Raw genomic sequence first — 72,089 nt, forward strand, 5'->3', positions numbered from 1 at the left:
CTGAAACCACTTACAAAGGAACATTTTGAAAACACGTGCTTGTTTGCAGGCATTGGGTCGGGCACATGTTTAGCTTAGCTTAGCACAAAAACATGTAAAACAGAGGGGACCTGCTAGTCGAGGTGCGTAAAACATCAGAGTCTCATTGATGTTTGTTGTAGAAAAATGGGCGGAGAAAAAGTAGGTAATTCAAAGTTGTCTCGGCATGGTTCTCATCACGGTAAGTAAATTAGGAGGTTATATATCGTAAATGTGACTTATTATTGCTGTACGGAATTTGTTAAAACTGTACATGAACAAAAATGTTAACAACAGTTTTCAAATCCTTCAACTATTTCGGGGGGAAAATATTTTTTTCCATCTGCCACAACAAATAGTTATACCACTGCCAATTGTCAGTTTTACATTTTGGTTTGTCTCTGTTTTTCCAACACATTCTCAGAACCAGATTGGCCCCTTGCTCCTGTTCTCGGTCTTTATGCTAAGCTAAGCTAAGCAAACCAGACTCCGGGTGGAAAGGTCTTCAGAAAAAAATTATAAAAAAAAAGCCTATTTCTCAAAATGCGTCACCAGTTGTTTTAAAAGCCTCAAGAATTTCCTGCTCAAAAAGTTTCTGGCTCCGCCCACACTCTCGTTACACCAGTCGCGTCTTGATCAGGGGAGTGACAGCTGGGTTTAAAGATCTGGATGTGGGACGCTTTGATGTCATCAAAACGAGACCCTGCAAAAGGGCTCGTGTTGCTCACGACTGACATCATTCCGCCTTGAAAAAAAACAAAACAGTACATGCAACTCTTTGTCTCGCATACTGTAACACAGCGCTCACACACGGTGTACGAAAACACACACAAGACTCAGGCAAAGATAACAGCTGGATACACTTCCGAATACCTATAAAAGAAGAGTGCTTGTTGTCGCCACTTTAAGCAGCTGTTCAAGTGTTGATCTGGCAAAAGATGAACCAAGCACACGTCGGTTTGTTCACATGTTGGCACCACGTACAGTATTTCTCACACACAACACACACTAACTGCATATCTCCTTGTAAAGCTTAAAAATGTCTCTTGATTTAAAATCTCTTAATTTTCAAAAAACTAGAGGTGAGAATAAAGGTTTATCTTGTCCCTTGGTTAAGGTAGGAATACTCTGGGGTGGGAGTTCTAGTGCAATGCCTCTCATGTGGGGAGAACACGTGGAGCACTTTTGTTTTGTTGGACGTCTGCCGCCCGGACGAAGGCGACGCTCAAACCGCGACCTCGTCCGGGGCACAGAAATAAGGCTCGGGCTGCCTAAAACATCAGCCTCCGCGAATACAAAATAACTTCAGCCATGTGATTGAAACCCGTGCAGACACAAAGTCCAAACAAACAGGTGAAATGAAATGCCACCTCCGTCTCTCCAACGCCCAGCTTCCCAAATTCAACAGGGTACGCTGGCGTGCCTCTGAGATCCGATAACAGGATCAGGAAGACACTTTGCAGGAAGCCATGGCGTTAGAGGAAATCAAAAAAAGGAAAGCATGTCGTCCAGCCTGAGTGCTCCACTTGTAATCCCTAGTGGTTACAGAGGCAGCAGATGTGTAAGTGGTCCTTTATTCCCAAGTGGCAGTGATGTCTCAAAAGTCTCCTGTCCCTCCAAACTGCGGACAAGTCTCCAAGGCTACTTCCTCGGCGGTCCTTGTAAAAAATAAAAGCAAACAGTCCCCTGGTCCTCCACTGCAGAGCTAATAAATCCAGAGCACCTCAGGTACACTCCTGTTTCCGAAGCGGTACGCCGTTTTACTCCCAACGTCCGTCGCCCGGAAACAGCTTCGTGTCCCAGAAATCGTCTACGGGCGTGTGTCTGTTGAGTGTGTGGTGCTTCCTGTGAGCGCTGCTGCAGTGTGAGGGCGCGGGGGAAACTGTTTGTCAGTCCATCTCCAGGTCCATCAGTTTGTTGCGCGAGCGTGGAGTGTGCGTGGTGTTGCGGCAACAGCAATGGGCGCAAACCAGACCCAGGACCAGAGAGAAGAGGCCCACACCTACAGAAACACAACAAAGTTAAAACAAAGCCATGTTCCCTCTACTAGGAGCGTTACAGTGGCCAAGCAAATCATCCACTAGAGGGCAGTGCAGAGGCGAAGGTGGAGGAGGTTGTGATAATGTTCCTCTTGGTAAAGTAACTCGTTAAAGAGTTAGGCCATTTTGAAATTTCTTCCTCATGTCCTATGATGGTTTCTCTTGCACTTTTGGCTATACTCCCCCCCCCCCACACACACACGATTTCCTGTGGTACTGCCCGTCTATTTCCGTATATAATAGGGACTTTTTTTTTTTTAGGCACTGACTCAAAAATAAATCCTTAAAACTACTGACTCATGCTAAAAGCTGCATTCGGACGAGGGACGGACATTTCTTGTTGAATGTCCCCCAGCCAGAAAATGCAGTATCAGTTCCCTTTAAAAAAAATATCCGATCGTTTTTTTTTTTCCGGCTATAAAAAGACTGATCAAATTCAGACTCTTGCAGCTGTCAGACTCGTGTCCCGAATAACAGCACAGTCAGCGAGTGAAGTGCAGAGCGGCACAAAAGAAGAGTTACTCCGGTCCATCAGTCAGCAGTTTCAGCGGAGATGTCCACGCTGACGGCGAGCATCAGCGAGCAGTTCCATCCTGTCCCCGTGACTTTGGGGCAGGTGCCACACTCCTCTGAACAGCTGCTGCACTTAAACTACACTTCAAACTCAACATTTGACTTTTAAAACTAAAGAAAAACTCCACATTTCAACAGATATGAAGCAGAAGTTGATAAATTGTGCGGCTGTTTTCATGACGTTTGCAGACAATCATCTACAGTAAATTCAGCATTGGAAGAAAGACACTTCTTCAGAGCTGATATATTCTCAGTGGTCGACTGGACAGATGTTGAATCCGACTTGTCAGCGTTATTTAAGGACTTTGGCAGAATCAGAGATCAAGATATTGCTCTTGAGGAATGTCCTGATTTAAGTTTTGTTTCATTCCCCTGTCTGTCTGTCTGCCTGTTTGTTTGTTCGACAGCAGGATTACGCAAAAAGCTACACAAAGGATTTCTTTGTGTATAAATTCTGGCGTGGATCCGGAGAAAGGGGCGGATGCAGGAACTTTTTTTTATCACTGTCTTTAACATTGCGAGATAATAATCAAACAAAGGATGTGTAACATTACCTATTGAAGCCGATGCACCGTATAGAAGAGGTAACTGTAGAGAGTCCCACACTGAAGAAGAAGCAGACAGAAATAAAGTTTAGCATTTTCAACTTTTTTATGGTATTAGTGTGGCCATGGTGTGAATTGCACGCTCGCTCCTCACCAGCGAACTGGACCGTGAGGAAGACTCGGGAAGACGTCAGCTCTCCGGCTTGAGTCCAGGCTCCCGTGGAGGCCGACAGGTACCAGGGCGTGGCCACGCAGTAATACTCACCGCTGTCACTGGAGAACACAAGACACACACAAACACATGTTCAGACGCCGCAGTGCAACTATGATGAGGGATAAACACTCCCCCCCACAGGGACCACAACATGTTCACCCATAAACACACTCACCCGTCCTGAGTGCCGAAGATGTTCATCAGGTAGGTGTGCGTGTCCCTGCGCTCTATGGCAACTTCGCTGGAGGAGTTGCGCTCCTCCGTCTTCACGATGCCGAAGCGGTCGACGCTGGCCACCTGGGTCGTCGTCTGTCCACCGCGCAGCCTGGTGAAGAACCAACGCACTTCGTACGCCAGGTCGTCTGAAAGACACGAGCAGCATTCATCAAAAAACTGCACACAGCTCCAACTATCCTTAAAATAAGTGTTTATATGTTTCAGTCATGTTGAATTCAAATGTGTGAAGAAGACATTTTGGAAGATTCTGTCTCATCCTGCTTTTGCAGCATATTCTGCACCACAGTGAAATGTGAGCACGGATGTCACGCTGTCGGGGGTGTGCTGCTTCAAAACAGGTGAAAGAAAAGACATTTAGACCCCGTTCAGACTCCACCCTGCGAATGAACCCAAAATGCAGCCTGAGATCTGTTTCACTTGAGCGCTCCCCTTCAGTAGCATCACTTGTAAAGGAAGTAGCATGTTCTCGCTCCTATAATTCAAGGCATTTCCTCTTTAGCCAATCGGCACAGAGAAAAAGAGGCTTGAGCGCTTGTGCCGACTTCTATTCGTGCAGGATGACGTCAGCCCTGAAGAGGCAGCGTTTCTCCAGGAAGCTGGAGGACGTGTTTATTCCAACCTTTCATCTGCATCAGCTTTCATTCAGAGTTACCTATGACATTATGGAAACTGGGGAGGAGAGCGTGTTATTTTGGGATGTGCAACGCAGCCCTAATTTCACTATGGTAACTACAGGAGAGAAGAGGAAAATAAGGAGGATCAGTCCAAACCTACAGAACAACTCCATTAAACGCTGGACATGTGTCACAAAAAGAAAGATGTAGTGACGACAAAAGAAATAAAACAGGGACCCGAGAGTTTGTGATAATAGATGTAATCTTTGGAGAAGGGGCGAGCGAGCTAATTATTTCCAAGAGAAAGACGTGTAGAGAGAAAGAGAGAGAGAGACAGGAGGCAAGAGAGACAGAGAAGCACAAACTAGTCATTAGTCTGTCAGGGAGAGAGTACGAGCACACGCACACACGCACACACACTGAAGCACAATGAAAACCCCATGGAGCCTTAGTCATCCTCTGTCATTTCAGAGACAAATAGAGAATACACATGAAAAAAAAAAAGAAAGGAACATTTGGGAACGACAATGCTGGAGAAAAAAGAAAAAAAAGAAGAGACAAATGGTGATGGAAAACAATTATGGAGGGAGATAAAAAAAAAAAAAAAAGGAGCGTGAGAGATGGAGAGATGGAGAGATGAGGAGGAGGAGGAGGAGGGAGGGAGAATGGAGCGAGCATAATGAAGAGAACGAGTGAGGAGAAGAGTGAACGCACCCAGAGCAGAGTAATGAATCACATCTCAATTTCTCTCCCCCCCTCTTCACTAATGGTTTTAATATCCAAGTGCTACATCATTAAAAATCAGTAGTAGTACAACAGCAGCAGCAGCAGCAGCAGCAGCAATAATAATAACTTGGGCCTCTGATTCAGTTTCAGGTCCCATGGTCCTAATCTTTGAAGCCCCTCAGTCTTCACATTTACGGCACGGTCACAAATACGCAATCGCTGGCTGAATGTGGGGATGGGACGGAAATCTGTGTGAGATCTGTGTGAGATCTGTGTGAGATCTGTGTGAGATCTGTGGCCCGTTTGAGGTTGGACGAGCGGTTTTTGGATCGTGAGAAAATGTGCAGTGAAGGACAGAGGAGGATGCTGGCTTTGTTTTGGGCCAGGAGGAGGAGGAGGACGTGCCACTAACAGCTAAGTGGGGATCAACCACACAGACGTTGTTCCTATTGGCTGAGGCTGTGACGTCGACGGGCAACGCTCACCAACTGAGTCGCTGCCTAATAAACGTGAGGACCAATCAGCTAACAGCTCTCACCTGTGCTGATTGGTCCTCTGTGGTGCAGGTGCTCTCCCAGCCCCCCCACCTCCACAATGGCCTAATAATAACTTCAATCTAAACCAAATATTATGTATATTATATATATAAATACTTTACATGATGTACAGGTATACATACAAAATTAGCATCTAACCATCAATTTACTGTGCGACATTCATAATCTTACTGTACTTTAATTATCCTTTAATTCTGTATTAGATTACACAGAAAACTTCCTTCCAAACTGAATGAAGGACAAAACTTAAGTTTCTAAACTGCTCTTGCAGATTTCAGTGATGATTATTTCCATTTGATGCATAATTTAGAATAACAGATAGAAACACGGTCAATACGCAGTAATCCAATTAAAGCGACAGCAGTAAATTTGCAAATTCATTCTTGTCCGGCCCGTCGAACCTCTCCGCTGAGATTTCTCTGTAAAGTCTAAATCCTTCACTTCCTGTTAGTGGAAGAAGTGGACACGCAGGACGTAATCATGGCAAATCAGCTGCACCGCTTCTCAATTAGCTGGAAGGATTGGGTGTCGTCTGGTGGGGCTGGGAGAAGTCGACTAGACTGAGCGTCCAGGGGAAAAGTTTAAGATCGCAGCTTTAAACGCGACTTCAAATATTTCCGTTTGTTTAAAATGGCATCTGCCTTTTAGACATGTTGCTTGAATTAGTTAAAAATCTGTATTTTATATTTTCAGTGCACAAATTCAATATCTAATACAGTATTTGTTATTTAAATTAGTGACTTTTAAACCTACAATACCTTAAATAAATCCCTGTAATAATGGTAAATTTGTATATATTTCTATTGCGAGGTAAAATCTGAATTCAAATTACTTTTATCATAGTAATTATTTTTAAATTAGAAACCAGATTTGCACAATAAAGAAAATAAACAAGTGTCAAAGACATAAAACGTCCTCTCACTTTGTAAAATCGGACAAAAGTGACGTGATGCCGGTGATGCAGATGCATTAGGACAGAGTAGACTGGTGGGTGGGCGGGGGGGCATTTTTACTTGCAGTAGCCGAGCGCTCCATCCAGCCAACGAGGAGGAAACAGGAGGTGACACTAAGGGAGGGGGGGGTGAACTGGCCGGCTGACCACACACACACCCCCCCCCCCTCCAGACTCGCTGACCAGAATCAACTGATGAGCAAAGTTCTGACAGTGAGGGAGCGATGAGTTAGCCGTTAACCTCCTGAGGAAAACCCACACGGCTCCTCAGTGCAACATTAAGACGCCATCTCTGCAGGGAGCAGCGCTTCTCACACTCCAGCTGCAGCGATTCACCCAAAACCGAGCACAGAACTAATAATGAAACAATCGTCAAGTTTTAAGTTGCTTTTTCCTCATTTCTCATCAGTTTTGGGGCAATAAAATAAATTGGTGACATCACTTTGGGCTCTTGGAAACTGTAATAGATATTATTTTTGACGATTAAAAGCTCAAATCGGTTTAATCAAAATGCTCCAAGCTGTTTTCTCCTCCACCATATTGTCCACACATGAGGCTTTCCCCCGCAGTAAGTCTATCCTCCACTGAGACCCTCGGCACAGGCGGAGCGAAACAGAGCGAGGACCCCTCAACATACCTGACCCGTCCGCTACTCAGGGCTCCCATCTGCACATGCTTCAGTTCAGGAAAAACAAGCCGAGTTCCTGTTTATCTAAAGTGGAGGACGGCTTTGGTACTTTACTCTAATGCAAACACAAACATGAAAATGTACTGTGACAATGTTGTTGGAACATTTTTAACATATCGCTGAAAAGATGCAAGAAACCTGAGACGTAACGGGACCAGACAAGTTGAAAACCATCCATCACAGTTTGCAGCCGGACGCCCTGCTTCAGCTGTGACCTGTTGTGCAATGAGCGACACTTCATGAGTGATAACTTCAAATTTCACCTCCTATTGAAGTGGATTCTTTGGATAAACTCTTGGTTTGTTTGCTGGCCTGAATGTTGCAGGTCAAATAGGAAACCCGGCTGTTTTAAACCAAATTCATCCTTTAAATAGATTTTATTCTCGACTTTACATTACGAGAAGTGCATTCCATAAAAGAAATTACATTATTCTAATGACAACACATTTTATTATATTTACTTGAACAGAGAGGACGGGATTTATGAAACTACTTTAAATCCTTTCCATAATCGCCATGACTACATTCTTCTATAATCACATCATTTACAAAACTGCCTCGCTGACAGTGAAAAGACACTGTGACGGCCCGATAACACCAGGTTAGAGTCTGACACTGCCGTTAATGATCAAAGAGACATTTTGCATAATTCCGCGGGACTGACACGTGAACTCCGCTTGCTTGTTTCTGCCACGACGCCAGCGTTTCGAGGAACGGAGATATAATTAGAAAGCCTCTGCTTCCTCGCAGTTAGCCTCCATCCCTCGCCGTCTTTGTTCTTGACGAGGGAGCGGACAGAGAGGGATGGGGAGTGAGGGGGGGGGATTTGAGATACTTAGCAAGTGAGGAGATTATTGTGTTTATCGCACAGCCACGGGAGGCACTTGAACGCATCTCAAACCGTATCTTCGGAGAGCACGCCGTATCACCAGAGACACCGTCGCCCTCCCTCGTGGGAGTATCTGATCCGTCACCGGCGGGCTGACTCACACTTGCCCACAGCTGTTGCTCTGCTGAACGTAGACATGCAGCCGCCCTCCCCCCAAAAAGGACCTCTCTACCCCCCGTGTACGACCCCATGAACTCGCTGACTCCCACCCAACAGTCACCTCATAAGCTACAGGCTCTGTGTGCACTGTGCAGCTAAACCAGAACCCATAGAGAAGTGTGCGTGTTGCTCCAGACGTGTGATGTCGTTGTCGTTTTTCCAATTCAGAATGTCATTGCATTTAGAGGACGAATGTGTGATTATCTGTCCACAACAAGTAATCACTGCTACACAATGTGACATCCAGCATAAGGCCTGGATCTTTTCTCATTTTTTCCAATCACCACATCTCGCGTGTGGAAATGTGTGTCTATTCGTACAAGACCACATAAACACACAAATATCACGAGAGACGCAGTTGGGCGCGGCCTGTGACGGAAGGTTCTTCACCTCACCGTTGTGTTTGGCTTTTCCAGAACAGCTATAAACACGTCCGCCGTTAGACGTGATCAGTGAAACATACTGAACTCTTAACCCAAACCCACGGCAAATCAAGCAATGTCCACACGATGTGATGCAGCCTGTGTGAGAGGCCTCTTCTTCTCTTCTCGGTGATCCTCAGAAATGTTAACACTAACAAATACATTTTAAAGCAACATTGTTCCTGGTATGCTGGTATGAGAATGCAGCTCTATGCTACAGAGCTTTTAACCGTTTTATTTATTGTTGACATGAGAAAAATATAGAATATTAACCTTGTACATAAAATTTGAACGGCAGAGTTACGGCAAAGCGTCTGTGTTAAGTGAAAATCAGCTGTCAAAAGTTTCCGGCGGCCGTAATGAGTCGGCTCATTAATGGAAGACAACACCAGCTTCACTACTGTGTCAGCCTCATGACTAACAACGCAGGTTTAGGCGCGGCAGCTTCAATGAGCGGGAGCGGCGGGTTGGTGGAGGTGGCGGTGGCGCTACATTGTGGTGATTGGATGGCAGCGGAGGAACTACAGTGCATCTCTAATAGAATATCTGGCTCCTGTCTGAGCTACTAAAACTAAAATGGCTGTCTGTGGAAATGAAGACGGTCTGATTGGATTTCTCTGGATTAATCCCTGGAGGAGAGTCCAAGGCGTTGAAGTGCCTGAAACACACACACACACACAATTACCACCAGTGCTTCTAATGAAAGTGTGTGTGTGTGTGTTCTCTGCTCCATAAAGCACAGCACAGCACTAGTAGAGTGGAATACTAAACACTATAAAAACACTTATCAAGTCGCGCAGAAACAAAGCAACTGGGAAGCAAAGTTTCCCTCGTTACTCGCCGCGCTGCTTCATACGACCTCTGGTAAATAAATGCAAATGTTACTGGAGATGTGTCATGTTCTGGTTGCAGATTCACGAGGGCAGATTTTAGCAGGTAATTACAAACATTTTAAAAGATATCCGATTTTAAATCTTTAAAAAAAGCAGAGAGAAATCCATTTGTATGGGTTGTGTGTTAAATCCAGTTATTTTTTATCTATCTACTATTATAGTTTCATATCAAAAATGTGTAGTCCCAAAAATGTTTATTATTGGTAAAAATTATTGAAAATATCGTGACCTTAAAACATCACAGGAGTGAGTCGGCAGCCGGCGTCCATCTTGAACGCACCTATTATCATCTCCTTTTGTTTGTTGACAGGTAACCTCGTCTCTGTGCTGCCCTCTAGAGGATGTATTGCTTATAACCATGCCAACATAAAGGACGTACTTACGTATCTTTTCATACGGAAAGGAAGCAAAAATGTATCTTTATTACCTGAACAAATCTTATCCCCCTAAAATCCTCAATTTCTTTCGGATTCCTTTAAAGCTGCATCTTCGCTCCCATTCTCATTTAACTGAAGACCTAATGGAGTGAAAATGATGGCGCCGCTCTGCCTTTCTATCTGCTTAACATTTTCAATTTGTGTTTTACTATCACCCCGTCCTTTCCTCTCCTCTTTCTCTCACCTTCCTGCTTATACACCACTCCCCCGTATCCGTCTTCAAGTTGGGATGGCAACCGTTCGCTTTACTTATTCACAACAGGATAAACATCCCGAGCAGTCAAGATTTATAGTGAACCTGAGAAGAAGAGGTACTTGAGGCTGTCATCTGGAGGCCACTGAATATTCAAAAATGATTGTTTTTGACAACAAATTAATAAATAACTAGTGAATAAGTTCCCTGAAACTTTTAACTGAATGTTTATTTCATGCATCCAAGTTCGTTTGGAATGAAACAAGGACAGAAAGTGTTTTTTCCCCACTATAACTCAAATATGGACATTTTCCTGCTTAGTTCTTCAGATGTAAAAAGGCAAACTCATCTGCGCGCAATTTTCTAGAGTTAAAGTCTGCAAACAATTCAGATTATAGAGTCATATATAATTGTCATATAATTATATATTAGTAATCAGTTTTACGTCAGAATTGCTACAATGTGCTGTAAATGTTCAAAAATTACCGATACATTTATAGTAATTTGTATTATTAATCAAAGGTCGACAGTATCAACCAAGTCATCACTGTAATTAAACATTAATCGTACAAGTAACCGTCAGGAATTTGACCACGTCATACTGTGAAACCGGTGATCGCGTCATCTATGGAATGTGTGACAAAAATCTCCAAATGAAAGGTGTGTAGTTTTCACACACACACAGAGAGAGAGAGAGAGAGAGAGAGAGAGAGAGAGAGAGAGAGAGAGAGAGAGAGAGAGAGAGAGAGAGAGACTAGTGTACACATGTTCAGAAACCCTGCTGGTATTTCTCCCAGAAAAACAGGGTGCATTTTGGGAAGAATTCCTGAGTCACGTCTTGGATCTAGACTCCCAGTACTGGTGCAGCTCTGAAGCCAAAAAACAAAACACCTCAATCAATGTTGTGTTTACTAAAGCAGCTTTGATTGATTTAACTCGTGTGGAGCCAATATCAAATAACAAGTTCTGCCTGCATCTTCATATCCCAACATCTGCAGCTGATTTTCAGGCATGATAACTGACAAGGAAGTGAAGCAATTACCGGTCACATTTTAGTGAGGTGCTCACCTGCTCCTTTAAAAGCACAGGAGCAGGTGATTAACACCTGGCAAACGTAAATCTTATGGTAAATATAACGATACGTCCGTCTCTCTCCTGTTTTGGCTCCTCTACCGCTCATTCCCTCCTCGGTCTCTCTTCAGCCCCCTCTCTCCCCTCCGCACTCACCAAATTACCCAGCTGTCTTTCCAAGGCCGACAGGCAGCCGTTAATTAGCCAATCTCACGCTCCGTTAGCCAGCCGCGGAGACAGAACGAGGTAGGGGAAGAATAGTTGGCGAATAGATGGAGAGAAGTGGGAGTGAGGGAAGTGGAGGGAGCGAAAACCAGATTGTTAAAGTGGAAAGAGGAGTGAATGGAGGAGGCAGTAAATGGGGGAAGAGTGGCTGGAGAACGGCGTGCAGCGTTTTCCTGAAAAGAGCGACGAGAGAGGAGGGAAAAAAGAGCGAATTGTACCGAGGAGGATGAGGAAGAGTAGCTGAAGAGGGGAGAGAGGGATGAAAGGAGGTTGGAGAGCGAAGAAGATGAAGTGGTGAGGTGATGACAGAAAGTGACTCACTTCATTAACTGTTTCTGGGGAATTAACAGCGAGCTATATTCAAAATGAACTCACTTGTTGCAACATAATCAGGTTAAAATCTCCACTCAAACTGAAATGAATTGCACAGGACGCCATGATTGCACAGCCTCTATTAGCACAAAGGAATGAATGATATTACTGGGAAAAAAACCAAGCGTCTCCAGGGGTGTGTGCGGCTCTAAGAATAGAAAATCAGCAGCAAGTTGTTTGCTAAAACGTGTAAAACCCAATGAAATATGAAACAAGACACTGGTCAGACAGGGGGTGGCGACTGGGTAGAGCAGCACGTTTCCCATTGCCGCATGCCAACACTATGGTCCTAACGTTTTTACCATCCACACAGTTAGACCTCATAGCTTCAGCTGCTGTTGTTTCATGCATTGCAGCTCTCTTAAGCTTGTGTACCTGTCACTCAGCATCTATTGCACGTGAGGGTGACCTTCGTGCATGTGTACCCCCGTTACTGCTATAGATTGAACGAATTCTGTGGGAAACGCTGAGGTCTTGCAAAAGGAAAAGCTCTGGAGCAACTGACTCGGACATTTGTGTCCTCACATACAGCAGCTCTGGAAAATGATCAGAAAAATGTGTGGACTTCTGTGCACGTCTGAACGCAGCTCATGTGAATCTCTACTTTAGAGATTGTTGTTCCTTTACACGGAATCAAGATGGAATCTTGCCTCACGGTTTCCTTTTCCTGTTTGGCTGATGCATTCTTTGGAGGCTAAAAGGAAAAAACATGTATATGTGTGCGTGTGTGTGTGTGCGTGTGTGAGCCAGTGGGGAACAAAGCTTTATTTCCTCGCTGCAGGAGCTGAATGGTGCGCTGTTATTTTAACAAGAGAATTTCAGAGCAGCGACAGAAAAAAAAAAAAACACACCAATGCATTGAAAAGCCCCAAACTGTCAGTTTCAGCTTCAAAAGAGAGAGAGACAAATATCTGTAACGGTGATGTCATCCCTCCACCACTGATTTTTCAAGTGTGCAGCGTCGCACTAACACACACTTCCATGACTGCAATAACATGCCAGTCATTCCAGGGGTAATGAACGCTGTGCGTCTGCACGCCGCAGCACGCTCAAACAACAGCAAGGCAAAATGTAACACAGGGTCAAGAAAATAGCGACAACATCACATGTGTTCAAATTGTATTTACTCACTTATTTTGCTAAATGACAACACTGATCCAGTTAACGTCGAGGACGGCTCTCGACATCAACTCTTCATTAACCAAGGTGCTGCAGACTTGACATATTTTTCCCACATTCACTTCCGGCGTGAACGAAGTGACGACAGGAGAAACAATTAATGTGAACTGAAAGCAACAAATCTCACGTGAGCCTCTGTCGACCAGCTGCTGCCCGAGGGTAGCGATGTGTCAAACTGCGAAGTGCGACTTAGACGTTAACGAGATTCAATGTCTCGTTTGCAACCAACAATATGCAAATGTCGCGTCAGCTCGTTCTAGTGACGGACGGTCGGACGAGCTCAGCCAATGACCCCGTGACCGATATGACTGGGCCTCAGTGTTAGTGAGGAAAAAACCATGGTAATAGTTAGTGACACAATTAAACTAACTCGTTCGGTGGCTCGGCTCAGCTCCGGTAGCGTGAGGAGTTCGGACAAGGAGCTCAGAGTAGAGCCGCTGCTCCTTCACGTCGATAGGCGCCAGTTGAGGTGGTTCGGGCGATTTATCACGATGCCTCCTGGCTGTCTTCCATAAGTGGTTTATCAGGCACACTCAACCGGGAGGAGACCCAGGGGTAGACCCAGAACTCGCTGGGGGGGGGGGGGGGGGAACTACACATCCCATCTGGCCTGGGAACGCATCAGAATCCCATAGGAAGAGATGGATGTTTGGAATAACCCTGCCTAGCCTCTGATTTATCTCAGACATTTCAGTCACTGTCCCCCACAGCGTCATATAGGTTCCATACAGGCAGTCGCTTTGGAAATGCTCCTTGTACCACAGCTGCAGTCGCTTGTAGGTCACACACATAAACACACTGTATTTACCTGTGGGTCAACAGCATCGCTAATAAAAGGCTAAAGCAGCAGCCTGACTAAGAAGAGAGGAATAATGAGGCATATTTTATGTGCGAGTGTGTTTCGCCCATCATAAATACAAGCTGCAACAGGAGAGCTGTTTGCAGCCATCTCTAAGGAATGCGCATGCACACACACACACACACAGTTGGTCAACCTTTCCAGTGATTCCTGAAGCTGCCTTATTGTGTCAGAACAATGAGCTACAAAGGTGAAGTAGGAGGCAATCTACCACTTATTTATACACACACACAGAATGTAAGAATACATGAAGGGACAAAGGTGTGGAATATGCTGTTACACCCAACAAAAGTCTCTCTGTGTGTGTGTGTGTGTGTGTGTGTGTGTGTGTGTGTGTGTGTTCTAAGTGCCCCAGAGGAAGTGAAGTTTTGGCCGTTGGCCAACACGTCAGCGCCGCACCTTTGTTGACACGTCACTCGATACCAGTTTGCTAATTGGTCTATTAACCTGCTGTCGTCGTTCACACTCGTGACACTGTCGCTCTCTGTGCACGGCCTCGTCTGAGAAACTGAATATCTAAATCGCTCTGCGCCGCCGAGCTCCACCGTTGTACAGAAAAACAACAACTGTTAAATACACATCAGCACTGTTGCAGTGGGTGACCCGTTCCCTCACATGTATCATAAACACGAGCTCCGCGGTTCATTTGAAGTCAGTCCCACATTAACCATCCTGCTGCAGTCACCTACTCTTAAGGAAATTCACTGAGCTTACTTTAAAAACTAAACTGTATATACGTGAGCCGTTTTAACAGATTTACAAGACAGACAAACAAACTCTGTTAAGGATATTTGTTGATAAAGAAACATTTAAAACCCGGCAGCCTTTTCCTTCACATGTGTATTTATAGACCTTATAATTAATTCTATGTCAAGCAACACATTTCTTCAGAAAAAAACAAAACAACAACTATAAAACCAAATGCCTCAGATTGTATTGACAATGTGCCTCTGGGCACAAATGCATAAGAGGGTCCCACCAACCCCCCGCCCTGTTCCTCTTTGCAGGTAAACCGCTGAACGCTATTGGATGAAACCGCAGCAGAACTAACATTAAGAGAGACAATCTAAATCCTGCAAGATTGTTTTTTCCTCAACAGAAATTAAAACATCATAAAATAACATGAAAAAGCATCAAAGCAAACACGCGATGCAGGTTTTACTGTCCAGCTGGCAAACACATGTAATACACTGCAGTCAGTGTGCAGCTGTGTTAAGTACACAATGAACCAAACCCTGTGCTCCTACGCACTTCAGATACTCAAAAGTTGTTGCAATAGTCTCAGATTGAGACGTGAGAAATGAGATAACAGTTTGGTTCCTAAGTTTCTTAAAATGTCATTGTTCCCGAGTTTAATGACAATAAAGATCTCTGGTTCCATAGTTCCTGGAACGTTTGGTTTGAAAAAAACGTCCCCAGGTAAAACGTGGTGTGCACAGTATGCAAGGCATCAGTTTTGAAGGGCGTCATGTTTTCCTACGTTCATTTATTTCTGGTCTTTTTCAGCATCGGACTGGTACTCGTTATCGTAACCTATAGTTTCAGGACACCTGTAACTATAGGTTGGAATATAAAACTTACAAAACTTCTATAAACAATGTGTTCGGTGCTAAAAATAACAATAATCACAATATATTCATGAATTGCTTCTGTCTTTTCTTCCTTCCTGTAGTGAGCATGTTCATGCGGAACTCTGCTCTCAGCTGTGATACTGAGGGTGTGGGGGGGGGGGTTTCTTCCCATGGTGCAGCTGTCTGTGCGCACACGCTCCACAACCTCCAACGCACCAATCCCTGCAGCGTTTCACTGTTAAGTGTTTATGTATGGGCATACATTACAGGCAGGCAGGCATATGTACACAAGCACACTGCTGCGAAGACACAGGTGCAAAGAAATGTGCTCGCATATGTCCGAACACTGCAGGAGACGGTGTTCCACTCTGCATGTGTTTGCACAATTATTTCCAAATAACCACACACACACACACACACACACACACACACACACACACACACACACACACACACACACACACACACACACACACACACACACACACACACACACACACACACACACACACACACACACACACACACACACACACACACACACACACACACAATGAGGGAGGACGTCTGCAATGTGCCTTATCTGCTCCCTATGTGGACGAAAGGTTGAAAACACATGTTGGACGGTAAAAGAAAGATGCACAGAGAGGAAAAGGAGGGAAAGAAATGGTGACAGATGGAGAGAGGGCGGTGTTGAGCGACGTCATGCGACACGTTTGAGTTAAAGGGTATGGAGCGACGAGGAAGAGGGAGGACAGAAGATGGATGGGTGTTTGCATAGTGGGGTGGGGGGTTGAGAGAGGGAAGAATAGATTAATGGAGACAAGAGGGGAGGAGAGGTCGAGTTACACTGCAAATATATATATATTTTTTAAAAGGCAGGCAACATTTTTTTAACTCTAAATCTGAAATGATCCATTGTTGGTTTAAAGATATTGATTAGTGCAGCTTTAAGTATATTTAGCTGCTAATGGTTAAGCAACATTTTCAAAGAAGGAATTTTTATTACTCAGGGGTGTTTAAATTTACTTGCAGTGAAAATAATCATGTTTTTTAACATGTTATTTCTACATTAATCTAATTAGAAGCAACCGCGATCTGAGAATAATACGGTTTAGAATGGAAGCGTTACTATTCTCACAATTCTCGCAAAATGTATCACCAGTGTTTCCAGTGGCAAACACACACAGTTAAGAAAACAAAAGCATTTACAGTAGTCGTGTGTGTGTGTGTGTGTGTTAACAAGAGCATGAGTGAGAAAAAGCATATTTTTCATCTGTACAACTATTTGAAATGCAGGAGTCACATCATTCTTATTAGCAGCACGGCTGACAGGTTGGCAGGTGCAGAACACAGCACAAGTACAAAGAGTGTGTGTGAGAGTGTGTATTAGTGTGTGTGTGTGTGTGTGTGCGCAGCTACATTTACGTTTGTGTGTAAAAGAAAATGAAAAGTTCAGACAACACAAGAGAAAGACAGAGACAGTGAGTGATTGTGATTTGTAGTGTAACATCTCTGTGTTGTCTACCTCTGTGTGTGTGTGTGTGTGTGTGCGTGTGCGTGTGTGTGTACTGTACTTTGTGTCGCACCGGTCTTTGGTGAGGATCCAGAGACGCTGAGCGAGCACTCCATCTTGGCTGTTCTCGACGGATAAACACTGGTGTCGTCTGATTGGATGGCGATGGTGAAGGACGGGCCTGCAACAGAAGCACATGAGCTGAAATCAGCTTTATTCCACAAACACATTGGACGCAGGCAGCAAACATCAGAGAAACAGAGAGTGAGATGAGAAGGACTCGTTTAAACACTTTTCAACCTGCACACACTGTAATTCTGCTTTCATGTCCCCGAGGAGCGCTGGATGTGGATGTGAGCTTCCAGGGAGAAAAGAGTTCTCAAGCTTTCAGATGGCAAACGCTGCTTTAAAGTCACAACGTGTGATTCGATGTGATGTGTGGACGTCAACAAAGAGAAAACAGCTGTGGTGTCGATATAAATAGATTAAAGAACGCGAGCTGTTAACACGTTCACATACAGTCAGCGGTTACGGAGAAGTTGATCAATAAGATATGTGTGGTCCGCAGTATAGCTCATAAAACCTGCCTCCTCCGTGTTAGCAGAATGGACAAGGACACAGATGAGGTAGTTCTCGTCACACTGATGTTTATTTTCCGGTAAGGTTAACCACACGTGAAGCCACGAGGAATGTTTTATTCACCCCTTCGCTCGCTTATTGGCGATAATTGGAAGTCAAGCAAGAATGTAGCTTCTCTCTCATGCAGAAGTCATAGTGTTAGCAAACCAGCCTGGGATGCTACTAAAAAAGCTCCTAATATTGTTCCCTCGTCTGTAAAACATGAAATGAACAAATTGATGACATCAAGTCAGTTTGTTTAAGGGTGTAAAAGTCGCCGCAGCCATGTTATTGTGGTTTCCTGTGTGTGGATAGTTTCTCTGGTAACATTTAAGTTGTTCTGACAGTTTTATTCCCCGGCCAAGAACGCCGCATTACTCACACTGTCATGTGCGAGCAAAGCGCTGTAAAATGCACGTGCTCGTAAACGGCATGCGGACGGATATAAAACATGCTCGTTCGGCCTCGGCCTCTCGGTGAGCTGTAAGTGAGTCAATCAGTCAAACAGGAGCATTCAAGAAACACTTTAGAGGGTTCAGTCTCCAAATGAGTCACGCAGCCGATATTTACATCTGGGCTGCTGCGGCCCGGGAGGTAGAGCCGGACGTCCACTGATCAGAGGGTTGTGGGTTTTTCCCAAACTCCCTCAGCGTGTATGACGAAGTGTCCTTGGGCAAGACACTGAAGCCTAACTTGCCCACGAGTACGGACAGAATATCCATATTTGTACCTAACGTTGAGCATTAATGAGCCTTTAAGCAATTTGAAAGCTAGAAAACCACTTTATAAATTCAGTCTATTAACAAATATCCATAGTTGCTTCTTAGAGGGAACATTTATTTACTTTGAGGGGTTTTTTTTAATCGTCACCAGCATGTTTAGAAACTAATTTATTTCTGTTCTCTTCTCTTTCTACAACTAGAGTTGTTTCTTTTAAGTCTTCGACCATTACAGGACCATGTTTACTGTAAACTGCTGCGAGCGTCCTGCAGCACCCCCTCCCCAAACAACTTCAGGATGTTTAGGGACGTAAAGTCCGTGAAGATCACTTTAAACCCGTCGACTGCTGTACTTCACGTCACTGTAGAATAACGTCTTAAATAGTGTCTTTAATTTCAGTGTTTGAAACCACTTCCAAAGCTGCGTTGTCTCATTAGTCTCAAAGATGAGCGATGCAGAATTCATTAACTCCTACAATAAATACTCAAACTGCATCATTGCTCCATTTCAAAGGCTGAAGATAAATGAAGTGAATGAAATGACTTTTCTTTTACAATGTGGGTCTTTTGTTTGGTTATTGTTCTGATATTTATGCACCAATTTCAGCACTGAATCTGTCCCCTGTCTGCTTAATTATGTAAACCAGTTACTTGGAAATGAAAATTTAAAGAGAAAACACTGTACATCTACAGCTGAGTGCAGCTCGGACTGCAATTTTTGGTCCGACACGTGCAGCATGAAAAATCAAGTAGATAGCCCAGGGGAACGTAACCGGACCCGAATAGAATAAAAAAAATTCCTGCAACCCCGACCCGGCCCGTCTGGACCCATCGGGAATCCTCACTCAGTCAAATCCGAAGGTGGCCAAGTCAAATTATTTGGATTACACCTCCAGCTTTTGTCATTTTCAACTAAGTGGTTTAGATTATATGACAGAACTATGGACTTTAAAATCAGATTCAGGTTGTAAAAAAAATACAGAATTTGACTTTTTTACATATTTATCAACGGCTCGATTTAAATCCCGGTTGACGAGGTTGCATTTTTCCCGCGGCTACACACCATATGTATGTTGCTGTTCTACCGTTAAAAAATAAAATCACTTAAACACTTAATTATTTAACAGTAAATGTGCCGGTGAGACTTTGCATTTCCACATATGTCCTCGCAGAAGATCCCCGTACAGGCTGCAACACCACAACACGTCTGAAACATTCAAGATACAGCTGGAACCTTGGGAGGCATGCCAGTTGCCAGCGTGCATGTGCTCGTAACACACACACACATATATATATACACACACACAGCTTCTGTCCCCTAAGGCAAGCATAAGGGGTTCTTGCAAAAACTGCCCAGCTTGAAGCTTTAACGCTGTCAGAGAGTGTGTGTTTGTGTAGGGGTATTGCACTGTGTGGGGTCAACTCAAAATGTTAGACTTACACACACACACACACACACACACACACACACACACACACACACACACACACACACACACACACACACACACACACACACACACACACACACACACACACACACACACACACACACACACACACACACACACACACACACACACACACACACACACACACACACACAAGCAGAGAGAGAAAAGAAAAGCAGCGGTGCAGATCTCTGCAGCTGGCTGATTGGCCAAAGGGCTTCACTTTGAAGATGTCCCAGGGAGGGAGGGAGGGAGGGAGGGAGACAGTGGGGGTGAGAGAGAGTGAAAGGATGGCGGAGAGAACGGGGGAGGAAAAAAACAGCAAGCGAGAGAGACGGCGAAAGAGGAAGTTATGCTCAAGGGCTCCTGTCCTCCCCAGAGAAAGACAGATCGTCTTCAGCCTCTTCGCTGCCATCTTTCCTTCTCACTGCACCGTCCTTGTATGTGAAAATGCAAACGTCCGAGTCAGTTGCTGTTTCAGCCAGCACCACCCCCCCCCCCCCCCAAGTCAAATGTCAGAATAAAAGTTGAAGAAGGCAAATATCTCAGGATGAAAAAGAGGAGCCATACACATAAAATGTCCATCTGATTATTTGAGATTTAAAAGCGATATGATAAAAGTGAGAATGTGTTAATTAGTGAACTTTATAAGGTGCTGGTAGGGGCTTTTTAAATTTCCACAGAGCTGGGCTAGCAGTTTCCCCCTGTTTCCAGTCTTTATGCTAAGCTAACAAGCTCCAAGTTCGTTATTGGTCTTCTCTTTAATCAGATTTGTTGATGAGGTTCCTCATGTTTCCTTCCTTCTTTCACATCTCCCTCTTTAAATCGTCTCTTCTTCCTCTTTTCTACCTTTCGTACCCCCCTCCTCCTTCCACATCGCCGCCGCCCCTCGCTTTCTCTTCCTCCTCGTTGTCACCTCCCTCCTCTTCCTCCGCTTCCCGTCTGACGCTCCTTGTTTTTCCTTCTCCTGTCTCACACTTCCCAGTCAGATCAAAGTAAGTTAAGTAGGCCAGTGGCTGTGGTGGGCGTTAAAGGGCTTAAGGTGTGTTTGTGTACATGCATCTTTATCTTTGAGCGTTATTAGGGAATTTATATTGCTTATCATTAACTGTGTGTGGGTGGAGGATGTGAGTGTATGTGTGAACAGAAGTGCTAAATATTTCTATTTATAGACGTTTACTCCAGGATTTCCAGGGTAATTGCAGGGACTGAACACATATTTAGTCGCCAGTATTTGCTCAGAAGAAATGATTTGAATTAGTAAAACGGCTTTAAATTAATCATGAATCCCGCCGCAGTGTTAGAAAGTAGTTCCTCAATATTTGGTCTTTTGTCATGCTCTTTGTGCAAAGCCTGATTTCAGGAAAACTCATTAAACGAAACCAACGGCATTAAAAACAAGTGAGAGGAAACTTCAGTGGTGAAGTAAAGAGACATTTAGAAACACTAGTACAGCTCAGTGACAATATTTAACTTTGACATAAAGGGAGTAAAGTGGGCAACAAAAGGTTTTTTAAGTGGTTTTTCCGTTTTAAATTCACATGTGGAGGTTTACTTTGAAGCATTACCCATGAGCCTCTGCAGTCACGACAAAAGACCAGAAAAACGTGCGCGGACCCACCGTTTTCTTGGAAGTCGATCCTGACTTTGTTCGACTCGGCGCTCGTGGCTTTGGTCCAAGTTTGTCCCGGCTGCTGTTTCGTCCACGCCGTGATGTCACACCAGTAGAAACCTCTGTCGGACAGCTGGACACCAGCGAGGCGAAAGCGGAACTCTGCCGGGCCGGACTTCGCCAGAACTAAACTGTCTCTGAGCGGACAGAAGAGAGATGTAAGCAGACACCAGTACATTGTTAAAATGTGAATGTATAGATTGTTGTAGGTATATACCTCCTGTTGGGGTCTGTGGCTCCTCCGTGCTGCACCACATTATCAGGGCTGAGAGTCATGATGGTTCTCACGTTGCCCTCCAGGCTCTCCTGCGATTGGATGAGCACCGAGTAGCCGGCCTCCCCGAGGTTCTCAGTGGTCACGGTGCAGCTCATCTCGAAGGTAGCCCCTCCCACTGAGGCTTCACGGACACGTTTGGCCACGACGTTCAGAGACGGACCTGAAAACAGAACCGGCCCGTCGATTAATCAGCGAAAACGACTTTGACAAGGACATCATTCATCCCACCGCAGTGTCAGGAGGTGAGGAAATCCCCGACAGGCCGACAGGAAGTGATAGGCGATTACTCTGATTCAAACAGGCTCACATACACGGAGAGCAATGGAGTTACATCATGGCTCAATTAACTGAGGGCAGCAAGTTCAGCGTGTGCGACTGAAATAGAGACATGTTTGTGTGCGTGTTGTGAAAAAGACAACGAGAGGTCTGTTGTTGTGAGGAGGGATTTTTCCTGTGAAGTCTGGAAACCACATCTAGACATTAGAGCTTATTCATAAAATGTAACAGCAGGGTTGCTCTGACTGGTTGGAGGTTTTTTTAAAAAATCATAAATGTGAGTTAATGCTCAATTCCTTTTTTTTTTTATCTCTCCCACAAGTGACTCGTTAAATCGCAGAATACGACCTTGAGTAGCAGGTTGCATGTTACGTGCAGAGATAAGGAACGATTAGAGAGAAACAAAAGTAAAAGTTGAAGAAGTCCATTATGCATTAATAAACTAGAGCCTGAGTAGTTTGTTGTAATGTTTAGTACAAATCGTGTTATTAGAAATTCATCAATCTACCATGCTTTTCTGATTTGCGTTGAATTCTTATGTGTGTATTCGATTTTTTGGTTCTTCCTTACGTTTGGTATCCCATTGTACAGTCACCGGCGAGCTCTTGTGCTCCGTGATCTTCACCATATCACCCTGGCTGCTGGCGCTCCACGCAGACACGGTGCAGGAATACTGGCCCATGTCGATCTCCTGCAAAGCAAAAGTGAAAACTAGTCAGTCATAGACGTCACAGAGTTGCTGGTTTCACTGTTAGAAGATAGGATTATGTTTATTCCCATTAAACTGTCAAATATCGGTAAATATTGAAATCACAAATGTTTCTGTCTGCCACTCTTCGTTTGAGTTTTCCCACCTGTGTGCGGAGGATTCGCAGTTTGAACGTGTTCGGCTGGACTCTGGTCAGAGACATGGCGCCGCTCTTCAGCCGGTCGGAGTACATGGCCCCCGGCAGCAGGTTGCCACTTCCGTCCAGGGAGCCGATGTGATGCGAGGTCTTGGCATCATCCCCTACTCCTGCCGGAGATCGGACAGATGAAAGAGTCTAAAAATGTTTCATGGCCATTCTATTAAAGATTTAGAAAACCAGCTGAGGTAAAAAAAAAAAGTACCTGGAAGCGCGGTTTGTTCCCAGGTGACGCCCAGTCGGCCTCCCAGGGGTACGTGGGTAATGTTGGTGACGAGGCAAGCCAGCTCTGTGGGTTCAGCTGTCACCTGGGGGTTCACGGCCGGTTCAAGGGTCAGCGTGTAGCTCGGCTCTGGGAAGAAACAACAAGAGAGATGAAAACTTACTATTTTTCATTATGCAGTTTAAACTTTTAGAAATGACTCGCATCCTAACGGGATCTTAGACACTTTACTCAGAATCACCAGACGAATCCACAGTGAATCCTGCTTTTTCCTTTCAGTGGTTCAGTCCTTAAATAGAGCTGTGTGACAGAGCCAGGCCACAAAAATAGACCTGAAATAACACTGTTAACAGTGTGAGATGAGGTGTGCGTCAGTGTTAATAGTGTGTGTGTGTGTGTGTGTGCGTGCGCGAGTGTACAGTAGGTGGGGAGGCAGGTTCTCTCAGTTAGACATCCAGATTGCACCTTTACACATCAATAAACAGGAAACACACACAAAAGATTACCACTTGCCTAACAGTGAGGCATCTGAGCCACACACACACCCACACGCATATAAAAGCAGTTACTGGTGTGTTATTAGTGTGTCGACGTGCCAGTACCTGCCACCGACCAACACACACCCAGATTAAACGCTATACATACAAAGTGTGTGCATGAGTGTGTGTTTGGCAAAGGACGGGTTTCTGCGTGATGTCAGCTGGACGTCACAGACACACACTGACTCATGCACCGTCACCATCTGCTGTGACACACACACACACACACACACACACACACACACACACGCTCGATAGGAATGCGTGAAGGTTTCCTGACAAATAGCCACGTGCCTCTTTCTGTCCCTCTCTCGAGAGAGTAACCAGTCCTTACTCACGTTCAGCTGCTCCGATGCTATACAACATACAGAGACATATACTGGAAGTGACTGATGTAGGTGATCTAGGTTTTGAAAGTGGTGAATCCTTACAGAGCAGCTAATAAATGTAGGAACAAGTTACAGAAGATACAGTGATCAAACCAAACCTTCACCAAGGAGGTTATGTTTTCGTTTTAAATCATTTTCCTGAAACTAGCTGGAAGGACGGGACATGGACCAAGGAAGAGAATTTTTGGGATTTGAGCCGGAGAAATAATTTATGGATCTTGGTGAAGAAAGAAAAATAAATCAGGCACATTTAGACGTCTGATATCTGAGTTGGTGCAATTTAGTGCGGGTTGATTGAAATGAAAGGGACCGTTGGGCCTCTTTGAAAAGTGTGCGCTCTATTAAAAGCAATTCTATTAATTTGTTAATTTTAAAATCTCACCCATCACTTCAACTGGCATATTTCTAAAAGGATTTTGGTGCCTTCCTCTCAGCACAACAACAAAGTACAGAGTGTCGGAGTTGTTGTTAGTCTGGATAATATCAGACATTACGAGCGTTTACGACTTCAGCAGAGTGACTTAGTGATTTGATTGAGGCGATGTGCGGTTTCTGTGAATATAAATATCGAAAAAAACTAATCTCACGTAAACAAAAAAAAAGTTTTGAAAAGGAAGGAAAGAGTTTTTTAAGCGAGTGGTTCAGGGAGGAAGAGCGAGAAAAAATAGGTCAATGTCAATAGCACAACAAACTGCTTTCATCTGCGTCGCGCTGCACGTGTTCGTTTTAAGGAGCTCGTCTTAGTTTGCAGCGAATCTGATGGAGGTTTGCAACAGACTGGTGTGTTTCCACTGTTATAGTGTCCAATTCATTATTTTAAATAATTTGGGCCTCAGGGTGACTTTAACCTTGTTTTACAGTTTGTGTCAGTTGCTAATGTGAGTAAAGGGTTTATACTCCGAAAAATAAATTGTTTAATACAATTAACAGCAAACCATAGTAGCCGCTTACAATGTTTAAACCACACATACATGTTAAAAAACTTTGTTTTCTCTAAATAGACACAGAAACCATGTGTGAACTGAACATCCACTGAATCCAGTGATGGTACCATTGAGTACGGCAGGGAGCTGAACTACCAACCAGTCAGCAGGAGAGGAATGCTGTATTCTGCCAAAACAACCAAAGACGTTCTGGTTTCTGTGCGCAGGAGTGTGTGTGTGTAGTTCATTTGTGTGTGTGTGTGATAGGAAAAGCAGATATGAATACGCCACTCGAGCCATTCCCTCTTTCTGTCAACACGCAGCGTCTCACAGGACGCAGGGGAAGTACGAGCTGACACACACTGAGCAGACGTACATGCAGCATCGAACATTACAGCTACATGTAATCAGATTGCATGTGTGCAGGCAGATTACAGTAATCTGTTACTACCTATGTCAGGTGGCTCTGTCATTATGAGACAGTCTCATTAAATCCCATTGAGAAGTGTATTCATTTCACATTTTATGAGCGAAATGTGAATCACTATTGTTTTCGCAATCTCATTTTCATGCTACATGCTTCAAATCAACAAATGAGCCGAGCTTGTCACGGCATCCTGTGTGATACAAAAGATGCTAAATAATAAACACTCCAGACTCCAGTCACAGGCGCTGAACAGTATAGATGCTAAACCGTCATAAAACCACAGACTGGAGCGTCATGCAGCCGGTGGCGAGGCACAGCCTCCTTAATTTAGCTGCTTTGAATTTCACCGAAGGAGAGATTTTCACAGAGTTTAGAAAAACTGCCTGAAAGCTGCAGGAAACAACTTAAACTGTTCCCTCAGGGAGGAAAAAAAGACGATGTCATACGTTTAATCCTGCATGAAATAAAGTTGACTGAAGTTGACGCTTTTATTCAGGCAGCCCACGCTATTTTTCTTTTTTACATTTATAAAACCAGGAACGCCCTCAGGTGTTCAGACTGACATTAGCACAGTGAGAACAAACAGCCCACTTCAATGAAACAACGTGTTTGCCAATCACATATTCCAGGTAGATCCTTTTGTAGCGTGAATGAGTTGATTCCACTATTAACGCCAACCACCCACCAGTGCAGTCTCAGTCCCTCAAGGTGTTCCTGACATTTTGCATTCACAATATGAATATGAGGTCACCATGACCTTTGACCACCCAAATCTGACCAGATAATGTGGGAGTCTAAGTGGGCCAAATAAAAAACAGCTTTGATATGAAGCGGTGCGGATAAGAGGACCAAGTTATGGGGGGGGGGGGGGGGGGGGGTAACCTCAGTCCGGACCTGAGTCACACCCACCGGCTCTTCTCAGCGTGGAGGAGCAGCTGAACCGCACAGGGATCCACTCGTCACCAAATTCCTCATGGTGTCGCAGCGGGGGGTCAGTCGGGCCAAAGAGGGACTCAGTTCTTCTGTTGTAAGTGGCTAAATCACATGTCGGATATTTCTATGTCACACGCACACATTTATCTCGACTTAAATATTGGGATATGCTATGAAAATTAAGATGTTTGTTTTAGAAGTCGTCTTTTTTGATTGAAATGTCCACTGACAACAATTCCAGCTGACACAACACACACATTCCTCTCGGCCTTGGCTACACTTCCCTTGTGTGTGTCTGTTGTGGGGAACTCTTAAACAAGTTCTCCAACTCTTTATGTGCTTCCTGGTGAGCTGCGCTTGTAGCAAAGCATCGTGGGAAGAGCAAGCAACCTCAAGGCCGCACCATCAATAGAATAGGAACTGACTAGTGGACCACACACACACACACACACACACACACACACACACACACACACACACACACACACACACACACACACACACACACACACACACACACACACACACACACACACACACACACACACACACACACACACACACACACACACACACACACACACAGTTTGAGCTAATATTAAAAGGGTAGTGAGGATGAAATGTGAGCTGCACTCAATTAGAAATGTTGCTCTCATGGTGTGTGTAAGCGTGTGTGTGCCGGCAGACGCTGCATGAAGGAATTTATACCCTCAGGCAAAAATGTAGGAGTTCCACCAGTGAGAACAGCCTCATACCCCCAGTATGTGGGACAAACACACACGCACACACACAGCGATAAAGATGGTGTTTGAAGCATGAATGTGTGTGTAGCATTTACGCTTGAGAAAGGCTTCAATTCCATTCACACACACACACACACACACATTGTTGTCCATTAGTATGCAGATAACTTGTGCACTCCATCATCCCCGTAAATACACAAACACACAACACAACGTGGCAGATATTGACAAAATGTACTCGATCATGCAGCCTGATATTTCAGCTCTGTGTGTGTGTGTGTGAGAATGAAGCCTGGTTGATATTTCTAAATGTAACATGGATCCTCGAGGCTTCTACAAACCTCTCTACATCTACGAGACACGGCTGTGATTTTAACTGAAGGCTTGAGCTGACATACAGGATGTACAGCACACTGACACACACACACACACACACACACACACACACACACACACACACACACACACACACACACACACACACACACACACACACACACACACACACACACACACACACACACACACACACACACACGATTATATGGAACAGTTTAGTTATGTGCATGTCTATTACAGTAAATTATAGAAAACAGAAGTGTCCCTAAGATGGATCTCATGTTTCCTGTGAGAAAAACTGATTTATCATCTGAAACTAGAGCATTGGGTCTGCAGAAGTTCTTCACAGTGGCTCCTTATGGGAGATGTAGTTTCCTTATTGTATTGGCAACTGCAGACAGATGTTAGAGATGTAGAATAGAGAAATAATTTGTGTCAGGCAGAACATTGTCATCGGTTCGTCTGCCGTCATATGTGCTGATGTTAGTAGTTTGATATATTCTTGAAAGTTCAACCTTTATCTTGAAGTTTATTAAGTCAATACTTGTTTTGCACAAACAGTATGAAGAAGGAAAGCAAGAATTTATAGTAAATACTGTAAAATACTGGCAGCCATAAACTAAACTGAACATGTCCTGCTGCTGCTGTTGTTTCACATAAAATTTCAACTAGAAAACAGCAGGAGCCTTTTGTTGCAAAGTAGCTGTGAAAACTCAGATTTATTCTCTTTGAGCTTGTGAAACTTGGAGAAACATTTTGAAGGAAGCCGACGACCACAGCAGAAAATTACAGCTAAAAACAATGGAGGAAGTGACGGCAGAGCCACAGAACACAGGACGAATATGAAGCTGTGACCATAGTCGTCCATTTGACTTTCCAAAGTTTGCAATGACCTTCTAATCATCACAGATGTTACCGTGTTTTTCTTCAATTGCATTGGTATTTCATTTAAAGTATTTATTTGCTAAATATCTTTCGGTGGTAGTTTTACGCAGAATTTCAAAGCCGACAAAACGAAGGGGAAGTTGGATTTTATTTAACATGAAAATAGGCTTCTGATTTGTTTCACTTCTCAATTCAGGAGAAATTAAAACTCAAATGATTAAATTAAGAAGATGACAGCAGGTTCTCAACAACGTGAGCATTACGAGACAAATCTGATCAAATGTGTCAATATTAACAGGTTCATTACTTTTCCATTTTAATCAATAAATACTCATTAATACCAATGTAATTGTTGTCCTTTTGACGTCAATATAAAGAGTTTTCCAGCGGAGTTTGAGAATATTATGAAGCACCAAAGCAAACTGGACTCTATAAATATTAATGAAGATGGTTAACTGCCACCGCCCTGAAACAATGGCAGTTGCACAGTAAACTTTTAGCCGAGTCGATGCGCCAACACCCTTCAGGGGGAATTCTCCAAAGCCTTGAATGTGCTACTGTAGCTGAACTGAAAGCGATTATGTAACAAGTATTTACTTATTCATTACAGTCCATTTATTTCATTAAGATGTGGGAATAGGGAGTTTGACAGAAATCCATCTGCTGCTGGCTCTCTGATCAGTCGGGAATCTGCAGAACCCACAGAACACGGATCTAACGGGACAGGAAGTCAACGCTTATGCCAACAAATAGTTCCTGAACGGAACTCCCCAGAAAACCATGTGTCATTCTCACGATTCAGGGTTTGCCGTTTGCCCGTTATTGATTATTTACAGCAGAGATATGAGGCTCAACACAAAGGAATAATATCATTTTTGGTTTTGGGAGCAATTGATGATACGAAAACTCATTTAAACATCTAATTCAAGGAGAACTTTGAAAATGAAGGCGATAGTGAGCATCTTATTATTGTTTTTAGGAAACAATCTGGTCTCCCAGGGACCAATCGGATGCCTCCGTCGGCGTAGCGCCGGGTGAACTTCGGCCCCGTGACCACACCGCCCTGGGGACCGAACGTCAGGATTTCCTCCGACGTCGCGCCGTTCTTCAACTATCTATTCAAGAGGAAACGCAAACTAATTCCATGTCTTGTTGCTTATCCAACACATCATCTCACGAGCCGGCTGCACTCAGCTTCACACAAATAAAAAGGGCCGCGCTGTAAAATTCACGCAGAGCGAATAAGAGATGGAGACGGAGAGGAGCAGGGAGACAGAGAGACCTCCCACCACGCCAGTAATTGATTGCTGTGTCGACCGTGTTTGACACCGCCGCTCTTTAAAGGCAGGAATCAGAGCATCAAGCACACACACACACACACACACATATATATAGATATACAGTACACACACAAACTATCAGCATACCCAGAGGTAGCAGAGAGCAGGAGAGGCATGACTAATCAATTGTCCCCTCAGCAGGAGTCGACAGGCTGACTAGAGGATTAAAAGAATTTCCCCTTGAGACTCCGGATTCACTGGTACACATCCACAACTCGTGAAATCATATAGACCCAAGAACTTCTTCACCAGTGCTCTTTTCTTATCCACTGGACGGGACACCAGGATTTGTTTTCCTATCAGTGATGGGATTGATAGTTTAGTCGAGAATCGGCCGTGCTCTTTGTCGAGCGTTGCTCTTCATTCTCACTCAGAAACAGGATCTAAACAGCGAAGGGACGACGCTGCAGCAGTGCAATATAAAACCTCCACATGATGTGTAGGTTCACATCAGGATGACTTCCCCCAGCTGCAGTCACAACACAAAAAGAAATGGATGTTTCGTGCCCTAAAGCAAAAGGGATGCTGCAGCATGCAATGGGGAACGCTGAGAGCGACTTGTCAATAAAGTATCAAGTTTGGTTTCCTGTATGTATGGAGGCTCATTCCATTTGACATCCATATTTCATACTTAATAATTACCAATTAGTAATGTTTTTGATGTGTTTCATCATTTTGAACAGGTCATAATCAGGTGATTTAACTCTGATCTTCTACGGTCTAGGATTTTTAGAAGACAGAGTTTCAGAATTCAGATCAGTAATAGATAGATGTATATATATATATGTCATGTATGGAAAAGATAAATGAAAAAGTTTCACTCACTGATCTGTGACACTTTCACCGTCACGGGGCTGGACTTCTTCTCAGCCGCCATGTGCCACCTCCCTCCTCCTCCGGCGCTCTTCCCTCCTTTTTCGATGAAGGCCCGGACGCGGCAGGTGTACTCCCCTCCTTCCTCCATGCTCACCCCCCTCACCCCTAGCCTGTACTCGCCGCCTCCTGTCCGCTCCAGGCTCACCTCGCCGCTCGCCGACACGTTGGCGATCACCACCCCGCTGCGCTCCATGGTGACGAGGTCGCGGTCACCAGCCAGCCAGGTCACTTCCAGGGCGAGGGCCTGCAGGTTGTCGGCGGTGACGGAGCACAGGAGGGTCATCGTGTCGCCGGGGGAGAGGAGCAGCGGCGTGGAGGGGGATGTGGCCTTCACACTGAGGGACTGACCTTGAGAGGACAGAGACAGAGTCAGATCCTTCACCCTGTTGTGTACAGGCGATATAGTTCATCAACAAGATCAAGGCTTAACAAACAGTGACGTGGTGGTAGAATATAAAACATCCCAACTCATTAGTAGTAGAGAGCAGTGAGCAGAGGACCCTGTGTGGCTCCGTTTGAATTTCACCAGTAATTCACTTTTATTCTGAAAAAGCTTGATTTGAAATAACTATGTTATATCAGTATAAATATTTATAGTGCATTTATTATAGTATTCTGACTGATTCTAAAGTGTTTCAGTCATTATTTAAATAAAAATGAATCATCTATTCGTTCCAACTGTTTTGTATTGTTACGTTGTTGACGACCCGCTCGATGAAAATAACTATTAGAAAGCACACAATGGTAAATTCTAAATTCTGATTTCTTAGACGTAACGAGGATATTAACACTTGGATATAGACAGAAAACCCTCAGAGGTGATGTTACGTTAAAGCGGACAAGATACACAAGCTACATATTCTTAAAAGACAATGTAAGTAGTCATCTATCAATGTCAGAGACGAACTTTAAAATCCTCTCGGAGAAAAGGAGTCCAGCAAATTAAAAACGACTGTCAGTCTTCTCTTGTGTGTCTTCAACCCAACAGTCGGATCAGCGGGTTTGGATTCGGTCTCCAGCAACAACCTATGCTGCAGTATGTGGTAAGAGAGTCTCTGTATGGTGTCTGCGAGAGGACAAAAGAGACAAAGCCCGCTCTGTTTGACTTTTCTCATCCTCTTTACTCAAGTCAGTAAGTCAATATGAACTGACCGGGACACAATGGACCTGGGACCGAGACCTCTGTGTGTGTGTGTGTGTGCTGCCCATCTCTGGTTTCATTACAAACCACTGGGTGTGTTTTCTAACACTTAAGAGGATACGGTAACCTAGAAAGATATAAGATATGGTGACCACAGCAACCACGGTGAATGAGAGAGTGTGAGAGTGTGTGTGTGTGTGTGCAGGGGCCTCTCTCAGGACAGAATGGGACAGAAAGACGGGCAGAGAGGGTCACGAGCCTCCCGGGACTCAGCAAGAAAAGTCTCACAGAAGAGAGGATGCAGTTTAAAAGAAAAAAGCCGACAGCCTCACAACAGAGAGAGACGACTCTCCCACGTCTCTCCCTCTCCTCTCATCCTTCATTTTCTACCCACATCCAACACAGTGGCAGGGAAAACGGCAAACACACGCAGGGAAGTAGCCTCTTTTTATCAAGAAGCCAGAAAGTGCCACTTGAAGATTATCCCTGCAGGAAAAATAATCCACACATTCTAATTTCACTGCAGCTATAAAACCATTGCTAAGGATATGCAGGGAACCTCCGAATGCCACGTTTAAAGAGGGACTTATTACAACGTTACACCGATTCAGGGGCAGGTTGTGCTATTTTCGGCTCGTCTCCATGTCTCCTAAACACAACCTGGGGGGTGGATGAACGCTGGCTCGTCTAGTGCTGGAACAAGAGCCTCTGGGTGGTGAAAAGCCACGAGTCCTCTTTCACTTCTTTGTCTTGCATTAACACTATTAATTAAGTTTATTTTTGGATTTGATCCAGAGGCACAGAGGGTAAGAATCCCAATCGTTATGTGACTCAGAGTTTTCTTTTCAGGGTTTATCACCCGCTAACATCTTTTTCAGGTGCCGCAGACGAGAACTCCGATTTCTAATCATGTGCATGTGACTTGTTATTTTTAAGTGTGAGAGAGAGAGAGTCACCTTCCAGCCTTACATGAGTTTAATCACCCTTGGTACAACAACAGGAAGCTGCCTTCAATGAACAACGAGTTTGTGAGGATGTCAATCGATGAAAATTAAACGTCGCCCGCACCTTCCTGAATCTTAAACCTCCAGTGCAAACAGTGCGGTGCAGTCCCATCCATAGACTTAACATAAAGATGGACGACATGCTAGCTCCAAGAGGCTCGATCGCTGGATCACTGCGCAGACTCCGACTCCAAATGAGCCAGCTTAAGGCTCAATGTCCCAAAAATATACCCTTGAGTTTGTTACTAAAGATTTATTGAAATAAAGTTAATTTAAACCAAAATCAAACATAGATGTTTCCTCAGTGATTAATGCTGTAACCCTTTGTATCTTACCTGTAGGAATAACTTTAACAGTCCCCATCTCTTTCGTGTTCTCCACGATTTTTATCCATTTCCCTCCACTTTCATGTGTCCACTCCGTTCCATTGCATTCATAGGTCCCGCCGTCAGACGTCGTCACTCTCGATATCACCAGTTCAAACTGTCCGTCCTTCCCAGGGACCAATCGGATGCCTCCGTCGGCGTAGCGCCGGGTGAACTTCGGCCCCGTGACCACACCGCCCTGGGGACCGAACGTCAGGATTTCCTCCGACGTCGCGCCGTTCTTCAGCGACCAGGTGACGGACAGGTAGGTGGGCTGGGTGAGCGTGCGTGTGACGCTGCAGGAGAGCGTGAGGTCACTGCCCTCCGGGACTTCTGGGGGCGGGGTCTGCGGGGAGACGCTGAGGGTGTTGGGAATGACTGGCGGGAAGAAAGAGACATTTGAGGAATACATTAGTAAGACTGTAGAAGAGGAATATCACTGAACACAAACCGAAGACTATGTATATGGAGATAAAGATGAATTCAACATGAGTGTAGTTTTCTCTTCTCTTCCTTCCTTTGCATTTTATACCTTTAAATACTATAATATATGTCAGACAGTTTTAATTGAGGTTACATGCTGGTTCAATCTACTTTTGGACATTTTGGAGTTAAGTGCAAATCAAACATCTTGTTCATTATATAAAAAATTACATTAGTGGTTTTTATATTTTTCATTTTACCACAACACTGAAGATAAACTGTTTATTCTGGTTGATAATCAGCAGAATATTTGCATTTTCCCTCATTTTTCTTCATCGTCTATTCCTGGAGGCGTATCCCGAGCTGGGATCTTGTTTACTGCAGTGATCACTTTACAAAAATTGGTTATTTTTGGGAGGCGAAAAAAACAAAAATCAGCAGAAAACAAAAGCAATGACACTACAACATAATCAAGGTAAAAAAAAAAACCAAAAAAAAAACCTTTCCCTGCGCTGTTCAGCATTCATCTTCTCCACCCACCCCACTCCTCTGTGCTTTGAAGCTGAGTGGGGTAAAGCTCTGTATACATGTGGGGTATGAATGAGCCTGAGAGGCACGTCTGATTAAATACTGATGCGGTGAAATGGAAGTTCATGCAGAGAAAAAAAAAAAACATCAAAAGGAAGTTAAAAGGGGGGAAATGGAACAATTTCAGCTAAAGTAATTATTAAATGCAGGTATTCATTGGGCGGAGTTACAGGATCATAAATAATGATGACGCCTCGTATTTCCACATATTATATTCTAATATGAGCTCTTGAGATTAGACAAATTAAAATGTGTATGATCAGCCACTAGGCGACTCTCAAAAAAAAAAAAAAAAAAAAAAGATCTAGTTTGATGATGTCATGAAGCAGCGTGGGATCGTGGGAGTTGCTGTCCCCCCCCTAATTTACGCTTGACGTAGTCCGTGCACGACGCTTAGTGTCATCGCAATTGTCATAACGACAACAATCACAGTTTTGTGCTTCCTAGGAAGTAGATGGGCTAAAGGAAGTACAGCTGCCTCTGCCTCCTATTTCATATTTACATGATTTGATTGGCTCGCACCTGCTTGAGTGTTTACACATGATTTTATTGGGTTCTGCTCAATTGCTAATGTAAGTTCGAACCCTAATGCATCATGGTAAATGAGCAGGATTTCAATTAAAGCCTCCCATGCGAAAGACTTTGCACTGAGGTCTAGGTTAACGTCCGGGGATTCTTTAAATCAACACAGAGTGGCTCTCAAAGTGTCGCAGAGTGGCTCTCTTGTCAAGGTCAGCGGCTGAAGGAGAGCTACACCAGCAAACATACTGCACCAGACAAAGTCATAAATTTGTGATTGATTGTGTGTGTGTGTTCATAAAAGTTAATGACTTGCCTGCTCACACACGGCACAGTAAACTCTCTCACACCGACACATTTACCATCAGTGTTTGTTTTTGCTCTAATAATTAACAAAGTTCTTGCTCGATTTCGACGCCCGGCCTCCCGGAAGCGTTCGGAGGGTCACGTCCGAGCAGGTCTTAACAGAGCAGCGCTCGCCGTCGCTTTGTTTCTTCCCTCGCTATGACTCATGCAGCAGGTGTGGGAGAGGCGCTCTGTGAGAGGAGAACACTGCCGCAGATCTTTGCTTTCACGCCAACAGCGATGAAATAAGGTTTTACCTCGGCTTTCCACGACAGGGAAATTAAAGAAAAAGACATTAGATGCTTTGATGAATGGCATCTGCAGCGGAGACACGGGGGGTTAACAATAAAACTAAGTGGCAGACTCAGATTTGTTTCGGGACGACTGCTGAACACATATTACTGTCTCAGTTTCATCATTATCACCGACTTGTTTTGATCCTTTTCATATAAAAACACAAAATACCACAAAAAAAAAACTGCACAATATGAAAAAGAGCTGGGTGTGTCCTCGTGATACTGACTTCACATAACTTAAAATAATAGTCACTCTAAACTCTCCAAGTTTCATCCCAAAATACTTAATACATAAATAATGAATGATCCGGTTTGGAAGCTAATTGTCGTCGTGTTGGAAACGAGTCCAAGAGGCGACAGATGGCTGGGGATGAGGAGTACGAAGCTAAGCATTGTGGGAATTATACTGGTGCCACATTTAAATCCTGTGGGAAAAACAGATTTGTATGTATTCAGAAGAACAAACTGCTCATCTCATCTGTAGGTAAATAAAACTTAATAAAACAGTGGATGACTGTGTTTTTAGTGGAGGTCAAATGACTCATGTTAGGTCATGAGGCAGAGCCACGCCACCGAATATGATCACTCCCACTTTGTGTGATGAACCTGGGCCGATGGGATCTTACAGCAGGAGTGTGTGAGCCTCAAGGTCTGATTTGACAGAAAATCCCACTGAAAGGTTTTCAGGCTATAACGCAAGATTAATCCCAACTTTATCCATGGTCATAGGGTTTTTCAATTTTAATACATTTTTCTCCACTCCATTTATTTATAAGCTGAACCAGCAGTCGACCTCAGACCAGAAGACACATGTTATCCCCTTTAAACCAAAATGACAGAAAAACAATTCCCCTTAATAACCTGCCAATTCTGCCCTCCCCTCTATCCCCCATGAGAGAGAGTGCTGCGTGTGCAGGTGAGCATCCTCCAGTTAGTGCTGCTAAATAAATCACAGGATCAGCAGTAAGTTGAAGCCGCCTGGTCCTGCGTGGACGGGACCCAAAACAAACAGGAGCAGAGACGTGTTCAGAGGGACGCAGCAAATATCGGCCGGCGTGGCATCGACAGACACCGCATTCGATGTAAGCATCAACTCCAAACGCTAATCACCTGGGGATAAACCTCCAAGTAATATTCCCACCAAGTTTAGCAAAAATCCGTCGATGCATTGTTGAGTTATTTTGGACATACATACACACGGGGGGGGGGAAACAGGGTAATCCAGCACAAATGAGAACCGTTTGGAATCAACAACCAAATTCTACCAGTGTACAAACTGGGGTGGGTGGGACAGAGGGCACAAGCGTCACCCCCTAGTTAGAATGAACTACTCGCCTGCTGACTGTAACCCTTTATCTTGGGCCTGTGCGGCTTTTTAAAATTACATTTCTTTATATTTTGGAGAATCTGCATCGTAAAAAAAAAATAATTACTTTGGCTGCTTTCAGTCACAGTGATTCCCGGACCGTGTGATGTCTGTGTAATAGAATTGAACATCGGCTTCAAAGATTACTTCCTGTGGAATTCCTGACGTGTATATATATGTATCTCTACAAAGTGAGGCTATAAACAGGACAGTGGTGGACACTAATAAGACTTGCAGTGGACGTCCGAGCACACAGTGGTGCTGCAGGGACGTGAGCGTCTATGGCAGATAACAAAGGCAGGACAAATAATCTGCGTTTTGCTCTATCAATTAAAATTAGCCTGAAAGGAGTTTTCAAACCCTCAGCGACCTCCACTTCTCTGGTTTCTTACATAACCAAACAGCCTCAGTGGAGCTATGGAGGCTCACTGTGTGTGTGTGTGTGTGTGAAAGAGAGAGTGTGTGTGTATGAGCGCTGACGAACGAGGTGCACAAGTCTCGACTGGTAAAGAGCCTCCAGCACCGAATCTAACTCATCATCTCTGTTAACGACTGACTGTCTCGTGCGCGCGCGTGCGCGCGCGCACGCGCACACGCGCACACGCACACACACACACACAACTGTATGCTCCACATATACACAACACAATCTCTTTCACACACACAAACAGAGCTGCCTAGTTAATTCAGGTCTAAATTTAACAAGGTGTCTGGGGAGGCGTGCTGGGAAGCAGGGAGCAGCGGAACATGATGGTGCATTACGGAGCTAACTAACCTGCTGTCAGACAATCCCTCTTTGTGACTGCATCCCTCAAATTTCAGAAACACAAAAACACACACTCGGAGACAGACAGAGGGACTTGTTGTGTTTTAAGCATCCTGCCTCTTCTGGGATCGGGTTAACAGCGGATTTAAACGAGCGCTGTCGCCGAAATGCGCGTTTAATTAGCAACTGAATAATTATGGGGGAAGAAACCCAATTAAATTCAAAAGAAAATGCTGAGCACGAGTTTCCTCTGTTTCGCCCCGTTTCTTTGTCAGAAAATGAAAAATTTAAACTGTACACAGCGAGTTCTGAGGACGATCGGAGGAACCAGAGAAATGTTTCTGGATGTGGTTTCTGTCCTTAAACAGAGCGAAGGATTCCATCTATCGCTTTCAGTGAATCATAAGTGCCTGGTGGAATAACATGTGTGGCAATATTTCAAAAATATTAATAAAAACCCAACGATTTCAACAAGAGGAAAGGATTTATTGAAGAGTGGAGGACGTCCGCTCGTGGTGACTAAATCATGATTCACGGTTTTACTGTTATAACTTTGTTAAGGGCAGGGAAAGATAATGATCTGGTTAATTATTAAAAAGTCAACCCTGCCTCAAAGCACTTTTCGTTTTTACGATATTAGAGCCGCGACAGTTAGTTTGTTTTTTAGACGTATATAAAAGTAAAAATACACAATTATGTTTTTAAGAGAAGAGGAAGTGCTGCGTCATATCAGCCGTGGGGTGAGGCAGGGTGGTAAATATGGTTTTATCTCCCGTATAATTATTTGACTTGTCTGGACAGTTCAGTTCTACTAAAACAGGTTGTATTGGTTTTATTGCTCTTCAGCAGCTGCTCCCATAGACACATTATGCTCATATTCAGGTTCCTCTTTTCAATTAGGGTTTAAATGAGGCTCCAATTCAAAAAATGCAGTCTAGAAGTGCCTTGGACCGTCTGAAGTAGTTTGTGATCCAACAGGGGGCGCTCACTATCAGCTTGGCCCTCTTGACCTATCAGTAAAGCAAGGCGGTAATGTTACGTTCTTTCGCTGTGTAAATGGAATCCATCACAGACTTGCCACTAGGTGTGCCTTACGCAAATGTGACGAGGCGTTTGAGGACCAGTGTTTTCCGTGGGGGAAAGGAGCTCCCTTTAACGTTGACTTGGGCTTTTTTAACTCCAAGTTGAAATCTCTTAGCTTCCGTTTCAAAACCTTTCAGGTACTTTGAGTCTAAAATACACTGTCGATTAGTTTACAGTGATAAGATCACATAACTAATTGTTTGACAATTTCCCCCAACTCTTTCACCCTCTGGACTGTTTTCCTTTAAATGTCAGACGATGGTATTTATATTCTGTGCTCAGCATTTGTGCTTCACGTTCCAAATCTGCGTCTCCCTGGCCTTCACTTGACACAAGCCAAGTTCTCCCACCTGACATCTGCTCCCCACCATGAGTGTGTTGACATGTGCACAGAGTGTGTGTGAGTGTGTGAGTGTGTGTCAAAGCCAAATTTACGACTATAATCATCTAAACCCAGCCGGCGTGTGTGTGTGCAGGAGAATATATACATGGTCTGTAGGGCATTACTAAGTCATGGGGATGGCTGTTAAATGAACCAATGAAGCCAGCTAGCTTCACACACATATACACACACACACACACACGTGTCACACACACAGTCCTCTCCCATACCAATGAGCTGGACCTGAGCCTCGTAGTTGCCGCTCATGACGGAGTCCGTGCTCGGCGTCTGGCACCAGTAGAGCCCGGCGTCCAGCGCCTTCACCTCCGCTATCTTCAGATCACTCTCGTTGTCCCTGAGCCTCACCACCGAGATGTCGCCGGACGCCACGCGCTTGCTGAGTGACGGGTGGGAGTAGCTGGCGTCGAAGGTGGAGATGATCTTCAGCTGCGCCGGGCTCGCCTCCCTGGACATCTTCCACTCGAAATCCTGCCGGACGGAGAGGGATCGTGACCACCAAGCAAAATAGCATATCAAAACAAATTTTATTTTCGTAGCCCATATTGACTTCTTTGTTAGAGTTCCTATAGAATCTATTGCTACTCACAGCTATTTATTTCCCATTAAGATATAATGATTTCATGATCCATTTGCAGCTCTCTGCATGTTCTTTGAAACTGTAAAATATGTCCTCCTCATATTCTCATGACAAATAAACAGCTCTCTAACTGCAAGGACTTCTGGGACCTCAAATGGGATGACGACGCAGAAAAAGCAGAAACTTGTGCTTGTTCCGCGGATGAAAATAGTCCCCAACACAGACAAGCACATTGTTTCTTTGGAGTTGTCGTTTTGTTATTGACATCTTTCGGCATCACACAATAAAAAGTTGACAATCACCTGCTCACGAGGTCCCGAATACTCCTTGACGTCACATCTGATGGAGACCGGCTGACCGTCCACCCGGATCAGTGGACCGGGAGACACCTTCACCACTCGGGCCGAGCACCCACCTGCAGGGACGAGAGAGAATGTGAAAGAGAAAAATGAGACTTCAGCTGGATTTGATGGACGATGTATTGAAATCTCGAATTTCAGAAAGCAAAACCTCCCTGATCTATGAGCCACAGCATAAGCTGCTGCATAAAAATAGAATTTACAGGATGAATAGGTTTTATTCAGTTATCATTTCGAAGGGAAATACTTTATGTGCGTGTTCCATTAGGAGCAAGATGACTAAACAGACAGACTATGATTCATCATCACCGGCCAGGTTTTATTAATGGGACGTTAAGGGATGACGTTGACAGATTTGACAAACACGCTCATAAAAAGGAAAAGTCGCAATCTTGGACACGACGTCCCTGTTGCAACATACGAAACAGTGACACACACACACACACACACGCAGGGCTTGTTGTAACTTGACTGAACGTATCGATAGTGACGATGATGCTGCCAGATCCTGAAGAGCGTACAGCACACACACACTCATGCCCAAGAAAGAAAACAGCCGCTGGTTATGGCAGCTCTCCAGCTGATCTCAAAGACCCCCTCCCCTAAAAGAACAGCGGCACACAAAGCGAGCGGGTCACTCTCCTGACATTCCAGCTGCATGAGTGAAGCATGTAGCAGCACGGCACAGGCCGGCAGAGCTCGCAGCTGGTTGGTTCGGCGACGCTGCTGCTTCCTGGTTCTGGCTGCAGGACGTCACACCCCCACCCCCCCACCCTGACCCCGACGTCGGCCCACAAGCTGAAGGTAAAGAGGAGACGCTACATGCTGCTGGGGTTGTGTGGAGGAAGAATATCAGCACACTACACTTGAGCTGCTTGTTGGCAGGTTATCAGTGTGGAGGAAAAAGCAGAGCCAGCGGTCCGACCTTCACTACGAGCAGGAAACTGTCAAGTGGTAAAAGTTGGCATCAAATACGAGCTCAGATTGGGATCCTAATCGCTGTCGGTTACAGTTACAACACCGTGCTAGGGATTCAACCTTTTCTCATCCGATAACAAATTCCGATCACTCAGCCCCTCCAGAAGAAACGAGCCAATCCCATAACAGGACTCTCGTTAAATGTGAAATTACAAACTGTCCTTCGTCATGATTGAACAAATGTCGCCGATATGTCACAGATTGTAAATAACACACTGACCCTAGACTGTATTTACTATAAAAATGGACGACATGACTGCAACATATGAGTAAGAGACCTCGCTACGTTTTGGGAACTGAACTGTGTCTTCATGCCAAGCATCAGAAAGTAGTACAAGCAGTTTGGCAGCAGACCCTCGGTCACATTCTTAGTGTTATCATCCTCAGATTGAATGTGACCCAATTCAAATAGTAATTCTGCAGCGTTTTAATTAGCCGAGAGTCTTGTGTAGAAACATAAATTTCTTCCTCGGAGCAGAAAATCTTCACCTGGATGGAGGAAGTGCTTCATAAATAAGCCCCGTGCTTGTGAGGTCCGGTGATACTCGAGCGGCTCCATCAACACTTGAGGGTTTTTTGGCGGTTGGCCTGGAGTTGTGTGCGCACGCCTGCTGAGTGTGAGCTTTTTCTGCTTTAGTAAGTAACAAGTCACAATGAAATGAGTCCCACACAAAAAGCTACAGTATGTTTCTGTTTACTATCCCCGACAGGAGCGGCCAATGGCGCAATTTATGAGATAAACCAGAGACGGGTTGCTGGTGACGGATTGTTTGTTTGTCCGCGATCATTTAACGGTAACAGCGAAGAGAAGAAGAAACTACGACGCCAAACAAGAATAACACTTTGAATTTAATGACGCTGCAGCTGCCATACCTCAAGCTAATGAAACAAAGTGGTTTATTCAACTTCCAGTGTGAAGTGTCTGAGGTTCTTCTGCGCTGCTGAGTCATGAGTTTAACAAGGTCTGCTTCTTTCCGAATTCAAATCGCTTCCTTGACTACATTTTTCAACATGCAAAACGCATCTAATGCAATTTATCATCCAACCTAAGGTGAGACAATCTATCGCTGCCTTTCTGCTCTTTGCATTTCCTTTGCTAAAAGGATGATGGCTCCATTCGTCACTAAAAATGAGAGACTCAAAGTTGCTGGGCCAGCAGCAGCAACAAAGATATGTGGGTTTTAAACTCGATTTCCAGCCGGCCTGTCCGTCTCTCCTGAAACAAAACACTGCTCAGCCAGTGGAGCCTGAAGGCAGAAAGGAGGTGGGGTCATCCACTAAAGTCGTCTCAGGCTTGAACTCCAGAAAATGTACAAAAATGTTTCTAAGTTGACATCGTGGAGGGGAATTGACAGCTGGTGTTAAAATGAAAAAAAACACACTCTGTTCACCTCAACTGTTTTTAGAGCGAATCGCCCTGAAAGAACCCGGTTGACTCTCAGTGAACTTCACCGTGACGTCTTGGCCGGACCCAAAAGTCATTAAATATTTCTCAAACATAGAGGGGGGTGAGAGACTTTTGCACGACAGAGGCGGACCGCAAAATGAAATAAATGTGCTTTTAATTTCAAGTTAAATTTGGGCGTGCATAATCTGTGTAGTTACCTGAGCGTGCCTGGTGAATATAGTGTGTTTAAAGCTCCATCGTCTCATTTTAAAGTGTTTAAGTTCAGCAGGAATAAAATGCACATGCCTCCTTCAATGTGCAAGTATTTTTCATCCTTTTACCATCAATCAGGGGCGTTGCAACAGGGCAGGCGAAGAAAGAAATTGCCTGGGGCCCCCGAGCTAAGAGGGGGGGCCCCAGAGAACAGCTGTTTGCAACAATTTAGTGAGAACCCCCTCAAATTCTATGACCGGCTGTGTCGAGACATGGCCCCATGCCACTTGTTTTATGCCAAAAGCTTCAAAATTTTTGCGGCTCTGTTGAAGACAAGAATGTCTCTATGCTTGTGTATGATGGTGGGGGGTTTGCACTTCAACTTTGCTACTGGAGGGGGCCCCCGTCCCCCCCCAGCCAACAATAGGTGTCTCTCAGCTCAACACAAACAAGTCGTCAGGCTTCTTCAGAGTTGCCGCAGCAAAACAAAAATGGAACTTCATGAACAAAACTGTTAAACAGGTTGCACAAGCTCACAGGTTTTGACACATTGTCAGTTCACGTGGGAAATATGCTCGAACACGGCCAGTTCTCTGCTGAGGGAAACGAAACGTGGTTACGTTGGGGGGGAAGACAAAGTGGAACCATGAGGTTTCGTCCTCTGGGGAGTCTGCACACGAGTTTGATTTTATTTGAACCACGAGAGTCCAAGTTGAGGGGAAGCACTTCTGCCTCTGCAGCTCCAGAACACACAGCACCCCAGGAGCGCTGAGCGACATTTGATCATCTTGCTCTGCTCTAATTTAAGCCAAGTCCCTCTCTCTCAGTCACACACACACACACACACACACACACACACACACACACACACACACACACACACACACACACACACACACACACACACACACACACACACACACACACACACACACACACACACACACACACACACACACACACACACACACGAGAGAATCCACTGTTGTGCTCACAAACATATGGCAACCTCAGCATTGGTAAGCCCTGTTTAACCTTGTTTGGCCCGGAGGTAGAAAGGAAGCCGGTGAACAAGCCTGGGTTTGTCCCGGACTGAGGTGAAATCGAATGACTAAGCACTGGTCCTTTGGTTGCACGCTGGTGATCAGTCACACTGGTTTCACTCTGGTATGGACGCAATGCAAATAATAAGCGTGATCATGATGGACAGTCTCGAGTGGCTTATTATAGGACCTTGATCACCTCATGATTGGTCTTAATTGGCGCAGGAGTAGTGATGGAGGCAGGCAGCATCATTTCTTTGGCTAAGGAAGTTATGTTTTCACTTCTGTTCGATAGTTTGTTTGTGGTTGGTTTGATTGTGAACAGGATTACACAAAAACTACAGCACGGATTGCCACGAAACTTGGTGTAAGGATGCGATGTTGGTGAGGGAAGGGCTCATTAAATTTTGGCATGGATCCGGCTCTGGGTACAAATCCAGGATTTTTCTTTACTCTTTATCGCTGCAAGAAATTGTGTTTTTCAACATTTTCCTTGATTTCTCGCAAAATAATTCATGGGTCTAGATGAGTGTGAGCAATTTGGTGCAGATCCACATAAGAATCTGGCTCCAGTAGATTTAATTGTGGTTTCATTGGTCCTCGTGCTTTAATTAACCTTAAGGCAGAATATTAATTAACCGTCCCTTTAAATGACAGACTCACATTAGCTAAAACACAACTGAGCAGCTGTTACAATACACCGAGGCAGTGCATGTAAGAGCTGCAGCTCGCCCTCACAGGGGTGGGGAGACTTCAGCACCGAACTCCTTTTACCAAAATGGCATTTTTAGCATTTTTCGCCTGTCGCCACACGCAGGAACGTCTGACTGCGATCAAGATGCAAAGTGTCAATGTCTTGAACCAACAATTCAATTCGGCTTCATTCACTGAATCAAATGACACTTGTTTTCCACTTAAACCCACTTTTTAAAAACCTGCTAAACGTGCCTCTGCTGCCATAGACATGCACATAGGTTGGTGGCAGCTTGGATGTGAAGGAGTTGGAAAAGTTTAAAATGGATTAAAATCGAGCGGTGCTTAATGGATCTGACACACGCCGATGTGACTAATGGATGTTAAAGATGTGAGAATTATTAAATGTGAAATTAATCGACGCGTGTATTTGTGCTGAAATGCAAACAAACTTTAAATTGGCGTGTTTTTAAGTGAAGCGTCGGGTGGCCGGGAGTTAATTGGCAAACAACGATTAACAAAGGTTTCTTACCGATCGTGAAAACACAGAAGACGAGTGTGAGTAGAGAATAATCCATTTTCATCCCTCGCTTCTTCCACTCTTTCTCCTTTTTCCTTCACTTTCCTCCCTCGTTCCCTTTGTCCGGAGAAAGACGAGTCCTCCTCTCCCGCCGCTGCCGCTCCAGTAAAACTCTCAGATGCGTGTAGTCACCGCACCGCACCGCACACCGGGCGGAGCCGCGCAGCAAAACGGATGCACACCGTGAGTCCCTGGATCCAGTGATCCGGATCAAGACGAGATCGCGTTTACACGGTGCCCACAACACTGAACCGGCTTACTGCTGGTGTGTGTGAGTGTGTGTGGGAATGTGGGTGAGAAATGAGGAGAGAGAAAGACAGGGAGGGAGGGAGAGAGAGAGAGAGAGAGTGGCCGGAAGTTAGGTGAGTGTCTGGAGGAGGAGTGGAGAGAGAGAGAGAGGGGGGGGAGAGAGAGAGAGAGAAAGAGAGAGAGAGGTGGATGTGAACCTGTCTCTATCATGTCACATGTTTCAGTGTCTGATGTGATGGACTCATGGTGTAAGTCTCATCTCAGAGTCTGTTACTGTGTGAAATATCAGAATAATAAGAATAAAATATGCATTTTGTATTTGGAGATAGCGACAACACCCGAGTTGTGATTCTGGGACATTTTTACGGTGGCCCTGAGGTGGAAAACACAACGACAAGCCACAAAACATCACAATAAAGAAAGATAAATAACAAAAAACACGAGTGTATACAGGAAAAAACAAAGGTTAATAATAAAAGACAACGGTAGATAGGAAAACACACCAACAAATGATAAAATACAACAAATAAGAAAACACAAAAGATAAGAAAACACAACGTTCCTTGTCTTATCTTAAAAAGCTTGTCATTAAAGGTCATTGATGCTACCACCAGATAATGTTTCTCCTAGAACTTATAGACACACATACAATGAAAACTATATGTTCTGGTGAAAGGGAATATTTGAATTTGTATTTTGCATGAAAATGGTTCAGTCCACATGAGGATGAGAAACCACATTTCACTGTCTTCATCTCCTCCTGCTACAGGCTGCCGTCTTTAACGAGGCTGACACGGTCCTGTTGTCAGCTACTGTCCTGTGATCAGACCCACGCTGGGTATTTACACAGGCCGGCCGGTTGGGGTCAAAGGTCACCGCTCAGTCAGCCTCCGCAGGCGCACAGAGGGGGAGTGGGAGGAGCTGAGAAGTTTGGGTGTGTAGCCTCGGAGTCAAAGGTTGAAACTTCACGGGTCGTCCGCTGCGGAGCTAAATCGATAATATGACTAATTTTACAGTGTGTGTGTGTGTTGTCGACTATTACTGTATGTGGTCTCAACACGGTGGCGTTTGCTGACACATAGCATCTGTTCAAACTAACACACACACACACACACACACACACACACACACACAGTAGTCTCCATGACTTCAGAGGACATTGCATTAATATCCTTGAGACTTACTCTAACCTTAACCTAAAACTAACCTTAGACTAATCCTACCTTAAACTAAACCTAACCTAAATCTGAACCTAACGTTAACCTCAACCTACACATAACCTTAACCTATCTTAATCAGGGTTACTCCTTATCTAATCCTTACCCTAATCTAACCTTAACCTAAGCCTCACCTAAACGTAAACCTTACCTTAAATAAAGTTACTACTTGCTTAATCCTAACCCAAACATAACCTGAACCTAATCTTAAACTAAACCTAAGCTTAAAACTGAATGATTTACATGATGTTGTTCCCTACCATGAGTCACACCCAGACCCCACACACAGACACACACACACACACACACACACACACAGTCTTCTCTTACTGCCAGTACTTCCCTGTCAGTCATTAACCAGACCACAGGTTCTTTCTTGTGCATCTGATTTTAATAGAGCCACAGCCTTTTATTCTAAACCACAGACCACTGCCTCAGATAAGGGGGTTAGGGTAAAGGGGGTTAGGGTAAACCCCCTTATCACACTGAGAATCTGACAGAGTCAGAAAACTGTGGACCTCACATTTACCCGGCATTTCAGGAGAGACACATTCACTTCTCTACCTCAAACTCATTTTTAATGTTCGGTCAAAGCTGTAAAATAAAAATAAAAAAGTGTCAAAACTGTTTGTTTCAACTGCAACAAATCCCGTGTGAAAAGTGTGTGGGCTCTGGTTAAGCTCCCATGATGCATCTGCACGGTTTTCTGTAGTTATTAAGTAAGCAGAGACATGTGATGTCAACATTCAAATTTACTCTCCCTGCTAAAAAAAATCTACATTTTCAGACTTTTTTCCTTATTCCTAATTAAAAATATTTCAAACCAAAAATCAAGCCTGAGCTTTGAGATCAAATTTTAGGAGCTACAGCGCCATCTAGTGGTGGCAATAGACCAATACAGAATCCTTTTCCTCTTCTGAGCTTGAGTGGATATTTTTACCCTATGCATCTTCCCTTTTTTTTTATCCATCCATTCATCCTTCCATCCATGCATCCACCCATCTTTGCATCCATCCATCCATCATGCAGTTACAATAATCTGTGTAGTACCAGTTTCTCCTGCAGAAGAAAAAACCTTGTTAATGAATCCCAGTGGGAAATTGCAGCGTTCCAGCAGCCAAGTCGCATTAATCATAAAATAAATGAGCTACATAAGAAGCAAAACACAATAAAAGCCATAATGAGTTTTGCATTTTACACACCTCCCTAATATTCTTCTCTTGTGAAACAGTTTTCTGACAAGGGCACAATTATTTGCAGCAGTGTGTGTGTGGCCGAGAACTAAAGTAGATTTTAAAATAACGAAATATAATGAGATCAGCTCAGAAAAACTGTTTCTGTTATAAAACTGCGGGGGAAGGAAAGAAAGGAACTGGTCGAAACCCACACACACACACACACACACACACACACACACACACACACACACACACACACACGATAATAATCTTGCACCCTGCAGCAGCATCTGTACCACCAACCCTCAAAACCACACAGACACACATTTTTGTAAAAAAGACAGGATATGTGACTGACACACACGTACACACTCTTGCACAAGTGAAGATGACGCATTTTGAAACATTTCAGCCGCTGTAACTTTACTGGAAAAGTCACAGCATGATTAACAGCATTTATTCAAAAGACTTCACTGCACAGTTTCTCAATAAAAGTCCATAATAATAAGGAGGTACAGGTGTGTTCAAAGACAAAAAGTACATTTCATTAGAAGAGTAATTTCCCTGTATTTGTCAAACTCCGACACAAAAACGATAAAAAACAGCATAGAGAAGATAGGACTTGTTTTAAATGTACATTAAAACTGCTGTGAAAAGATTAATTGTGGTTGTGACAGTGAAAAACTGTCACACTGAAGAACACACAGAGACGAGAATAAAAATGAAATATCTAATATAGTTCTGAAAATGAAGAATTGTTTTCAAACCGTAGGTCACATTCGCACACAGAATAAATACAGAATGAAAATTAAAAAAATAGGGAGTCATAGTTTGAGTTAACGAACCTCTTTTACTTTTGGAGATTATGATCTACTTGATAAAAACACATCCTGATGACATCATGGCGCCAAAAACAGTGACGTGTCTTCTTCTTCTTGACACTCGCATCACGTCACACTCGCGTTCTGGGAGTCTTCGACCTGGGCTGAGGAAGAGGAGGAGGCTTCTCGTCATCTCCGTTAACATCTGCTCTGCTGGTCTGAAGAGACAGGAAAATAAAATCTGATCGTATGCTTTACTGGTAATTAGCTATTGTTCCAATGTTATCTGATGCGGCAAATGCACAAACGCCACCAGCTGTTGCACATCTCTACATGCAGTGTTGTGAAACCTCCACTTGACCCTCCTACCTGAGCAGGTCTCCTGGGGCTGGGCTGGGGGTGGCCGGCGGGGGGCTCTGGGGCTCTGGGACGGTGCTGTTTGGAGCGATGTTGGCGAGGACCAGTGTGGCCGGCCGGTTGCTTCTGCTGCTGCGGCTGCTGGTGCTGGTGCTGGTCCTGGTGCTGGTCCTGGGGCTGGTCCTGGGGCTGGTCCTGGTGCTGGTGCTGGTGCTGGTGACGACGACTGGCAGGATGGCCATGCTGAGGACATTGGTGTTGCTGCTGTTGCTCAGGGTTGGCCCACCTCAAGCGGAGCTCCTCCTCATCTGAGCATTAAAAGTAATGATGAGTCCAAATCTTTGTCTTTCTTTATTTTTGGCAAACATTTATAAAACCGAGGGATATTTTCTAGTTAAACTTGTGCATTGGATGCTCACATTTTCATATTTCAGCGGATGTTGTGGTCATGCCAGAGTTTTGAGGATTTAGGTACAGACCACGTATCTCAGTTTCTAAGACACACTCAACTTTAGATAGTTACCTTAACTTAAAGTGTGGACACCCTATTGACTTAGTACTGAGGCTACATCCAAACTACAATGCAGGGGTCATGTGATGGGAGCCTGACGAATCAACAAAGTTTATATATCGTAACCGAGACGACCCAATAAGCAAATGGTTGTGTCTACGTCATTGTTTCCAAATATCTCCGTTCCCAAACGCACATTTTGTCCAGGTAGCTAAATTTTCATCATCACACTTATCAAGTATTTATTTTAAAGAGTGTACTGTGTGAAATATTGTTAATTCTAAATTTGATCACAAACTCAACAGACAAAACAAACGTACCCTTCTTCTGAATTCTTTTCTTCCGTTTGGCCCGGACACAGCAAACAATGACGATGATTATCAGCAGTAGAACGAGACCTGATCAGGATGGAGAATAATAGCGATTTGATTAAAACATGTAAAAAATCTAAAATTGCACATTTGAGTCAGGTTTCATTCTTCTCAAGTTTATTCCACAGTATTTCCACTCAAACATACACATGTGTCACAATACTGAAATGTTAACATGGAGCTACACAGGAGAGCAAACCTACCTCCACCACCACCCACACATATCCAGATAATTCCCCAGAAGTCGGTAGGGAAAAAAGAGAAAAAAGAGCCTGAAGGAGGAAAGATGGGAAGAAAAAAACACATTAAATATTGATTTCATGTGAGTTCGTTTAATAACTAGTTTTATTCAAATTACTATTTTCGAGTGTTTGATGGACAGTTGATAACGTTTGAGGTGATATTGTGCTACTGTAATAACCCAAGTACAATAAATGAATGGGCTGAAAGCAACACACACACACACACACACACACACACACACACACACACACACACACACACACACACACACACACACACACACACACACACACACACACAGAGCATCGATATTATGTCCAAATAGTTTGATAGAAGCAATGATCTGGAAAGTAAAATTAGGAAATTAGGGATGTATTGAAGAAAAAAACCCTGGAGATTTCGAGAATATAGTCATAACATTAAAATAATAAGGTCGTATTAAAGAAGAAAGTCATAATATTACAAGAATTAAGTCGTAATTCAGAAGAAAGTTGTAATGATACAAGTTGTAAAGGAGAATGAAGTCGTACTATTTCAAGAAAACTGTCGTAATTGAGAATTAAGTCGTAAAATTATGAATAAAAAGAAATGTCTTTTTGCAGAAAATAACCAGCAAGGAGAACTTGTGCCCGGAACTTCCATAAATATCACACAGATGTAAACAGCGATAACCTCACAGTCGACCACAAACAACCATATCCTCCAAGAAAGAAGAAACCCAGCTTCCTCCACAATCTTCTCAAAGTCTTGCTACTTATGATAACGTGGAGCTGATGAGCCAAAAGGTTAAGCATTTCTGTATTTGTGAAACCTGTTGTACAAGATTCAGGATCTTATTTCCCCCTGGAAGTGGCCCTAATATATCACAGGATAATACTCACCATTGCAGAGGCCCTTTACAGATCCACTGGTATTAGAACCGAGGCGGTTGGATACTTTGCAACTGAAGGAATGGTCTCCAACATCTTTGAGCTTCAGCTTCCAAACTTGACTCTTCTGGCTTGTCAGCTCTTTGTTATCCTGGAGCCAGACAAACTTGAGATCCTTGACCTGCGGGGTGACATATCATTAAAGGACACATTAGAGGATTATCATGAGAATTCAAATTATTAAAGTAAACCAATATGGGTTTTTATTCCCATTTTTATTTGCAAGATGCTCCACATGACTGTCACTGCTCCGTTTGCGCTCACCTTACCAACGTCGCAAGTCAGTTTGACCTCGGATGTGAGACAGTCAAACTTCAATGTAGGCTTCGGGGCGCGATCTGAGTCGAGAAGAGTAGATCCATCATGATTCGAAGTGGTGCTTTTTATGCAGTGTGAATATAGAGGGATGATCAGAAAGATATAATATGTTGAAACTTACCAAATACACATAAACGCACGCTCTTTATAGTTTGTACTGACACTCCTTCCGCACTGAAAACCATTGGGGTGTATTCCCCCTCATTGGCTTTTGTCACATTCCTCAGATTCAGGGTTCCATTTGAAAAAATATCATCTTTGCTCCCCGTGACAAACTTGTACCCCTTCCCGTTACCGAGGGTTTTTCGATCCACGATGGTGTCAGAACCGTGCATCCACTTCACTCTATCTTTCAGCGGGTGTCCCACAGGCACCGTGAAGGCCTCTCCTCTTGCGGCGAGACTGTCGCAATCGGTCCGAGACTCTTTGGAGGAGAGAGACAGAAATACAACGGAGAATGAGACGGGGCTGTATGAACGCCCCCATAACTGTTTTTGCAAATGTCAAAGCTTCATTTGTGGCCTACAGCTGCTGCAGTGTCCCTTACACCTCAAACACATGAGAGAAAAACACACACAGAGGCAGCCAGAGGAACATAACTCAAATGGTACAGTCTCTGGGGAACATGAAAGTCACCATCAACAGCTACAGCACATATTTTACGGTTCAGTGTTTGAGGAACAAAAGAGAAAGAGCTTATATGAAGTGAAGAGTTAGAAAATATAATTTTTTTACTGTAAAATATCAGTTTCAAAATCAGGTTTAACGATTGAGTGACTTGAAGGAGTCTTTCTTTCCCACTCCTCGCCCTGAACGTCTGTTCTATGTAACTCTGCTGAGTGGGTAGATCAGTTAAAAAGAAAATTAAAAAGAATTCTTAGCAGAGTTTGGTGGTTTTGTTACAGCAGGTCATATTCCCCGTTCAGTTGTGTTTCAGTTCAGTTCAGGTACTCAGCAGTTGGACATTGATAGAATTTGCCTTTTTAAAACATCTGCACAAAATTCACGTCAATCCGTCAAATAGCTGTTGGTAATGGTGTCGGTCGTCATCTGTTCTCGGCAGAATGGTTGATTTACAGTTACAGAGAGTTAAGTTGTATTTTCCGTGACATTAACTCACAGGATGTACGTATGTCGTACAAAAAACTTGAGTCCGCCAGGTCAAAATGAAACAATATAACAAAAGACATGAACCTTAGTTCAGACCTTAGTGTGACATTTTCACACTACAAGTGTGAAAACACCCTGAATGGGAAGTTAAAATATGCCTAAAATTACAAAAAAAAGTGAAAAAGTTGCATCATTCACTTGTGATAATGATCTTAAAAAAACAATAAACTTCCAGCACTCGCTCACATTTCTTTAAGATACTCTTTGCTTTTTAAATTCCGGATTCATGAAATGAAGTCTGTAAGAACCGCAGAACAGGCGACAATAACAGGAAACAACAGACAAGGGGGGGAAAGCCAACATTTTCACACCTTGATTCTGACCCTCTTCACAAAACTGGCTCAGTTAAACACCCAGACCTGAGGCGTCTCAACACTAAAACTGCATCTTGAGAGTTATGTTCAACAATGTGTTCGGTCGAGCACAAAATGTATTTCTTTAACGCATGAATAAAGATTAAATATTGTCTGGAGTGCTTGAAAACGTAAAAAGATTTCAATGATTTCATTATTTTGTTTATATCGTCCATCGTCACGAGACACGTCTATAACCTCAGTTTCAAGTGATAAAAGATTTAACACTTTAAAATATATAAGAACTTGTGGCTTTTTTTCACGTTTTCCACGCTCCATCCTTAACGTGGATTTGTCTGTATTCACGTTTTAATTCCTTTTGATTCCATTGCTAAAATCGTTGCGTTACCGTAATCAATCCCACCACATCAGAAACGAGACTCTGCTGCAGCGGCGGCGCTAAGGGCCATTTCTTTCTGTCTGAGTCGGGTTTCGAACTCGCATTCGCCTGCGCAACATGTGACAACTATAGGCACGCAAATATAGATGAATAGAAGTTGAATATACAACAAATCAGAGCATCACACAAATGAAATAGAGCGGCTTCATCGTATTTTATATTTAAATGTCATAACTCATATTATTTCACCAGGAATAAAGAATATATATTTAGAAAAACCTCAACCCTGACATTGACCCTGAGCTGCTCCCTTTGTGGAGCTGCATTAAAGTCTTTTAAGTGTTTTTTTGTGGCCAATTTTCCTACAACTTACAAACTACATGTGAGGAAAAAACGAAAAAACGAATCGGAGGATGTTAAACATGATTGGATATGATGTTATACATGATTAACAGAACAAATCTGGGGTTGAAAACACTTAATGTAAAGTAAAGAGTACAGAGGTATATTAAAATCAAATATTCTTTGTTTGCTTCAGAAAATATCACAAAAAATAAAAGTTAAAAAGTAGCAGTCAGTTTGAAATATTCAGCGAAAGGAGAACATGATCTGATCTATCGATCTGTTCCACACTAAAACTACAAAAAAAGTTCAGTACCTGTGGAGGAGATGACGGAGCAGCAGAGCAGCAGCAGCAGAGTGATTCCAGAGAAAGCAGCCATCTTCATCGTCTTCATGTGAACTTCATGTTTGGCTGAAAAGAAGAACAGCCCCGTTGCATTATCAAGGTTATTTCCTGTCAGAGCGCGCTTTGATCATATTCATGCATGTACGTGTGCATGCTTATGGTTTCTAAAGGAAGTGATCCAAGAGGCCCTACCTGCTTTCATCGTCACAGCATGAAACAATGCTAGTCTACGTTTACTGCTTCAGGGACTAAAAATATAATCTGTGACCTCAATTTAAAGGTCATCACAACATTATCCAAAAATAATTACACTTTAGATCATTTAGATCTCAAAGAATAAAAAAATCCCACCGCTTTCTTAATTTCAACTCTTTTAATTTGGGGTCACTAAATTTATAACAAGGTTTCAAACAATTGGTTGATGTAATCTTTTCCATTTGCTCTACACTTGCTGCCCGCGTTCACACACAAAGGGAAATTCAAATAGTATTTTTAACAAGTTTCCTCTTATAGTCACAAAATGTCAAACAGCAAAGTCATGAGCTAACGAGTTATAAAAAACATTCTTTAAATCGGTGTTTCATAAGGTAAATAAAGATGTTTTTGATATTTTTCTCTGAAGTTTAAAATGTGTCTTCTATCTGAAAAGAAAGATTTCTTATTCTTGTGGTGTAATCTGACAAGTAAGGTCATGCGATGGTCATTACAAATAAACGGATTTGCTGTTTATTTTGCTTGAATGAAAAGTTTTACTGACAACGGTATCCCCAAGGTGAAATGCTTTAACTGAAATGTTACGGCCATTGTGATCAACTTTTGTCTCCCAGCAGCCAGAAGTTGAGAAAATGCACTTTTATGTAGAAGAATAAACATCTCACCTCGGAAGCTTGGACCTCACCCTCTCTCTCTGACTGCACTACACAAATAAGTGGTAGGTGACGTTGTGTGTTGCTGTTGTACCACTCGACGAATGCAGGGGAAATGTGGAAACATGTAGCTTTGATTAACAGCGTGTGGTTTCCCATCATATCTGAGCCAATATGAACTCTTTTAACTCCTTCCTAACCGTTTTTACTCATGGGCCGATGGAAAATTCCGTCTTGATACGTCAGCTAATATTCGTACTATTGGATCAGATATGAAGGGAATCCAACAAATAGAAATTAGTAAATTTAGTAAAAGGCATATTATCTCTTTGCGTGAGAGTATTTAATTATTTTTACCCTTTCACTTAAAATAAAAAAACAAAGGCTGGGTAGTTTCCATTTCCTAAAGCAGCTGGGCAGTGTGGTTGACAGGAAGTATTAGTTTGAATAAGAATAAATAGCAAGTTGGTTGGGGTCTATTTTCAGCATTGGATGAACACACGTTTAGCTCTATAAGCTGTTTTCGTGGTTAAGATTTAAAGTGTGTCAAAACCGATTTGTGCAGCAGATCTCGAAGTGAGAGTGGACAGGGTTGTGGCTGCAGCCGCATCATGAGGAACTGTTTTCTGGATTTAAGCGAGCAGAACGTTTGTATGTCGCACACAAGCAAATTCAAGAGAGAAGACATAACATGCATGTGTATTAAATAGGAGTCAGAAATGAATTTGATGCCGAATATTAGGCCTAAACCTGCTGATAATTGTTTATCACTGAATTTGTAGAAGTGATACCAAGACTAGAAAACTGGTCACTGAGATGTCATGTTCAGATAAGAGAAGAAGAAATTCAGTGAGGCAAAACATAACCTTTCACATCCTCTGGGAACTTTATTCTTCTTTCACTTTTGATTTTTATACTTGTTCCCCTCTCGTCCTCTGGGTGTGGTGGGTTGTGAGCTTGTGTGTGGCATGGAATGTATATAAAAGATGGATGACATGACTGCTCAACAACTCGACTGACAACATTCACCACTCACCACTGACACAGAGTGAAAACTGAGGAGCAACAACATCACTGTCAGGACTAAGTAGTGAGCAGCATTGCACTTGCAGTACCTCCATTTGTCCACAAAGTGGCACAATTGCATTGCATTACATGTGCCTGTACTACAGAATGAAACCACAAAGACCAACATCTCTTTCTCTAATATTCCAGTAAAAGTCCGTTTAAATGTGCAAATACAGAAGTGAAGTTTGTGAGCAGCTGCATGAACATGAGTAACACTTCCTTTAATGAGAAATAAATGAAAATACTATAAGATGTTAAGATGGAGAGTAAGAGATTATTTCCACACTTAGTATTAAACGATTCTCGAACTTGAAAACAACTTTACTTTAAAATGAGGGCGATGATATGTTTGACTCTCGAGTTGAATATTCTTTCATTTCTACATTGAGTTCAGTTTCTTTCTCTTTTGCACATTCTTAGTCACTTCCCGTTTTATTTTGTACTCATCGTTATTTCTCATTCCCGAACACTTCACTTCCTGTCACTGTCTGTTTTCCTATACCCGTTTCCACTCTGTCTTGTTAGTTCATGAATTTTATATTTTATATTTTTCTGCGTTGACAGGATGAAAAATGGAGGAGAAGGAACAGCCTGTCGTACGAGTCTAAATCAGAGCAGAGCAGCACAAACTGCAGCAGACTAATGTATTTCTCTATTTAATAAAGTCATTTAAAATTCATTTTGGGATTTCCCGCAGTTTTTTTCCCAGCTGTTGTTGTACATCATAATAATCCTGCGACAGTGACATAATTACCGGAGCAGTGTCCAAAAGCATTTTTATTCTTTTGCAGATGAGCTCACTTCAGTATTCTCTACTTAGAACTCCCTGTATCGGGAGTAGGGGCCAGTGGGTGGTTTCAGGAGCAGCCTCCTGTTGTCCATCGCCAGTTTGTCTCTTCAGTAAAGACACAGTCTGAGTCTTGTGCTCACTTCCACACACCCAAACGTAAATCTCTTGCTTCCTGTGACACCATGTGAAAATGTGTAAGCAGGTAGATATGAGTCTGATCTGCGGTGGAATGAGATGGACAGCCTGACCGTGTTGCTGCGAGCGACACAGATGACCCTCTTCTGGTAAATGGGCCTTTATAAATAGAGCAGTTATTTTTCCGTTGCTCCGCTCCAACTCGTCTGTGCATCAGACTGGAGACACCGAACAAACCCTTTAGATAATCCAGCATCAAACCACCCAAACAGCCAATCAGAGCGCTGCAGATGACTTCATCATCATCATCATCATCATCATCATCATCATCATCATCATCATCATCATCATCATCATCATCATATCAGAGAGCTCTAAATAACCGCAGCCAATCAGACACTAGACTGTGTGAAAGCAAAGGGTTCTCACTCTCAGATCAGCAGGGCTGTGATGAGCAGGGTGGACATCCTGTTGAAGGGCCCTTGAGCCTCATGCTGAAGCTGTACAGGCTCTCCTCCACATGACATGACCTCCGACCTCCGGGTGGAAGGGAACCAACAGTTTTCCCTACATGGAATTAGAAGACAGATGTCAATCATAATAAAGACAAATATTTCAGACAGTGCAAGTGTGAGTCATAGAATGTTTATTAAGATGGACATAAACCCTGCCTCCTCCATGTTAGTGGATGGATCATGGTCGGAGCTAAAAAGTCAAATTACACATTAATGTGAACTCGGCATAAGATGAAACTCAAAATAATCAAACCACACAGCACGTATTCAATGTATTATTTAGCCAAATCGTTTACAGGATTGAAAAAGCCAATCGAAGTTTTCTTGGATACATTATTCACACAGTGGCCATTCTGCATTCACATCACACCTCGAGCGGGAGGATTTACTGCAGATACAGCCCAAGGGCCAGAAGAACAGTCCATTAGCGAGCTGACATGTTGAGGATGGGTTAAGTGTGTTAGAATCAATTTATTATACCAGAGACAGTGCTGTTCAGGGGTCTCAGGGTGTTTTAGGGTCTTTAACAAACAGCAGGTAGCCGTCATGCGCTATTGCATCTTAATTAGAAATGTTTTTTCACGGGACTCAACAGTGAAGAGCTCAGAATATCCTGTGGTGTTACAGGCTCGATGAGATGATGTGATTGGTATGCAGTGGAGAGAATGATAGAAAGAGTGAGCTGAACTTGAAGTGATGTATTTAGTGGAACAGATATGACGGAGTATCGAGGTCATATCGATTTCTGTCTCTTCGCCTTTAAGAGGCCCTAATACTCCCTCATAGCTTTCTTCTGGTTCACAATATAGAAAATCAAGAATGGGGGGGGGGGGGGGGGGGGGGGGGGATTTGGGTTTCCAATTTCAGAGGAATGACAAGTGTGTCCAAAAATCCGGTGCGCTGGATTTGTGCTATTTTTAGAGGCAGAGTGTCCCGGGGCATTCCAGATTTGAGTGATTGTTGCCGGGTATCTCTGGGGAACGTGGTCCTTTAGAGGTGCCGGATTTGAGTGATTGTTCTGGAGACGTGACGGCGGACGACGCAGATCAGGTGCTGCAGATTTGTGCGGTTTTATTTCGGGAGGCTCTGCTGCATTTGTTTGATACGTTTTAGTTTTTTTCCAGAAGTACGATGCACATGCCAGGAATGCGTTCCGGTGGATTACTGCGACAACAGTAGCCCGCTGTGATTACTTAAGGCTATTGTGGTACATCAGCCATTTTGGGTCCAACATAAAGTGTGCTGGATGGGAAACGGCCAGACGGAGCCAACTATGCTTGTTGGATTTGTGGCGTTTCATCTTTAGTAGGTCGGGTGCCTTTGGTTTATTTTAGCAACACAGATGAGGTGTTCTGGCCTTGTGGATTATTTTGGGATATTAGCTCAAAAAGACATGTGAAGTGTTCATTATCTAAACTGGGAGGTTTGGATTTGTGTTATTGGGAGCACTTAGAGTTAGAAGCAGATGCAAAATGTTAGAAGAAAATTTCCTCTTACTTTTTGTTTATAGATACAAATTATGATGAAAATATTGATCGTAATAGAATAATTTACCGTTATTGCAATAAAAATGTCTATAAGAGCAAAATAATGCAGTTTTTAGGACGTAAAACCAATTATCTGAGATTCTATGTGTATATATTAAATATAAAATGGTTGCTTGAGTTATTATGGTTCCATAAAGAGCTTGGAAACTGTGACCTGTGAGGACCCATTTTCTCTTGTTGGTCACTGACGTGCTCCTGCTGTCAGTCACATCCCTCATGTCACAATCCATCACGTCCCTGCTGTTGTGTGTGTCGCTGTCGTGTAACCTCCAGAACTCTACTGAGACATAAGTTGCTCTGACAACCGGAAGGACGAGGCGCACAAACACGCACCTCACGCCGCCAAATGGTTAAATAATTGGATTCTCCGTATGTCTCAGCTGCCGACATTAACAAAATAAATGAGTCATTAAAATCAGATCATCAGATTAAGGTGTGTGTGGTGTGTGTTTCAATCGTGGTGCTCTTGTAATCACATTAGGTCCAGGGCATTAGTGTGCATACTGATGCAGCCATCGCTGAAACATCTGGGGAAGTTGTTTGTGACCCAGCTGAGTGATGGATTCATGATCTGTTTGGGCAGAGATAAATAATGAGCGCTGTGGCCGACTCAGAATGTATTCATTGTTTTATTGGAGATAAAAGCTGTTTTTTAATTACTTCTACATCGTTTGAATTCATCTACAGTTCAGTGTTACTCTTAAACTGGCTGGACCTGAGTCAAGTTACAGACATAGAGCAAGACCAGACCTTCAGGGAGAGGAATAGAAATGTTAGAGGAAACATTCCCTCTATTCCAAGTCAGTAAACCATCAAACTAATGTTGAAGCTGCTATTATTCAATTGTAAAAAAGTTTCAAAGTGTTGCTACAAGTTGCTGGGAGCTGTAAACTCACCCAGATGATGTTTCCTCCGAGGTCTGGATGTACAGCTGCCTGAACCAATCAGAGACATCTTGACCAGGAGGAACATGAGGTACTGGAATGATTTCACCAAGGAGAACAGCGTTAAAGAGCAAGGAGCGCTCACTCTGCATCTGAATTAAGTGATGGGACTTTCAGGGGGCATTACTCTGATTACAAATGACATACTGTCATATCAACACTGTCCCTAAATGATCAATAAACATGTACTGCACTGCCCCGAGGAAACATTGACCAAACTCCCTTTCTAAATTGGATTTTCCTAAATCTAATCTTCATTCAATCCAATTCACAACCACTTTAATACCATTAGAGTGGAATTCAAAGGGAGAATTGTTGTGCCGGGTTTGGTGCTGCGCTTCAAACGCTCGCATCAGATAAACCCTGCACTTAGATGGAGGCCTCTGGGGAAAAGTCAGCTGTAGGCTTCTCCACATAGCTGGCTATATCTGGAGAACAGAGAGGGAGGACGAGAACGAGGGAGCGAGAGGGAGGGAATGTGTGTGAAGCTGCCAACAGAGGCAGTAAGTCCTCCAGAGTCAACACAGCTGATGGGGCGAACCCTCCCTCCATCCTTCTTCACCCCTAAAATGTCCTCTATCTATCTATCTATCTGTCTATCTGTCTATCCGTCTATCCGTCTATCCGTCTATCCGTCTATCCGTCTATCCGTCCATCCGTCCATCCATCTATCTATCTATCTATCTATCTGTCTATCTGTCTATCTGTCTATCTAGAGATGAGTGTGGGTGGCTCTGGCCTTTGAGAGAAGACGTTTCCTCAACACTTCTCCCTCTTGAGTAACAAGCGACATTTAGAGTTAAACATACGTAGGTTTGTTTATAATACACATGCAGTTATTGGACATTCATAATGTGCAGTTTTCCTGAAACTCCTTTCCTGACATTTGCAGCAAGACTAAAGCTCAAATTCGTCTTGCATAGCTCAGACACACAATATTTTATTCATATACGTCCTTTAAATAAGACATAGTGTACGTGCATATATGCAGACTTTTTGTGTATTTTGAGTATTATAAGGTCAGGGCCAAGTGGTTCCTGGCCAATAGCAGAATATCTTGAGGTGCCAAAACATGGCAATTACCGTAGCGTTCATCATTAGATAAGTAGCACCAGCAGCTCTTTTGTTTCTCTTCAACACTGTGCTCCTTACGTTTCTTACCCTGATCCACTACCCCCAGCATTCACGGGAGTTATTCATACTCTACATGTTCGAGGATATGAGCACCATCGCTCTGTGGGAGAAAAACAAAACAAAACCCAGTCGCGCGTGTTCCCTTTGGAAGTATCTACTTGTGACGGACAGGAAATAAGAAATTTTTTATCCTGATTGTTGTTGTGCTGGGACGTCAAAGGGTGGGCGGCCCCCTAACTGGTCACAGGAGGCTGTGGTTTGTATGATTCAATCTAAAATAAAAACCTAAAAATACGAAGAACATTCATTCCTATTGTACTGGGGGGCTAAAGCCTCTGTTTTCTACCTCATTGTGTCGTACGTTATGATGTCAGTACGGGCTCTGGACTCACCTCTGTGGTCAGGAGACAACGAATCTCCCTCAGTGCTGAGTGGCAACAGAAGCTCTGTGTGTTTTCTCTGGCCTGCTGTGGTTTTCTGTATCCTCCAGTCTGTCTTCCTCTCGTTGTAGTCTGAGGTCAGAGCTGCTTGGCATCTCACCATGTAAGGCTGCAGAGCTGAACGGCTCCTGAGGGGGGGGGGGAATAAAAAAACAGAACAATTTTCTTGGTGGAATTTTTTTTCTTCTCATTATTTTTCAGTTTGAAATTTAAGTGGCTGAGTTGTTGAGACACCTTCAGTCCAGCAGACACATACGTACTTATCACCACTTCAGAAAGACTTTACAAGACAGAACAGGGATAATCACATACATGGTTAAGTTCCAGACAAAGTAATGCTCTTACTTTCCCGACTGTTCCCACCTGGAGGTTGTGTCCAGCGCAGCTACAGTCTGATGTGATGTCTGCTCCTCACAAACCCCAATTTCCTCAAAGGTCAGCGCTGTCCAGACCGGGTCATTGGCTTTCAAATTGCATGTCAGAGTTCACCAAAGTTCAAACTCTTCTCTGTTCTTCAGTGTAAAGTTGGTGTGAGCCTGCGTTCATTCTGTTTAAAATGATGAGCAAGCAATTACTCCATATATGGTGACTTTTAATTGTTACTGCAATATTATACAAATCAATTAAAACGCGAACGTACATTTATGTTCACGGCGATCCATCAAACCGACCAACGCAGTCTTTATCTTTGACAGCTTTATCCACTATAATTCTCCATCCAATAACATTTGAGCTGTTTTAAAAAGTGTTTTCATTTCTCTCACACTTCTTACGTTAATGAAACAGTGGCTGCGTCTGTTTTCTTTCCCAAATTGTTTCCTCCTACTTGAGTTTCCCTGAGGGAGGCTCATCTTATCTGTGGGAAAACACAGTGAATGAAGGTGATTGTTTAATATCCCTGTGTCCAAGTGCTCAGACGGTCTAGCAGCGAACAGCAATAACAACAAAGCCGTCTCCCCAGCACAGTGACTAGCAGTCTGTTTACACGCAGATTCTCCTTATAAGGCAGATGAAATGTTTTCTGGGCCACAGAGGAGGGGGGGGGGGGGGGGGGGGGGGTTTATTTTTACTTTTTCCAGAATTTGTTTTGAGACCCACGTCTCTTTTGTTTCCTCCCAAGTGAACGCAGCTGCACAGCCTGTAGCCATATTCTGTCATTTACCCCCCAAAATATGTTTAAATCTATATTCTGGTGCTTTTATAACAAATTTACTAAAGGTAACAAAGACACAATAAATGATCCTGTATCGTTTTGCTCTCGTTCACAAGTCAGAAAGTCTGTTACAAGACGATGTAAGACAATTCTATTTTACAAGGTTATTTGGGAAAGTACTTTGTCATTGCTGCTTCGACAATATGTGGATCTCAAAGAATCAATCCTCAGGCCCTTCACCGCCGGCGTGGTCCTGGCCAAATATTTATATTTAGAGGTGGCATCAGCTGTTTGTAGGCACCACGCTGGTGCCAGGTGTCTTATCAGCCTGCCAGGATAATGAAGACAATAGAGTGGTCCAGCCATGATGTTTGATTTCTCGCCAGACTGCAAAGCTCGCTCTGCGGTTGATGTACCGACTCTTCCCACTTCACACGTCATCAATGTATTAAACAACGGATGAGGAATTCGAACATGGTGACCCATCCGTTCTATTGAGGGTGCTCACCCACAGCAGCAGAGGATGGGGAGAGAAGAGGGCGAGGACAAGAAAAGAAATGTCAACCTGGTTGTTGATGACGTATCAGAGGTTGTGTCTTTCTGTGGTCAATCAAATTTGATTTTCTGGATTTGACGCACAAGACTTAATTTTGAAGGATTAGCTTCTGCACGTCAACATCTTGTTTTCTTTTACTGGTCTTATAACAATTAATTTTTTCCCCATTGCACTTCAGTAACGAGCTGGTTTTCAAAGAGATAATGCTTAAACTTTGAAATGCAAGTATCAGGCTTCCGCTAAACCAAACAACTAATGGTACACACAAAAATAACTTAAAATGACATTACATTAAAAAGTCCAACTGCAGCTCTGTGGCCCCCGAAGGAGGCGACCTCCGTGGGCCACGTCGAGCCACAGCTCATGTTCCCACACTGGCTTTTTTATGATTTGTGTTATTGGAGAAATGTTTGATTTAAAAATGCTAGAATAGATTCTACATGGTATAAAGATAGATGCAGACTTTGTGTCACAGTAAAACTCACACACATGATTTCAAGTGCATTTCAAGACCTTTTATCAGTCGTGGACACTTGGATTAACAATTTAACAATTTCAGGTTTGAGGTCTCAAACATAATGAACCTGGCAGATACCAGCTACTGCTTTCACCAGCCTGGTACGACCTCGGTCTCTCTCTCTCGGTCTCTCGGTCTCTCTCTCTCTCTCTCTCTCTCTCTCTCTCTCTCTCTCTCTCTCTCTCTCTCTCTCTCCCCCCCCCCCCCCCCCCCCCCCCCCCCCCCCCCCCCCCCCCTCTCTCTCTCTCATCATGTTTACAGCCTCGGAGTGTGTTGCATATCTGACATTTCTCTCTCAAACTCCAACCGGCTCTGTTCTCATCTGGAAGGTAAGAAGCAGCATCCTGCACTCCTTCAATTTCCTCTTCAATCCTAACAGATGATGTATACATGCTAAAAATGCTTGGAATCAATCATGAAACTAGTAAACAAGTTATTGAAATCTGTTATTATGTTATGATTGTGACGCTGTGTTCTTATGAAGCCCACAAAGATCAATCAGCCAGTTACCGAACTTTTGGTTAAATGTTCACAGTAAGTGACTCTGCAGATGTTACACAGTTACAGGGGGACATCCGTTATTTTACGGTGAGGGTAAGAGGAGGCCATGTTTAAGTAAAGATAAAGAGGAGCACTGTATAAATCTAAATAAAAAAGTCACTGTTCACATTCAGTAAACACAGCTCTGAAGAGGGAAAGGAGGGGGGGGGGGGGGAATGGAAACAGGACTGAACCTCCCAGAGGGATAAACACTCATCTGCACTTCTTACATTCCCATCCAAGGCACATGATTATATTTTAGAGGAGCCGAGGAGCCAAATCAACTCCATCTAAGCACTGATTTCATAGTTTAAGGTTACAGGAGGATATGCGAGTAAAAGATAAAGGCCTTTGGTTAAAGATCTGTCTGTTGTCTTCTCGCATCAAACTGGCTGGATGTGTTACTGGAGGCTTCATTCTGGTTTAAATGTTTCAGGGTTTTCAGTGGAAGGAGGGACACGTTGCCCAGTGAGTTAGAAAATGAATAAATACAAACACAAATTCTTAATACGATGTATCACCAAGACGAGAACTACTTTAAAATGTCACCTTCATCCAAAACCAATAAACTGGATTTAGACCAGATTTGCAAAGTAAAAAACAGAAAGTTATTACAGTGAATCTTTGAAGCCTCCGGAAATGTAGCATTAGCCAGAGCTGGATAAAATGTCAGCAATTAGGCAATACTTCAATCTGGAAAGTCTCAGAAGTAAAACAGTGACGTGGATCGTATGCAAGACTTTAGCTTTGATGATAGCAACCATCACTTCCATACAGGGATGTAGTATACAGCTGTTAAAATACATTAACTTGTTATTTTAAGGTATAAGGTATAAAAATGTACTCAGTATATTTGTGTTGATGGATATAGATGTTTTCATTAGTTCATATTGGCACCTAAAAGATATAATGAGTGGGTGAGTGACACTGGTCGTGCCCCAGTTAGAATAATAGGTCAGCATCAGCAAACCCATGTATCTGTCCTACCTACATTTTACCACACATCCGTCACACTGCTGTAAAATATACTGAAGCTTCGCTGTTAAGAAATGACATTGAACTTTAATCAAATAACAACAACAGAACTATGAAAAGTGGTCTTAGTGTCTAGGAGATCAGAGCAACAAGTGTGTGTGTGTGTGTGTGTGTGTGTGTGTGTGTGTGTGTGTGTGTGTGTGTGTGTGTGTGTGTGTGTGTGTGTGTGTGTGTGTGTTTGTGCCGCCTCATTTGCTACTCAAGACGACAGCTTACTGTGCTGACAGACACTGATAAAACTCACACCCATGGAATGACTGGCATCTATAGCTCACACTCACACACACTCACACACACTCACACACAAGTTTTTTCAAATGGAAACATTTCAATCTTTACTTGTCAGATGAAACATGAAGTAACTTTCATATCCAACTACACAACGCGTCACTCCCACTCTGTTGGTCACACTGAAGGTATTTAGCCGTTGGCAACAAGGGCCAACAACAGCTGATTGTGTTGATACAAGTACAACGTGGTCCTTTCAACAGAACCCAGGAGTTAACTCATACAGTCATAAACATCTAAAAATAAAACCTGATTTACAGGCAAAGCTTAAGACTTCACAAACATGGACGCTAAAGGTCACCTTAACTCATTGAATAAAAAAAGAAGATACTGACATAAACCAAAAAGGCCAAACAGTAACAATCCAATCATTTGAAATATATATATATCTATATTCAGTGTCTCTATAATTCTTCTCCAAGCCAAGGGAGATAAAGTGCAGCAGTGAATCATGGTCACTGTGTTCATAGTGAGCCATCTTTTGCAAAAGCTTACTCTAGATAATATTTCTGTAATTGTTTCGAATGGGAGTGAGGTTCTTCGCTTGCCTCGTCTTTTTCTCGTGATTCTGGTCTTTTTGGTGAGTGCCACCGGGCTGGAAAAAGATTCTAGAGAGGAGGACTGTGACAGACGAAAACAGCTGTTGATTAAACATGCTTAATTTCTCCTTAATGGATCAATAATTGTCATAACTACCCTGAAGGCAATTTACTTATTGGCTTGTGAGTGTTTATAGGCAAGCGACGCCGTCATTAGAGGCCTCAAGCTTTGAAAACCATCAGGAGGGAGATGTGCAGCAGAGTCGGATTCTTTAAACTACCTTGTTAATCATCTTTCAGATTTAATCAAGGCCTCTATGGGGGACTGGGGATCAATGCTGGGACGCTGTGAGGGTTTGACGTTTGCAGTCACACTGACTGTAAAACTTCAGCTTAATTAATCTTTTTGAATCATGAGTTAATGCGCCAACAAGGACAATTCAAAGCTGAGTCTCAAGCAGCCCGTGTTTCATCTGAGGCTTCAGACGTCCGTCCTGAGAGATCCCATCACAAGAGGTCAGTGTTAAGTTCGTCTGTTCACACCTCGCAGTCAAACGCATTCTGAATGTGTCTCCTGTGACCACTTGTGATCGGATCTCACTTCCCCTCCCTTTATACCAATCATCACATACGGCATTTGTGTTCTTGAGGACCGAATTATGTTGTTTTTACCCAACTAGCATGAAATGATTGACAGTCAGCACTCAGTTCATAATGGTGGATGTGTGCAGACGAGCGTGAGGATAACGTGGGGCAGTGGTAACTCACTGTAGAGGCCCGTGCACACGTCCGACATTAACCCTGAGGAGTCAAAGATTCAGGGGCCAAGAGCCGGGCAGGGGTCTCACAGAATAACAGGGATTAGGGAGATTCATTCTTTTGCGTCCAGTATGAGCTGCTGAGAGGTGAGAGAGGAAACTGCCTTAGTGCTCAAGAGCTGCAGTTTCTCTAATGGCAGCAAGAAAATCTCTGCACAGCATTAGATAATAGAATCCAATAATTTATGGACTAGTATATAGTAAAGTTAGTTAGAGAACACTTCATTACCACCACAACAGCAGACATGTCTCGTTGCAAGGCTCAGTGTTTATATGCTGTTCTCTCTTATTGTATCTTGGACTGTAATGAACAACTGACCCAGCAGGGGCCGCTATAGCAGGACTTTTAATCTTGCCCCAAATAGACTAGTGCTGATCTACAAGGGCTGAGAATTTCTCTGTTTGTGGGAGCGAACATGTTGATGTCGTCACAGCGACTCTGATCCCAGGAAAGTCCCACGTCAGATGACAACAGGCATTTCACAGAGTGCGGCGAGTGTGCAGCTGCAACGTGAAGCTCTTTCTGTCGTTTCTACTCACGTGCTCTTTGTCAGCGACTCTCTCAACTCACTGTGCTGCATTAGGGATCTATGAAAGAAACAACATGTTCCTTATCGTGCAAATGAAAAGTCTTGCAGACTAATTATTACAGTACACTAGTATAGGAGTACATTACAAATACTTTGTAGAAACAAGTTGTCTTTCACATTGTGTTCATTACATTTGTGTTGCCGCCACTCCCACTAGATTGTTGTTTCACACTTCAGCAGGCCTCAGCCGACACCTCCCAGCAGCTCTCTAATCGCACCGTGTACAGCGACGCAGAAAAGGTCACACAAGAGCGACCCCCCCGTGGGAGGGAGCAGGTGTACGGAGACAAAGTGCCACTGATTGTTTTAACTGTCAATGTTCTTCTTCCTCTCTCCTTATCAACAGCAGAGAGACAAGAAGAGAAGAGAAGAGAAGAGAAGCTCTCACCTCCTGATTTCACCAGCCTGTCCAGCCTCAGTTACTCTCCTCTCAGCAGGAACAGGCCCGGCAGCCTGACCGAATTCTCCCCTCTCTTCATCCAAGCCAGTCAAAATCTAACCGGTTCCCCGACGCCATGGAGCGCGTGCAGCACATGACCAAGTCGGCCATCCGCCGAGCGTCTCAGATCGAGGTGACCCCGCAGGTCAAGAGGAACCTGCAGGAGCTGTTCGTCAACTTCACCCTCATCCTCATCTGCCTGCTCCTCATCTACATCATCGTCCTGCTGAGCAGCTGAGAGACGGAGCCACAGAGAGAGAGTTTGACAAGGCTCCGCTGTGGAAACGGGTTCGGCTGATACTTGGGTCATACTCATACACACACATCAGATTTCTGCCAAAAGCAATAATATCCTCCCCCATTGTATCAGCCCAACTCTGTTTCACAAGGGCCATAGAGATTATACGCCTCCATGTGAAAACAACAAGACAACAACACATCCTGGACAATGTCTCCAGTAATAATATGTGTGTATGATACTGAAATATCAATACAGCACTTTTGTTTAACGTCCACTTCCCATGATCCCTTGCTGCTTCCTCCTGTTCGACAGTAGAAAGACATGGAGGCAGAGATATTAAGTTTCCTCTGTTTTTAAAAACGTAATCATTTTACGTAACTCACAACTGGAGCGGGACTATAGTGTGTGGAGGGACATGAAACTGATAGTTGTACATGCTGCATATACAAAAAGACAAGATGAGACGTGAAGTATGACTCCCAGGGTGCATTTCAGTAAAGAAAAACATGACATCACACAGCAGAGGTCACACTGTTAAGAAAACATATTATTATATAACTTATTATACAACTCGCAGCTTGTTTTTAGATAACATCAGTTCCTTCGTTGTTAATTTGCCTCTGATTCGCACCTCTTCCCGAAGCAACAGCCGCCGTGACTCATGGGTGTCGTTGAATTCGGAGCCATCTGCAAAAAAAACATGAAGCTTGACTTCTCAGAAACAAAGTTGAAAGAGTTAGAGCTTGTGGCCTTGTCATGAACCTATTGAATCATCCAGAGGCAGAGCTGTCTGCTGGAGGAAGATGATATCATTAAAAGAGAATTCTGAAATGGGACACAAATTATTATGAAATGCATCCCCTTTAATTAACGGCTTTAGAGAAGGCAGAGGGAAAGGGAACTGCAACTTGACCCATCTGTTGAATGTACATTGCGTAATTTATATTAAAAAAAAAGATGATTCATTTTGAAGTTCTCCAGTAAATTGAGGAGAGTCGTGCTTATTTAGAAATGTCAGCTTATATACCACTGAGACATCACATTTGCGGTATAGACTGAGTGCACCTTACCTACATGTTGATGTGATTTCAGGCCTGTTTATCCACGATGAAAACGTCACTTTGCATGGTGTGATATCACTCAATGTTTCCTGTTTATACCCTTACAGCTCGGTTTCTGCTACTGAAACTACTGCTGAGTGACAGTTTTGGGTTTTGTTGCAGCGAAGATGTAGAAAGTAATCTGTGAAATCAGATTCCTGAATGTGAAGTGCTTTATGAAATCCACATGGGTCATTTTGATCTGTTTATGTGTGTTTGGAAGATTGTACCACCTGACTTTTAAATGACAAACCACCAAATAAACTGCATGAAGACAAATGAAGAGGTTTCTCCCCTTTATTTACTGTAGATCCAAAGATAGTTTAGCCTTGTCTTGTGTTGATCACTGTGCAGATTGTTAATTACATAAATATTGAAATAGCCACAAAAGCAGCTAATTTACATCTTTGAATTTACTCTCACCAGCATCAACATCATTGTCAGCAACATAGCAGCTAAGCTAAGCTAAGGGAGCTAATTTCTGGTGAAGCTGGAACATCTTTAAGTTTGTTTTACTGTTTCCATTTCCTTCTCTGTTATTCATTCTAACACCTACTCAGTCAAATCAAGTCTGTATTTGAGTTAACAACACGTGGCTATTTGCAGACTCACCTGTTAGAATAGTTGTGAGGAAAATCAAATAAAGAAATATGCTGCAGAACTAATGCAGCAGGTCAAATGTCTTTCACTCTTCAACAATTCAACATTTAAATCCACGATCAGTCGCATTAGAATTAAACTTACTGATATTATCGCCATTTTGCCGGAGTTGTTTACTTTAGCTTCACTATTTTTTTTTTATTCTTCAAATTCTTTATTAGTCACGACAGAGATCACAAGAACACAAAGGTGAAAAAAGTTGGGGAAAAGTAAAATAAGCAAAGAATTCATCTTAATGTTGGGGTGGTAACTAAAAGTTAAATAAAATATAAAATATGTATCTGAAAATATTTCATTTGTTTTCTGTTTTTTAGGATTTCTAATTATTATTACAACTTATTATCTGGATGCAAAAAAACAGTTTCCATTTATGAAGATGGAATTTTAATTATATAAACTATGTAAGTGTCTTCCTGTGGCTTATATATAAAACACCAGATATACTAGACAATAAAATACACAGATTTTGCCAAAACTTAAATCTGTGTCACCAGATCTCAACATTTTCTACTTCATGTGTCTGAATTTAACTCTTTCTCACACACACACACACACACACACACACACACACACACACACACACACACACACACACACACACACACACACTAAAGAAGTGCAACAGTACGCTTTATCTCACAATCATAATTTTACTGTTTCCATAACATACAACAGAAATGATACAAATGTAAATAAATATTGTCATTGTTATAATTCTCATATATTGAATTCAAAAATGGCAAGACAGACATCATTCGATGATAAGTCACAAGGGGGACATCCAGTCACTTTCAACTCAGTTCAAGACACAAACTGCAAAACAACTTTCCATCTTTCAGTTTCAGACAGAAACCACCATTTTTTCCTTTCCCGCAATTTTCGTAAAAACCGAGTTGAGAGTGCAATGAACTGAGCCCTGGTCTGTATATCGTCACATAAAAGAAAAATCATCTAAACAGACATTTAATAAGTTGCAGTTCCTGTGGTTCACTGATGGTCATCTGATGTCAGTGCTGTGTAAAAAATAAATAAAAACACTCCAGAAGTTTCTTCTGTCACATGTCGAGAAACAAGAGTTCTTATGTATGTCACATTTATCTTAAAAAGGTCATGACAATGGGGTGATGATGGACAAAAGTCTGACCAGATGACGGACAGATAAATAAACAGAGGGGAAAACAACATAAAGTACTAACAAAACACGAAGAAACAAGAAGACGGGAACAATTATGTAGGAAAGCAAAAACAAACATAAACAGATAAACAAATAAATATATTTCATTTTTGCTATTTGTAACACATAAGCGAAACTAAACCTGAAGGACCACTCCAGTGTTTTTGACATGCGTACTCATCCATTTACCTCAGCTGAGGTACGAACAATCTCACGGAAAAACCAATCAATCAAAATGTGAACATCTACGACTCCCTGACCACTTCGGTGATGAGGATTCATGGGAAATGACTGAAAGCTCGTGAGTCAAAAAAATACAGTTGAAAAGCAGGTATTGAAAAATAATAGATTATCTATTTTAAGCCACAAGACAGTGGAAATATGAAAAGGCAGAAAAATAAACACATTCAAAACACACACTAACTTTGGCATCACGCGGATTTCCTCATGCAGAAAAACATTGGACTGGTCCTTTAACTATCACAGTTAAAAAAAGGGTAGTCACCCAGAATGTGCTTCTTACTCTCAGCTGGGGAAACAGTGTCACCCTTGTGTTGGAGTCTCCAATGTCAAGTGCATTGAAACTTGTTTTTAGAAGGCAAGTGTGTGAAATCATCAGCGGGGGAAATAAACGCAGGGCAGTAAAATCAGATGTGATTGTAAGAAAATTGTAAAAAAAAAATGAAATAAAGACGTCTGCGTTGGTGCAGATGCCGCAGCTCAAAATGTCAATTAAATAAATATAATCGTCACAGTGTGCATGGAGGAGTGAACCAACTGCGGTTCAGTGTCGGGACGATCTCCGGAGAGGATCCCGCTCCCTCGTCTCGTTCCTCACATTTCAGGTCAGTATTTACAAAACACACCATTTAATTTCAATGTAGCTTCAACGTCATGGTGCTGCATTCATGTCAGCTGGACGTTAGGACGTCCATGTACAGAGTTTTTTCTGAATGGATGTTTTTGATATACATATGTATATAGTGTAGAAGCTGTAATCAAGATATCGAGGTGCATGTGTTTCCGAATTTACGATCCGATGTTACGGTGTTTCCCGCAGGACGCAGAGGTCACGTCTAAACCTGGTTTCAGGAAGTGTTTCACTCTTCACGTTGACAGTTTAGAAACATTTTCATCCTCACACACGAGAGGGATTTGGGGGGAAAAACGTATAAATTTAGATGCAAAGATAAACACAAAATATAAAAAGTGTTTAGAAAAACAGGGACAAACTCAAGTCCAATGCAATTCAACACAAGTCAAGAAGAAAGTGGTCATTTTGGTACAGATCCAGGAATCTTTCTCTCACTTTCTTTACCAATATGGGACTATGTGTATAATACAGTCTGATTCCGGAACGCAAGTAAGTAAAGTACAAACACTTCCTGAACCTCAGTTGCTTCTGTTATGGAAGACGAGCATGATTGATGTTGTATAAGGTGACTGAACGGGTGAGAGGAGGTAAAACTCCCAAAACCTGACGTCTCGTCTGTCCACGTTTTGAAAAAGGTAATAAAAACAAGAGCCTCTTCTTCGGGCTGGTGACGACCATGCAGTCTGGAAACTGTACAGGTTACCGGATGGACTTCACGGACCCTCGGGTCATGAGAACTACTCTACACAAGAACGATGTAAACTTTAG

The 72,089-nt window shown here is 43.2% G+C and overlaps 3 protein-coding genes across 6 annotated transcripts in view; 1 reads left to right on the plus strand and 2 right to left on the minus strand.

Annotated features, from left to right (window-relative positions):
* Window positions 1–1,224: 1,224 nt before the first annotated feature.
* si:ch211-132g1.7 (prostaglandin F2 receptor negative regulator) lies at window positions 1,225–44,996 on the minus strand. Its single transcript, XM_034611437.1, has 15 exons — window positions 44,566–44,996; window positions 39,663–39,775; window positions 38,993–39,251; window positions 32,965–33,372; window positions 30,434–30,832; window positions 23,073–23,219; window positions 22,817–22,977; window positions 22,533–22,653; window positions 21,627–21,846; window positions 21,359–21,546; window positions 17,011–17,130; window positions 3,565–3,751; window positions 3,330–3,448; window positions 3,185–3,235; window positions 1,225–2,020 (listed from the first exon to the last, which is right to left on the minus strand). The coding sequence occupies exons 1-15, from the start codon at window positions 44,615–44,617 to the stop codon at window positions 1,908–1,910; spliced, it is 2,658 nt and encodes an 885-aa protein (XP_034467328.1). The 5' UTR covers window positions 44,618–44,996; the 3' UTR covers window positions 1,225–1,907.
* A 2,995-nt stretch (window positions 44,997–47,991) lies between these two features.
* si:ch211-132g1.1 (T-cell surface antigen CD2) lies at window positions 47,992–53,885 on the minus strand. Its single transcript, XM_034614291.1, has 9 exons — window positions 53,329–53,885; window positions 50,929–51,231; window positions 50,754–50,827; window positions 50,428–50,610; window positions 50,238–50,310; window positions 49,521–49,589; window positions 49,267–49,344; window positions 48,448–48,743; window positions 47,992–48,296 (listed from the first exon to the last, which is right to left on the minus strand). Exons 1-9 carry the CDS (start codon window positions 53,405–53,407, stop codon window positions 48,210–48,212), a joined length of 1,242 nt encoding a protein of 413 aa, XP_034470182.1. The 5' UTR covers window positions 53,408–53,885; the 3' UTR covers window positions 47,992–48,209.
* A 9,369-nt stretch (window positions 53,886–63,254) lies between these two features.
* The window catches only part of pln (phospholamban), a 33,693-nt gene continuing 24,858 nt past the window's right edge, over window positions 63,255–72,089 (plus strand). For 3 of the 4 annotated variants that reach the window (XM_034610206.1, XM_034610187.1, XM_034610197.1), the window contains exons 1-2: window positions 63,255–63,352; window positions 67,180–67,532. In XM_034610206.1, the coding sequence (XP_034466097.1) occupies window positions 67,349–67,510 (162 nt within the window). In that variant the 5' untranslated portion in view covers window positions 63,255–63,352; window positions 67,180–67,348 and the 3' untranslated portion in view covers window positions 67,511–67,532. Of the gene's footprint in view, window positions 63,353–67,179; window positions 68,114–72,089 lie in introns of those variants that run through there. The other variant, XM_034610177.1, reaches the window with a different exon arrangement.

The sequence above is a fragment of the Hippoglossus hippoglossus genome, chromosome 2, assembly GCF_009819705.1.
Source record: "Hippoglossus hippoglossus isolate fHipHip1 chromosome 2, fHipHip1.pri, whole genome shotgun sequence".
NCBI lineage: Eukaryota > Metazoa > Chordata > Actinopteri > Pleuronectiformes > Pleuronectidae > Hippoglossus > Hippoglossus hippoglossus.

What these genes read in the sequence shown, in the direction of transcription:
- si:ch211-132g1.7 (XM_034611437.1), bottom strand. Translation starts at nt 44,617, where the DNA reads ATGAAAATGGATTATTCTCTACTCACACTCGTCTTCTGTGTTTTCACG. An exon ending in ATCTTCGGCACTCAGGACGG is followed by an intron (nt 3,449 to 3,564) that starts GTGAGTGTGTTT and finishes TGTGTTCTCCAG; the next exon opens with TGACAGCGGTGAGTATTACT. An exon ending in CGGTGCATCGGCTTCAATAG is followed by an intron (nt 2,021 to 3,184) that starts GTAATGTTACAC and finishes GTGTTTCTGTAG; the next exon opens with GTGTGGGCCTCTTCTCTCTG.
- si:ch211-132g1.1 (XM_034614291.1), bottom strand. Translation starts at nt 53,407, where the DNA reads ATGAAGACGATGAAGATGGCTGCTTTCTCTGGAATCACTCTGCTGCTG. An exon ending in CGTGCGTTTATGTGTATTTG is followed by an intron (nt 50,828 to 50,928) that starts GTAAGTTTCAAC and finishes TTCTCGACTCAG; the next exon opens with ATCGCGCCCCGAAGCCTACA. An exon ending in GCAATGGTGAGTATTATCCT is followed by an intron (nt 50,311 to 50,427) that starts GTGATATATTAG and finishes TATCATAAGTAG; the next exon opens with CAAGACTTTGAGAAGATTGT.